Source organism: Epargyreus clarus, unplaced genomic scaffold (assembly GCF_041222505.1).
Source record: "Epargyreus clarus isolate Ecla_fem2 unplaced genomic scaffold, WU_Ecla_fem_2.2 ptg000002l, whole genome shotgun sequence".
NCBI classification, from domain to species: Eukaryota; Metazoa; Arthropoda; class Insecta; order Lepidoptera; family Hesperiidae; genus Epargyreus; species Epargyreus clarus.
Window position 1 is genome coordinate 5132663 of NW_027332210.1, and position 72089 is coordinate 5204751.

General features: G+C 35.2%; 1 protein-coding gene across 1 annotated transcript; it reads left to right on the forward strand.

Annotated features, from left to right (window-relative positions):
- Positions 1–6977: 6977 nt before the first annotated feature.
- LOC140746411 (homeobox protein MSX-1) lies at positions 6978–55784 on the forward strand. Its single transcript, XM_073078550.1, has 3 exons — positions 6978–7832; positions 51511–51698; positions 53692–55784. The coding sequence occupies exons 1-3, from the start codon at positions 7475–7477 to the stop codon at positions 53938–53940; spliced, it is 795 nt and encodes a 264-aa protein (XP_072934651.1). The 5' UTR covers positions 6978–7474; the 3' UTR covers positions 53941–55784.
- Positions 55785–72089: the final 16305 nt, after the last annotated feature.

Sequence of the window (72089 nt, forward strand, 5' to 3'; positions counted from 1 at the left end):
TAATAAAATTTAAAATTCAAGTTACAAATAGTATGTTCAGTTCTACTACCTACAACAGACATTCTGCTGTATTTCTTTCTCAGTTCTGTAGCGTTGCTGTATTTTTGCTTTGGTTAATTATGTGTTGGTAGATATTGTACGAAGGGCAGTAGGGCTAGTGTGTTTAGGTACCACGACCACATCTGCTTCTAGCGTGAAGCAGGCGTGGATGCTGGCTAACTTACGAATGAAGGGATCATCTTAGTCCTTAGGAACGCAACACATCTGTGATCGGTTTCTATGAGAACCCCCATTTTACGTGTTGATTTCAGATGTGGATTGATCACTTTGGCAGAGTTCGCGCCAAACTGCTAGACTCTGAATATAGAAATGAATCGCGTCGCCATTGCAAATTGACTACACCTGCTCGCAACAACTTCAAAGCGGACTAGCAGTTTGGCGCGGACTATACCAGCAGGTGGACTGCGTGGTCGGCTGCTATTTCAATCTTATAGAAAACACCTACTTAAGGTGTATTAGAGGTGTGACTACGTGATTAATATCGTGCATATTCTCGAGATCTTGTATTTCATATTAATTATTTTAGATAATATTACCTACGCAGGTATCAATATTACATTGAGTAGCTAATAGTGATCGGTTCACTAATATGTGACTAATACCCAGTAATAGGTATGGTATCATAATATATGATAGCTAATATATTCAATAATAAGATTACCTAAAATAACTCTAATATAACATCTCTAAGGTGTATCTTTCTTACACCCTCCAAAGCTATGAAGTAAAAATAAGTGTTTATTGATTGGTATGATACACTTGGTGCAGAATATTAAAACGCTTTAATAATCCGCAATTGCAACTTTTCCTTTTTTTTATTTTCTAAACTATAGCGTTAAATTAAACTTTAGCATTTATCTATTTAACCAGCAGTGGACTATGGCATCAACTACTGACTCTGAGTGCAGACACGTGTCCAGCAGCGTGACAGTAATAAATTCCCGAAGTAAGGTCTTTCTTATCACACTATGCAAACATTACAGCAAACATACTATGAAGCAAACATCACAGCCTTTATGGCGCTACATTTAGTACGGAATATTGAAACATTTATGAATCCCCCTGTATATAGGTCCATAGAAAAGCGGTCCAGCAATAAAACGTGCCTCACACCGCTGTCATCGTAAAAACATTTCCCGCTGTAATATTCCGCAATTACTACTTTTCCTTTTATTTAATTTTCTATCGAACTTTAACGTTAACTTTAACTATAGCACTTATATAAATAACTACCAGTGGACTTTGAACCAACCTACTCACTCTGAATGGAGACCGGTAAGCAATGGGACAGGAAAGGATTACCGACGTAGGTGTATTTTTCTTACCACACTCTGCAATCAACACACCAGAAATGAATCAATAATCAGTGCATTTTTAGTACGGAATATTGAAACATTTATGGATCCCCCTGTATATAGGTCCATAGAAAAGCGGTCCAGCAATAAAACGTGCCTCACACCGCTGTCATCGTAAAAACATTCCCGCTGTAATATTCCGCAATTGCTCGCAGTTATAGCGTTATATTAAACCACAGCATCTATCTACGTAACTAGCATTTGAATATGGCCCAAACTACTCCGTCTAATTGAAGATCTGTTCGCAGCAGTGGGACAGTAATAGTTTACCAACGTAGGTGTTGGTATCTTTCTTACCATATTCTAAAAAAACAGCCGACATAGTTACAAGCAAAAAATGCAGTCTTTATGATAATATTTTTTTAGTACGGAATATTGAAACATTTATGAATCCCCCTGTATAGTAGGTCCATAGAAAAGCGGTCCAGCAATAAAACGTGCCTCATACCGCTGTCATCGTAAAAACATTTCCCGCTTTAATATTCCGCAATTGCTACTTTTCCTTATTCTTTTTTATTTATCTACCTAACTATGTATAGTATAGTATCTTTTAATTTCATCTTTTTCTTAGAGTATAAAGATCACATAACGATAAAGAGCTATTAGACAATAGCTGATCTAATTGTAATCTACGTTTATTGGTATCTTTCTACTGCACGTACGGCAGCTCCTCTAAATCAAAACAACATTACGTGCTTTTGTCATTATCATAACAAATGTAACTTAGTGTGTCCTTGTAGTTCCGGGACTAGAATAGGGCTACGGTATCCCTGCCTGTCGTAAGAGGTGACTGGGCTTCCGGGGTTGCGGGTGGCAAGAGTAGGACCTCGTTCCACTAAGCAATGCCAGGAAGGACGGCGATAAGTATGGCCGCATACCGTCGTAAACACCAGGAGAGCGAGAGGAGCGCAAACTGCTCCATCCCGGGCAGAGCCCGATAGGTGCATCGCGCTCGGATCCTGGAGATCCCGGGGTTCTTCACTAAGCGCTTAGGGCGGCCACTGAAGAGGTATTAGAACGGTATCGTATACCTGGTGTCGCTCCCACGTCGTCGGGTACCTTTGAAAGTTTCCACTCGTAAACAAAAATAAAAGATAGGAACACTTGTTACAAAGTTTCTTCCTTTTTGGAAGTTGGTTAATCAAAGTACTCCGTTCTGAGATTATTATTTATTCTAATCCTTTGACTTAGGTAATTTAAGTCACATTCATTTTGGAAGTTTATGTTAAATGAAAAAATAATTAAATTGCGTTATCTACTTTAATCCGGCAATCACGAATTATTGTATGATCTTAACCGTTCTTACTTTATGAGGAGATCTACGCTCAATAATTAACGAGTCGGTATATATAGTAGTATAATAAAACTTCTCTTTCTATCTTTGTTTAAGTAAAGTTGTAAGAAGTCGCCGACTTCTACGTACCTATAACTAGCCTCAAATAAGTCTTATTTGAAATCGAAAATAGATACGTTTCTATCACTAAGACATTTACCTACTTAGAACACTTCATTGCGCTGTTTTAAGATAGGAATAGATATATGTGGTGGTAACCCTATAATCGGACCGCTATGGGTCCTACCCTTAAATTCATTAAACGAAACATACGTAACACAACTCATTATCCCTTGCAGGTGCAAGCAGGTCGGATCAATCAGTTATCCTCTTAAACAACATCTATATCACAGTTAAAATCATAGCCAATCCTGTAATAATAGCCCAAATGAACATAAACTGTTCATTTCACTTACCCATTAAACTGAGCGTTAATCTGTCTGCACAATTAAATTCCGTTAATTGGTTAAAGGGGGTTCCTCACAAAGGCGAAATCGTCCAACCCTTAACCCAAAGCCATAAGACCCAATTTGCTGTGAATGGATCCTATCGCGTCAAACGATCCTTTATGATGCTGGTGAATTGTTTGATGGGATTTTCGGCCTTATGCGCTAGTGGGGGTATGCACAAAGAGATCCGAGATATCGATTTAATACGATTAACAGTGACATGGCGCTAACGATTTGATTTTGAAAATTCTCTTTGTACTCTACCTACTTATATAGATAGGATCGTTACGACTAATGTAGGGGTGTTGTGAAAAGATCAGCTCAGTAATGGTACCTTTGCTATCTATTTATCAATGTGAAAAATAAATACGGATAATGCAATTTTAAGTTACTAGTTGTGAAGGCAATATACTCGTAGTTATCTACTATATTCACATATAAGTTTGAAATAATAATATAAGACTGAGTGGTAACTGACGGCCGTGGACATCTGTTAGGTATCAACTCGATACAGAACAGTAGCACTACCTTGAGTTCTCATAGAAACGCCACTATAGAAATTGTAAATAGAAAACTATTGTCATTTCTAGTGAATAACATAACTACTATCGTTACGGTATTTCTTGACAACGTCTGTCAAATTAATGACTCATGGGACCGAATTTGTATGGCAATAGATCATAATGACATTCGCTAGCGATTTGATTTCGATAGGTTTTTTTACGTATCGAGTTACGTCACTACGGATTTTAGTTCTACGAGTAACCACCAGAGGCGCTGTACAATTTTCCATACATTTATTTTACGCAGTCGCTAGCGAGTAATACTTTTGTAAACTCATGGTAGTGCTACAGGAGCTCTATCTGAAACCGATCACATATGCATTGCCACTGCAAAGGTATATACATAGGTATATGATGATCAATAAATCTTTGAAATCTTAAATCTTTGAAATCTTAATCCCATATGTAATAAGTCAACCAGCAACCGCACCCTTGCATCAAATTGCAAGAACTGCTTCAGGCTTGAAAATAGTTTCACTGGTAGCTCTATCTCTTTGGAAATGTTTGCTGGTTCTATTTCACAAAACAATAATTCAACTTTTACTTAATGATGAATCTTTTTGCCTCAAATAATGTATTTTATTGTATAGGTAGTTGGATAACTCAATACAAGTAATGTACAATAATTACAAAATAGCTAAGTGAAGTTGAATAGAATAACTATTTAATAGTGTTTTCTACTTCATTGGATAAAACTTCAATGGGATTAGTATTGAATGTGTTCAATGAAGCCGTAAGGAACTTAGGCCAATGGAGCAACTTAAATTGAACATATTTCAATCAGCAATGTCTAAGTGGTAGAAACCTCGACGCTTTTTGTGTTTATGTATTTAAAATAGTAAATAGTTACGTGATGATGGTAGAACCCTCTGTGGTTCGACGCCGGCAGCAGCGCCACACCTATTTCTGCCTCACAACAGCAGTGTTAAGCGCCGCTGTGTTCTGGTTTGAAGGGTGTGGTATAGGAGACATACTTTTCCGAAGCGTTGCAGCTTAGTCCTCAAGGGTAGCGGCGCATCTGTGGCCAACCTCAGGAATATCTAATCCTATCTGGTGTTGATTACAGATGTCCATGGGCTGCAGTAGCCACTTACCATCAGGTGGACTGCATGCTCGTCTGCTACTCCTATAGATAAATGAAACGTAGTTCACCTGATGGTAAGTAATTGCCACCAATAGATATCTGTAATGAAGTCGAAATAAATAAAAGGTCTACTTGAGGTACGCCACATATGCGTTGCTACAATCGGGGTCAATAAAATGCCTGATTTGAGTGTCAATTTCTATCAAACTTTTCAAATCAGAACACGTATTCAGTAGTTTTTTTACGGTTTTAACATGTTTTATATCTTAGGGTAGGTACATATTACGGATAAGAGATGGAAATACGTGTAGCGATAGCTCCCCCAGAGGCGAGCCATCAAGCTCTACCTCTACTTATAGGTATCTTTAAGAATGAGTCTGAAGGTAATAAAATTGTATTCCTGTGTATTTTTTATCTGTACCATTTAGCATTACGATATTTGCTTCCCCATTAGAACTTTAATGCTGTATTCCTGATTAAATTCTAATATGTAGGCACTTAGTCACTGAACTTCAGAAAAATTAGAGGTGATTGCGTTTTAGAACCTCGGCATAATGTAAACGAAAAAAAATGTGAGCCGTCACGGGACGCCTGGCAGATGTGAAACATCGACATTATTTTGTAAAAGTAATATGCAGAAAAGAACATATTGTGATAGGAAATATGTCATAATGATAAAATAAAATATTACGATTTTTTTCCAGATAACGATGACTATTTATTGAATAAACATTTATTTTCATTAAATACAAAAATTTACGAATTTATTCCAAATCGTGACTACTTAATTCGTTTAATCAGTTACTTCGGTAATAGTTATTGCGCATGGCGACGCGTCGCCACACCGTACACACTACTGCATATAGACTGTATATATATACCATCGTATAGCGTGGCGACGTCGCCACGGCATGCGTCGCCACGCCAGAAATCGGTTTTACGTGCGGCTATAGATGTTTCACATCAAAAGCTTCCAGAAATCCTGAAGGATCCACACGCTATGTTTTTTCCACTCACATTTCCAATGTTAAGACTAACAGGACTTACAATAGTTTGTTCTTTTACATGCACCTTAAATAAGAGTTTATAAGCTTATGACGGTAAGGTATAGTCCGCGTAACACTGCTAGTCCGCTCTGAATATAGAAATAAATCGCGTCGCCATAGCAAATTGTATGACTACATCTGCTACAGAGCGGACTAGCAGTTTGGTGCGGACTATAAGTACCTCCTTAAAACGTTGGTATTAGGTGATTATAAATAAATAAGTAGACCAGATTTTTATTGTTAAAATTGAAATTTTAATGTGACTTATTAATCGAACCCTAAAGATAATTTTAATTTGAAATAGATATTAGATGCAATGCTACCTCTAAGAACTAAGTTGAAACATCAAGTGTCAATATGCATATACTTGCTATGAATACCCTTAAAACAGAAAGCAGGGCTTACACTACTGTAAGACAGAAATAGGTGTGGTAATGCCAAAGATATTCAAACTAACCAAACACCTTCGCAATAACTATCTAGTAAATCCAAAACAGACATTCTAAAGATAAACTGCAAACATTCGCTACAAACAAATCTATTAGCGACAAGACAAACGCACGGAAAATCTAATTCGACGACAACTGCATTGATCAATTGTCGCAAAATCGCACAAAAGTAGGTAAGTTCTCACCTAACCCGTGTCATAAACAAATCAAACATGGTTGCCCGCCCGAGATATTAATGAGACAATGAGACATTAGCTCGCTACAAAATGCCTCCGTATTCGCGAATAATTAAATCGTAAAGTCCCCTCTACGCCGCCTACGGCACCCGTCTATTTACTCCTTTTTCATTCAACACAATAGCCACTGCAATCCGACACGCTTAAAACTATAACGCATCAAGTCACACCGCAACGACAGTTAAATTTAAACCGTGTGAACGCGATACACAGTTACAATCGCGCGGTACAGTCGACTTACATAAGCCGTATTGCGTAGAGGCTATTAATTTGAGCGCGACGGGCCCCGCCTACCCAATATCGCGTTTACACACATGTCGGATTATATCGTCGTCTCGTTCACTCCGCGTCGCTTATTAAAATTCTCCGGTCGGTAGCTGCGTCTCTGTCTGAGAAGGGCGGTCTCGAAGCCCAACTAGCGCGATTTCCAACGCTTCACGCGAATCATTTGGCGGAGTCACCGCGCGTTTCCGAACGTTCGCAAGCGGCCGCGAGTAGTGATTTTCGTGTTGACTGTACATTGGCGAACTTATTGACGATCTTACGATTGTCCCGCGATCGATCGAATCTGTGTCGTCAACTGCCGAATTAAATCCAATTAGAATTGAGTGTTTGAGTCAATTAAACTAAAGACCTTAATTAATTAGGTACTACACGTTAACTAATTGTTATATTTAAATACCAATTTAAATAAACGGTGTCGTTATTTTTATCTAAAGGAGGAACGTAATCCGATGCTATTAAAAGAAAAACCGTGTTAAAAAAATTACGGATCGAATAGCCAATTGGGATATCAGGATCGGAAAATCTTCTACAATCGAAGAAAAGTCGATAAATAAGGATTTAGAATGAGGAGTTAAGTGCCGAAGTCCATTTGGAGATGAGATCGAGCAGATGAAATGAAGACATCGCTCGATTGCGAGCGGTCCGAGCCGGCGGAGAGCGGGAAGGGCCGCATCTCCTTCTCCGTCGACTCCCTCCTCGGCAGCAAGACACGGGACACTCCTGACGTCAGCAACGACGCCGAGAGCGCTCTCGAGACTGACGACAGCGATGTCGACATCGAGGATGTTGAGTCTAACGCCGATGAGAGAGATGAAAGAGAGACTAATGATGAGGATACGGAACCTAGGAGTGGAGTGGTTGTACCTCAGCCCTTGCTGCCGAGGCTATACCAAGGACATGCGCCAACTTGGCCCTTTGGTGCCTTCCCCTGGATGGCGCCCAATCCAATGTTTCGTGGTGGATCGCCTAACAGTAAGTAGTTTTTGAATTCACAGAATTATTCGTAAAATTTCGTTTTACATCATCGATGTCAAGTTACTCTTAAATCTAGATGAGCACCTGTTATTGAGAGAGGAGGTAAGATTTAGCCTCCGAGAAAATTATTAATTAGTCATATTTATGTAATTCAAGAACTAAAGGAAAAAGTAAATTTTATATGTCATAATAACTGTGTAGTGTAGATAATTCAATATCTACTTCCTTATGAACTGTGAAAATTTATAAAACTTGAAGATTTATCAAAATGAATTGCCACTTATTTAATCACAGAGTAATTTATAATATTCTAATGTAAATTAAGAAGAGTGTATAGACAACACATCGAAATCCTCTTGTTTAGGGTCCCATATCAAAAGGGATCAAATAGAACCATATTATGTATTAGGTCTCCGCTGTCTGTCCGTCAGACAAAGTGTTTTATCTCGTAAACTGTAAAAGATAGGCACTTGAAATTTTAAATTAATGTAACAATAAGTAATTATTTGTCATAATTAAAAGCGCTTTTCGGTTCAGTTAATGAAGTATTTTAAAAATATATATTATTAAATATTTATAATGGTACGGAACGCTCGGTGTGCTAGTTTGACTCGCACTTATCCGATTTTCATTTCATTAATTATGATACAAGAATACTAGTCAATGAAATTAAAATCGGTTAACTAATACGTTTAAGTAAATATAGTAGATATAATACATACAGATATCACACAAAATTTTGAAAAAAGCAAACAAAACCTGCTGCTATTTAAAGTGATGAAATTCAAATGATTTTATCATTAAGACATCGTTTTGTATTATATTTTTTTATTTATTTTGAAATAGTAACATATCTAACTATATTTATGTACTTATATCTATACAAAAAAGGGGAAATAAAAACAATATACACTATAAATAAAACAAACCATCCTTAGCCGAGTTTCCGCCACGTTCCCAAAACTAAAACGTTCATTGAAGTCTTATTTTATATTTTGATATACTAAATACGCCTATACATTTTCAGTAGTACAAAAACATTAATAGGTAGATACAGTGGGTATAAAAAAAAAATTGGATAAAATATTTCACACTTTATACTCAATCCTTAGTTTTTCATTTAGGTATTTTTATAATATAGCAGTAGCGACCGAGCATGTAATCCCTCTAATAGTAAGTGGCTACTGGCGCCAATGGACATCTGTAACCAACTTCAGATAGAGCTTAATCCTAGCGCTTAACGATATTATCAGGTAGACCTCCTAAGGTATTCCCGAAGCGCTATGACATGGCCCACAAAAAAAGGTGCGAAAAGCGCTCTCCTCCAAAGCGATGCATTGGCGACTCCTCTGGTGTTGCAAATGTCCATAGGCGACGGTGACTGCTTTCCATCAGGTACCCCGTCAGCATTATCGTTTAGATAAATATTTATATTAAAAAATGTGGAGATGGTGTCTCCAGACCCAAACTAGGAAGGGTTCTACTACTTTTAATTAAAAAGGTTGTATTATTGTATTAAATAATTACCTATATATTTATTTAAATATTACCTATTTATTTCTCGCTCACATATTATAGAACCTGAGTGAGAGGTAAGTACAAATGCGGCCATATTGTTTTATAACCTTTACTCAACTGAATTATATCTAATTATGATGCTAATTATCACATTATGCCAGAGATAAACCTACAGTTTTTGTAACGCCACTGGTCTTTACAAGCCAAAAACCTAATAAAAATTAACAATAAATTTGAACATAATTAAAAACAAAGGGTTTTTAGGGATCCGCGGCTAATCGGAACCTTTATATTAATAATCTGTTACAATCAAAATTTAATCTAAGCCACAATTTGGGTAGATTTGCTTAAATGTGTATTACCTATATCTTATTTAAGTTTATTTCACAGAAATGATTTAAGGGATTATGTAATGAAAATATTAGATTATTTACGAAAGCAAATGATATTAAAATAAATACACCTACTGTTACCTAAAGGTAGTAAACTAGTACTAGTAGTAAAGAGTTATTATACTATTATTATATTTTGGAAATATTCAAGATCCTCTTTTGTGTCTACATGGATGCCTCACTGACGTTTATAAGGAGGTGCAGGGATCTTTAGTCAAACCTAACCGTAGGCTTTCCTGGACAAGTATCTACCAGGTGTTTTCCACGATAAAGTTAACTTGTTACCAAAAACTAAGGTGGACTAAGGACGGAGGCCCGGGGCGAAAAGTTGAATGGAGGCCCCCAGTGTAAAAAGTTTATTTGATTTTACAAATTTGATTTGATTTGATTTTTTCGCTGACTGGTACACATTTCATAGATCGTTTGGTTCTGACGTCTTTTTTTAGCAATTGTCTTTGAGGGCCTCTAGGATCAGGGGCGGTCCCTTCCGACCCATCCCCTTAAAAAAAACAAAAACAAACGCTTTCTACACTCACGGCCCTACACTAGGATTCCGTGTCGTGGGTGCCATGGACACACACATAGACAAATACACAAACACCCAGACCTAGAAACAGAAATCTAAATTAATTATTTAGATATCTGTCTGACCGAGGATCGAACCCGGGACCCTTTGCGCGTCAGATCGGTATGGTGACCGCACCGCCACGCGGGTCGTCTTCAGCCGCTAGTATCAACTGTTCAAATCAGATATGCAATAATTGCAAATCTGACCATGACTTACATGACTCTAAGATTCCTTAAGGCTTAAACATAAGAACCCACAACACCCAATTCTGAGTATTATCTAACACACACACCCAAATATTTTAATAACTGCTTCATGGAATTTTCCCACTTACACACACCACCATGTTCATTTAAAACTAAGCAACAATGGTTTTTGTGCGAAGTCGTAAAATTAGCGAGTTTTACATTTTTACACGATTCACAAACAGCATCAAGGAATGATCAGATTTTATCTGTTAATTTATATCTTTGCATCTGAATTGAATAGCTTGCACGCATCATACACAGAGGCGTCGTAAAAAATTTAAACATATGTAGTAGGTATAATAAATTTAAACATATGTAGTCCGCGCCAAACTGCTAGTCCGCTCTAAAGTTGTTGCTAGCGGGTGTAGTCATACAATTTGCTATGGCGACGCGATTCATTTCTATATTCAGAGCGGACTAGCAGTTTTACGCGGTCTACACCTAGTTTCACAAGTTTGTATCACTGTATCTTCTTAAAGTAATAGGTATTATAAAATAGAAGAGATTGTTTGAATGTGGTAGAACCCTATGTGGTTCCACACCGATGGCACCACAGCCACACCTATTTCTGTCTCATAAAAGCAGCGTTAAGCGCTTCTGTGTTCTGGTTTGAAGGGTGTGGTAAGGGAGACATACTTTTCCGTGGCGTTGCAGCTTAGTCCTCAGGGGTAGCGACGCATCTGTGGCCTACATAAGGTAGGAATATCTAATCCTATCTGGTTGATTACAGATGTCCATGGGCGACATTAATCATTGGTTTTTTGATTTTTACTTAAGGAGAGTGCGGAGAGAGGGTGAAGGTTATGTATTGACACTGTTTTATCATGGTTATAATGCGCTTCAAAGCTTATAAAATTTAAGAGTTTATGTAGGGCTCCGGGGGCTCGCAGCGATGCTTAGGGCAAAGGCCTTATCGAAATATATCTAGGTTTATTAAGTAATATACGAAGTCGGAGAAAAAACAACGTTCCTTTCTTTCTTAGTAGTCAGAAGTGACATGCAATAAATTTCTTGTAAAAATACAAAAATATTATATAAAGGTAAAAATATATAAAACCTATCGCTATTGTCAGCCAGCAGCCTGCATCGCCTACAGTGTTGATATTGATGTCAGAACTTGATTTTAAAAGGTGTCAGTAAAGTAACATTACTCAATCTACTGAAGCAAACGGAACAGAATAATAGATTGAGTAAACGTAACGTAAACTATGAAATGTTTTGAAAACTCATGGTAAGGGTACTGATTTGAAAGATCATGTGATACGTAGAAAAATCGTTAACCATAACATTAGACCCAAAGCACAGCATATCTATGCTGCTTTGATACAGCAGAAGGTTGCAACTATCCCATCTGACGTGCAGTATGCCTAATTACGGAGCATCTGATCGTGACACCTGCCATCTGTGATCAAACCCGAATCGGACTGAGTTTTTACGTTTTGACAAATATAGCTGTTTTGGTACTTGTTTTCGTATTTAGCCATACAATTTCCAATCAGCGCCCCTAGCGGATTGTATCAGAACTATAGTGTCAGTAACGTAACATAAAATGTCTAAATTGACAAACTGGCGCTTTATTTTTGTCTCTCTTTTTTGCGAACATGTGAGGCAGACAGAAAGACTTGAGCACTTACTTGTCGTTACGTTTAGTCAGTCTACTGAAGCAAACGGAACAGAATAATGGATTGAGTAAACGTAAAGTAAAATTGTTGGATGTTTTGAAAACTCATGGTAAGGGTACTGAACTAATGACATCGGTTAAAGATACGTTATTGCGTCTAAGAACTGAAAATAGAGAATGCATAAGTCTCTGCCTTACAAGTCAACTTCAAAAGGTTCTACCATCCTAACCTAACGACTTTTTTCTGCAACATCAAAAATTTATAACTAACAAAACAAAAGCAACACAAATCATTATTTATGTAAAGATGTGTGCCTTAAATTTCAACCTAGACCTCACAGATGGTCGGAAATATTACCATCATTAGTGTTATTAAAATAATCAACTAAAAATTAAAATAAAATAATTGAGCAAAGGATATAATCAGTGTCAGAACTCTTTGTAATGCCGTCTGTATAAATTTCAGTAGCCGAACCCGTTTAAGTAATTTTTCGAAAAACAAAGTTTTATAAAACAATTTAAATATTGATGTTTATCTGCTTTATATTCCAGTGAAGTAATTAATTGAAATTAAACTGCATTGTTGTTTCTTTGTTAATTATTTTGAGGTAGGTATTTGTTTTAATTAATATTCTACGTAATGAATCTGATTGTGGTGCAGTTATAACGTTTTAAAGTTTGGCCTCTTGTGATGGGAGTCCGGGGTTTGATTCCCAGGCAATCAAATTGTATTAGACAGTCTCGTATTTTCAAAATGGTGTTTCAAAATTATGTATTAAAAATTAATTATCACTTACTTGAATGATTAAGGAAAACACTGAGGAAATCTACACGTTTGAAAGTTATCTTAAAAACGAAGTTGTTGTTCATTGGCCAGCCCACTCCAATAGGAAACTCGTGCCCAGCAGTGGGATAGAAATGGATTGATGATGATAAAACTGTAGTTACTATTAGATAGAGGACGATTTAATTTAAAACGGTCTAGAAAATGACTTGTTATACTAGAATTCCTCATATAACAAAGTTTAAAAGTAAGAGAAAGAGAATCGGCTACTAACTATTTTTCATACCCCTAAGTGATAAGGGTTGTTCACCCTTAACATTTTTTTATTTATATGGCAACACAACGTTTGCCGGGTCAGCTAGTTTTTAATAAAATAGACAAAAGCCAAAACATGACAATACCTTAAGAAGTATATTTCTAGTTAAAGAATACCTACACCATAGATGTTGGATGTAAAGCAAAAAAAATCTAAGTCTGTAGTAGTAGTACTGTAGTAGTCTTCACGCATCTTTGAAACTAAAGTAGATAATAATTAATGTTTAAATAATTTACTATGAACATAGCTAACTTGTGCGAATAAAATTATATTTTCCTTAACAAGTAATACATATCTAACACATTAATCAAAAACACATGTTTATTCATAAATATAAAACTAGTAATAACTAAAACTTTACGACAAATCCACCAATACGTTCAAAGCTTTCGTAACCCTTTACATAATCTCGTAAAACACTTCCCGTATGATTATAAATTAAAATTAGTACCCAAAAGTACACTCATTTAAGTTTAATTAAAAGTTCATTGTATTGACTCTGACATGGTGACCCTATTGTAATTTAAAATTTATTACTATTATGTATATGTAGGTAAGAATTAGTTAAATGTATTGAAATAAATAAAATTGTATTGTCTGTTTGTAATACCAAAAATAGCAACTTTTTACCAAATACATATGCAAGTATAGACCGCGTAAAACTGCTAATCCGATCTGAGTATAGAAATGAATCACATCGCCATAGTAAATTTTATAACTACACCTGCTCGCAACAACTTCAGAGCGGACTAGCAGTTTGGCGCGGACCTGTACCTATATACAAGGTATTTATAAGAAAAAATCAATTGCAATTTTTGCATTTTTTGTATGCCTGTCTGTCCGTTTGTGTGTCTCTCTGTCTGTTTATTCGCACTCATTTCCGAAACGGCTGGACCGATTTTGACGGGATTTTCACTTGTATTTAGCTGATATTATAATGAGTATCTTAGGTAACTTTTTAGAAAGGGGTCCACCTGAAATACAGATTAATATCCCTTTTAAACGCGAGTGAAACCGTGAAACACAGCTTGTTTAAAATATTCGCCTTGAAACCATTTAAATACTTGCAAATAATTAAATATATTTTTACATATATTTTGTTTACCTACCGTGATAAGTGCCTACCTATTTTTCTAATGCAAATGAAAATTTACAAGTTTTTACCCTATATACCTATGTATGTACCTATAGCTCACTCTTCGGCACGCTCTGCCGTTCAGACGGTATGACAGATTTAAATATAATATGAGGTGTATTTGGACATTATATTGTGGGAGTGACATAAGCATTTATAATATGGCGAAGCAGATGAGCATGCAGTCCACCTGATGGTAAGTAGCTACTGCCCATAGGCTTCAATAATCAACCCCAGATAGGATTAGATATTCCTACCTGAGTTCGGCCATAACGCCTCGGATAAATATGTCTCCCTTACCACACCCTTCAAACCAGAACACAGCAGCGCTTAACACTGCTGTAATGAGGTAGAAACAGGTGGGGCGGTGGTGCCGCCGTTTCGAACCACAAAGGGTTCTAGGGTCCAATCCTTCAAATAAATATAAGTATTTTTTTTAAATTTTAATAATTATATTTATTAACTTTGATGTCGTAAAAGCGGGTACACTTTTAATGTATTTAAGTGCAATAGCATTGTTATTACTCATACTTATTACTTAACTAATTTGTGTAGTACAATGTTGTACTACTTTACTAATTAATTCTAGCAGTTAATTTGTTTATTTAAGTGAGGGGTCAATGTATGTGGAATGTTTTAGTAAGTAGGTACCTATGATATAGTGTTTTTTCTTTAAAATTTTACTTTTATATACCTGAAAATAAATTATTTACTATGTTATCAATTGACTATTCAACTTGTTTTGTAGATTCTGTAAATCAGTATACAGCAGTGATATTCTAGTGGTTAAAACTCGGCCTCACGATCAAGCGGTCCGAGGTTCAAATCCCAGGCACGCACCTCTGATTTCGTGAGGAAACCTGCACGCCTCTCTTAGGCGTGCAGGTTTCCTCGCAGGTTCCCTCGCAGGTTTCGAAAGAAATTAACTTAAGGGTATGTAAAGTCTACCAAACCGCACTTGGCCTGCGCATTAGCCTATGGTCTAAGATCACTCTGAGAAGAGACCCGTGCCCAGCAGTGGGACAGGAATGGGTTATGTTACCACGATATGTTGGCCACTAATCGGTGTCTTCCTTTACCATTGGAGTAGCTACTCAACAGTAGGACATAAAATTGCAGAAAGGCTAATTCTAGGGTAATTCTTGGGCATAAATTATGGCCAAAAATGACCTACCTCTGAGTACTATGTTGAAATGGCTCGCATAAGTAGGTATGTTTCCCTTACCACAGCTTTCAAACTACTACATAGCAGCTCTTAACACAGCTGTAATAAGGGAAATAGGTGTGGCGCTGGTGCCTCCGGAATCGGCCCACAGAGCTCTACCACCTTAAAAATACACGAATATTATGAAGGCTGATTTGCAGCAATCGTGTCAGTATTTACGTAAAAGCAATAAATAACAAACCGACATACGAATAAAACAAAAATCGAACGGATTATAAACGTGTTTTGTTGCCAATTAGGAAACTAGAGTTAGGCCCGCGCCAGACATAGCACAAACATTTGTACACATATTTGTACACATGTTAGACCACAGTGAATCACGAGTATTGAGTATTTTCAAAGCTTGATTCAAATAAGCATATAAGCATGAGCAGTGATAGCCTAGTGGTTAAGAAACTCGGCCTCCCGATCGAGGGTCTGAGGTTCAAATCCCAGACACGCACCTCTGATTTTTCAAAGTTATGTGCGTATTAGAAATTAATTATCACTTGCTAAACGATGAAAGAAAACATTGTGAGGAAACCTGAAAAAATCTCAACGGTATGTGAACTCTACCAATACGCACTTGGCCAGCGCGGTGGACTATGGCCTAATCCTTCTCATTATGAGAGGAGACCCGTGCCCAGCAGTGGGACAGTAATGGGATGTTGATGATGATTCAAATATATGCACTTTGCCATTTGGTGTCGATTTTTCGAGCGCACATCAAAGCGTTCATTCAAGTATGTGCGAAGCCGACACATGCGCAAAGTCCAGTTGCTTGCGGCCATGAAATGAGTGACAGGTTAAAAAAATTAAACAAATAAGTGTTCAAATGTGTGAGCAAATCTTTGTTCAAATATTTGTTTATAGCCCGTGCCAGACATATAGCAACTGGACTTTGCGCATGTGTAGCAGGCTCCGCACATATTTGAAGTTTGAACGCTTTGATATGTGCTCGAAAACCCGACACAACATGGCAACGTGCAAAATTTAAAGCAAGCTTTGAACAAATGACGACCCGCGTGGTGGAGCGGTCACCATACCGGTCTGACGCGCAGAGGGTTCCGGGTTCGATCCCCGGCCAGACAGAAATTTAAATGATGAATTTAGATTTCTGTTTCTGGGTCTGGGTGTTTGTGTATTTGTCTCTGTGTGTGTCCATGGCACCTACGATACAGGGAATCCTAGTGTGGGGGCTGTGAGTGTAGAAAGCGTTTGAAATACTCAAATACCCGTGCTTCACTGTATCCAAACATGTGTTCAAATATGTGTTCAAATGTTTGTGCTATGTCTGGCGCGGGCCTATGTCTGGCGCCGGAGTTACATAAACAAAAGTAGTAAATCAAAGTATTACAAATAGCAACATTCAGCGGTAATTGGAGATCCTAAAACAATGAGTTTTAGTATAACTGGTTAATAAGTGGTAGAGTTTTTGTTATGAATAATGAATTATTTTAAAGGCATTATTGTTGCTAGCTCTTTTTTTTAACCGACTTCAAAAGGAGGTGGTTATCAATTCGGCCGGTATATTTTTTTATGTATGTACACGAATAACTCCGCAGTTAGTGGACCGATTTTAACCATTCCTTTCTAGTAGTGTTTTAAGTATGTATTGCTTGGTTTAATAAAGACTAAAATCCAAAATGCATCATGTGTGTCTATCTCGTTCACACATTATAAGGAATAAAGGTGAGGCAAATAGAATAATTTAATCAACCAAATGACTTAACTTACCTTACAAATTAAAATATCATTACCTTAGGAATTACAACACTAATAAATAATTTATAATGAAGAAATATTTTTCCTTTCTTAATTTTTAACCCATATACATACATCTTAAGTATCTATTATAATTATGGCAGAATAAATTGTGGATTGATAGAAAAAAGAAAAAAAAAGTGCTGAAATTGTTCATAACAATACTAAACATAATTCGTACGTATTATTACTACGACCAATGTATAATAACAAAATAGAGCTCTAAAATTGTTATACAAAGTATGAGAATGCTTTAAAAAGTTTAATTATTATTAAAGGGAGTAGATAGCACAAGTACCTACTCATCAATTACTTAGGTACACAATTACTCGTGTAGATATATTTTATTTATATGCTTTTCCCCCCAAAAATCTAGACACAAGCTACAAAGCAAGTGCCGCTAACTTCAAAAACTTGCAAATTAGCGTCTTTACAATTAAACAATCACTTAAACATCCTTATTCTAGACTAATTAATAATTATCTACAAACACTGTTACGCACATTGGTTGCATCGTTAGGATTAGTGATGTGCCGGATATCCGTACCTGCGGATATCCGAGGCATAAAAAATATCCGGAATCATATCTGTATTGATTATTTTTAGACCGATTTCTAACGGTTTTTTTACCTCTTATTAAATTTATATTATTTATTATATATACACAATTTTAAATTTACATAGCCGATCAGCTTACAATGAAAGACAATTAAAAACAATTTAAAATTTTGTATATTTCTTAGAATGACACAATTATTTGGGTCATTTATATTGCAAAAATCACATATCTAAACTTTACATGTACGATACTGTAAAAAGTAATTACTTAAAGATCATTATAGTCACATCAATAACAAATCTATGTGACATGCTTATTAAAAATAATAACAAAAAATAATATTTGTTATTAAAAGGAACTATCTCTTCAAGGTCAATTGCTTTAACATCGTATCAGTAAAATTATAAGAAACTTACGATCCGTATGTTCGGATCTCGACACCAATGATCCGTATTCGTATCCGCAGATTTACTTTAACGATTCGGCACATCACTAGTTAGGGTAAATTAAGTAGGAGTGCTGCCAAGCGGTTTCAATGATCATTACGGACACACGCTAGATGGCGTTGACGACATATCGTTAATCATTTAAGTAATTAATGAAATGAAAGGAAGCTAAAGTAAATAAAGTGAAACGTATGCGTTTGAAATAAGTGATTGTTATTTATAGTTTAAAATACAATTTATTTTAAAATTATGGTTAAATAAATAATTTATATATTTTAATAAGCTTTCTACAATACTAAAATAGGATTAGTATTCCCGACTTTATTTTTTAAAATGTAATTCCCAACCGAAAAAAATCTACATTATACAAATATGTCTAAATATCTAGTAGCCTATGTATCTATGTATCACCCGAGGATCGAACTGGGAACCAAGTGTATTGTATAAACATTAGTGTTACCTAATTAGGTATCTACATTATACTTATAAATAAATATTTTCTCAACAGATTAATTTTAAATAAAAACCGATTGTCATAAAAACCAGCTTAAAATATATGTCTATGTTACTACCATAATATAGACGAATCCATCAACACCTCATGTGTTAAAAGAGCGTGCGTGCCTAAGAATAGAACATACATATGTACCTACATACAAAGATAATTACATACCTATATACGCCGTAAAGCCTTAGAGGCTAATGAGTCCAGCGGGTAAAAATGGGTTAAACTTGAAGGGACCAAAGGAAGAAATACTTTTCCGAGGCGTTCCAGCTTAGTCCTCAGGGGTTGCAGCGCATCTGTGCCCGACCTCAGGTAGGAATCTTATCTTATCCTATCTGGGGTTGATTACAGATGTTCATCGGCGGCAGGCTACTTACCATCAGGTAGACTGCATGCACGTCTGCTACTCCTATATTATAAAAATATGGCATTTTTACTATGTCATAAAAATTACTTTTCCCACCAATGGGACAGAAATGTTCGGAAAAAAGTCTCGAAACTTATTGACGTCAATATTACAATTATTTATAATTTGATAGAAAATTATAAATAAAGATTATGTATAAATACTTAACCTAAAGTCAATGCTATTTTATACAATTATGCATAAAATATTAAAAAGTATTACCTATTTAATTATATGTAAATAAGAATTACCTAGGTATACACGTGGCCTTAATTCATAATTACCTAATAAATAATCATATAAAAATAATATTGTCAAAAATCAAATATGCTAATAAACCTAAATTAACTATTATAAAACAATGAATTGAATACATAGGTAGGCACTTATTTTAATCATAATTAATTTTATTCAATACGTATGATTAAATAAATATAAGGTATAGTCCGAGTCAAACTGCTAGTCCGCTCTGAAGTTGTTGCGAGCAGGTCCCTCAGGACTATGATATGGGGCTCTTCAAAAAGGTAAAAAGAGCTCTCCTTCAAAGCCGGCGATGCATTGGCGACTCCTCTGGTGTTGCAAATGTCCATAGGTGACGGAGACTGCTTTCCATCAGGCAGCCCGTCTCCCTTATCGTTAGATTACATATAAAACAATCAATAGTCAACCCCAGAAAGGAATCCTACCAGAAGTGATTGTACCTGAGGACTAAGTTGAAATACATTAAGTAAGTGCCGCGCCCTTACCTTACACCCTTCAAATTAGAACACAGCAGCGCTTAGCACTCTTTTATTAGGCATGAATACTTTAGAAGGCAATTTTTTTTTGATAAGTCAAGAAGTGGAACTACAAAGGTTCTATCAATGTTTAATATTGCTAATACATAATGGTAGAACTCTACTTGCTCGAATAAGGTAGCGACACCCCTACCCTATTCCAACATTATTATATTATAGGAGAAGCAGACGAGTATGCACCCTACCTGATGGTAAGTGACTACTGCCGCCCATAGACATCTGTAATGAAATCCAGATAAGACCGCTGAGCAGTGGCGGACTAAGATCCTAAGAAAGCCCGTGCGGATAGTTGAATGAAGGCCCCCAAAAGTGTGACCGTTTTTTTTTTCCTGAGTGATACACATTTCATAGATTGTTTGGTTGTGACGACCATTTTTTGGCAACTGTGTTTGGAGGCCCCCCAGTATCGGAGGCCCGGGGCGGACCGCCCCTTCCGACCCCCCTTAAGCCGCTAGAGCCCCTGAGGACTAAGCTGATATTAATAAGTATGTCTTCCTCACCATACGTTTCGAATCGGTACCCTTGCCAGGAGTTTTTACGTTTTGACAAATATGACTGTATTGGTATTTGTTTACGTATTTGCCCATACAAATTCCAATCAGCGCCCCTAGCGGATTGTGTCTGAACTAGGAAATCGTATGGGCCAATACGTAAACAAATACCAAAACAGTCATATTTGCCGAAACGTATAAAACTCCTGGTAAGGGTACAGAACACAACAGCGCATAACACTAATGTTAGTAGGCAGATAGGTGTGGTCCGTGTGGTTCATTATAACGTGATAGTAATGCTTTGTGACCTAAATTCACCCATAATCATTATTGAAATATTTAGTTCTATATTATAATACCAAACATAATGCTTTGTCATTATTAAATAATACATAAATTAATTCAACGAGCGTAAGTACCAAAAATACCACAGAAACAGTCGCGCAATCGAAAAAAACCTGAAACAATAATGTGAATTTGAATCGCATAATAATAAAATGATTTTCTATTCTAATCATAGTATTTCAATCAAGGAAAGCGTCACGGTTGAATAAATTTATTTGCTTTAATAACGCATAATCGAATCGAATTGAGCGAGCGAGCGTGGCCGAAGCCCTCGATAACAAAAGTAAGAGGCATACCAATTATTTGATTTGAGACTACCGATCTGTTAAAAATATATGTCATGTATGTCTTTGTATGCTGTACAAATAAAATTATGTTTGTTCCTAGTGTCAAAGTAGCTTAACAATCAATGAAAGAATTTGAGATATTTATAACAAAAAAATAAAATTAAAAAATGTGAGCCGTCACGGGACGCCTGGCAGATGTGAAACATCGACATTATTTTGTAAAAGTAATATGCAGAAAAGAACATATTGTGATAGGAACTAAGTATGTCATAATGATAAAATAAAATATTACGATTTTTTTCCAGATAACGATGACTATTTATTGAATAAACATTTATTTTCATTAAATACAAAAGTTTACGAATTTATTTCAAGTCGATTGCGCATGGCGACGCGTCGCCACACCGTACACACTACTGCATATAGACTGTATATATATATACCATCGTATAGCGTGGCGACGCGCCACGGCATGCGTCGCCACGCCAGAAATCGGTTTTACGTGCGGCTATAGATGTTTCACATCAAAAATAAATTAAAATAATATTTTTTGTCTGTCTGCCTATTTGTTTTGGCTAATCTTCAAAAGGGCTACATTATGACAGGGCTTTCACTGACAGCTAGTTAATATTATAAGGAGTACCGTATAAGTAACTTTTATTTTAGAATAAATAAATATAGATCAAAAAACTAAAAAAACACGCTTTTATTATAAAATCAACTAAAAAGTAGAAAAGTATTCTATTTCATTCTTTCATACATGCAGGGTAAGATAAGGATGTATGTTGATCTCCTTCTACTGAAAAACGGAGTTACTCACTGACAAACATACAAGTGAAGCTAATATAAAGCGTGTAAAAAGACTTACGGGTCATCATAAAAACACTGAATTTCCCCCCCTTTTCACTTATATAAATTCGCGGGTAAAACCGCAGGGTACAGCTCATATCAAAATAATTTTATTTGTTTTCCCATTTCTAAAAAGAATGAGGTACTATGTTCGACTGTATGTACAAGTATTACTGAGATCGTCCAAATGGCACTATATGCCAGTTAAAGAGTGATCCTAATTCGAGGAAGCCCTAAAATTAATTGACTAATTGATTCAATTCCAACTTAGTCCTCAGGGGTAACACATCTACCACCGACATGAGGAAGAAGTTTCTTTGTCCCTGTAGTACCGTGGTCAGAATAGGGCTACGGTATCCCCTGCCTGTCGTAGGAGGCGACTAAAAGGGGGCTTCCGGGGTTGCGGACGGCAAGAGTGGGAGCTCGAACCGTCCAGCAAGCGACCCCGGGAAGGACGGTGGTATGTGTGGTCAAATACCGTCGTAAACACCAGACGGCGTGGAGAGCGTCTGTTCTCACCTGGGCGGAGCCTGATAGGGCAACACGATCAGAGAACTCCGATTGCGTTCCGTTGGAGATCCCGGAGTCCCCTTCGTAGCGCTGAGGATGGCCACCGGGGGGGTTTTAGGTAAAAATCGCTCCCACGACACTGGGCACCTTTTGAAGGTTTCCCCCTCCATAACAAAAAAAAGGTAGAACTCTCTTATCATATGTATCTAGTTTGCAAGTCTCCGGACGCTCGTGGGTATCACATTATAATTGACATGCTTGTAAAGTAAATTCCATAAGACTGCCGTTTCTAAGCAGATGTTTTTTACAGAATTAATTTGTAAAAGCCAAAACATTCAACGTGGTATTGGATTTTGCGAAAGATAAGTGATTTAATTAATTGCTCAATTTTTTTCTCTTGTAAATATCTTGTTTGTGACAGAGTTCCCACACAAAAATCAAAGGGCAAGTATAGGTACTTAGTTCTAATAAAGAACAAATTTTATTGTAATAGTGGGCCAAGTGCCAGTTGAAATCGCACACGGAGGGTTCCGTACCATAAATTTTCGTTTGTTTTTTTATTTTATTTCTGAAAATGAATTTATTACCATAGTAGTGAAAAAATTGTGAAAATGTAAAGTAGACAGTATTACATTTCAATAGATAAAGCGAAAAACGCCAAAAAAGTAAAGTATTTATTCTTATAGCGGTCATCATTAGGTATATGTACATATTCTGTGATCATCTCTGTGTATCATCTCTGTGATACAGACAGAACATTCCAGAGGTAAAGACAGACAGACAGCGAAGGCGTTTTGACCCTTTGGGTACGGAAACCTAAAAAGCAAGTCAATTCTTCGTTGTAATAAAGAACACTTTTTATAGAAAAAGCAAAGTCGCGCGATAAATTCATATGTCATATGATTGCCATTCTATTGGACGCGGGCACGCTACATTAGCTATGTTAAAAAATTAATATAACTTTCATTATGTTATAGAACGAAAATTGATGATTTATGATTTTCGTTCCACTTTTGAAATATTACTTTTTATGACTTACTCGTATGGATATGAAAACTATATTTGCGAAATAACTCGGAGTGTTTCACAATTCGAGAAATCTGTTTTTTTTATTTATTGCAAAAAGTAGATCATCTGTGTGTATCTTAAGGTATGTTTTTTTTTTTTTATATAATATGAGAGTAGCAGACGAGCATGCAGTCCACCTGATGGTAAGTGGCTACTGCCGTCCATGGACATCTGTAATCAACCCCAGACAGGATTAGATATTCCTACCTGAGGTCGGCCACAGATGCGCCGCTACCCCTGAGGACTAAGCTGGAACGCCTCGGAAAAGTCTATCTCCCTTACCACACCCTTCAAACCGGAACACAGCAGCGCCTAACACTGCTGTTATTAGGTAGAAATAGGAGTGGCGGTGGTGCCGCCGGAGTCGAACCACAAAGGTTCAACTGTTATCATAATCAACCCATCACAGTCCCACAGCTGGGCACGGGTCTCTCAGAATGAAAGGATTAGCCCATTGACCGCCGCGCCGGACAGGTGCGAATTGATAGACTTTTCTGTCCATATTCGCTAATAAGTATAGTCCGCACCAAACTGCTAGTCTGCTCTGAAGTTGTTGCGCCCAACAAGTATATATTCCGTAGCAACGTAAAGGCATACTAACGCAGTATGTACCCGTGGGCGAGTGGGCACCGGACAAGTACTAGGAGGGGTTCCGCGCTGTCTTCATCCCGCTAATATCTACAATTTGCTATTCGACGCGACTCGTTTCTATATTCAGAGCCGACTAGCAGTTTGGCACGGACTATACCTAGTATTGCAGCTTAGTTACCGAACTTACCGATAAGTGGTTTTCAACCTAACCCACCAATTAGCGAGCCTGCAAAAAGGTGTTCAGAAATACACGTCACTGAAACAAGAAAGCTGAATAATTCATTTCTATCACTTCCTTCATACGATTTAATAATACCAGGTGTCATTATGGAAGATTGGTGGTATCAACTTAGATGAGTAAAATACATAGATTGATCACCTAACAAGAAAGTGTAACGAGTTTTGAGAATTGAAATTGTGTGCATAAATAAAGTGCTGCCGTCTCCGTTTTAAAATGTCATTAAAATGTTTGAAATAATTATGTATTTATTAAAAAAATTACGTATTAGGTATTTATACGAACATTATCTCTAATAAATATAGCTAAAAAAACACGCTTTTATGATAAAATCACCAAAAAAGTTGAAAATAATTTTCAATCTAGGAATCAATTAAGGTGCTCCATTTATCAGTTTTCGAAAAGCGCCACACACTTTTTCCACAATTATACTATTTACTGTTGCTTTATTTGTCAATAATTTAAACAATAAATGTTAAAATCGTCCTTTTCAGGCTTCATTCAATTCCAAGGCGGTGAAGTATATTTCTATTTCACTCATCAAAGATGTGTGAATGACTACATATCCTTTGATGAATGGAGTTCCAAGAAATGGAACAAAAAGTGCCAGCGACGCACAGACGCCTTATTATCAAGAGTATCCATTATTCTAGGACCCGTAGTAGTAAAAAGCATAGTGTGTTAGATGTTTTTGCAAAATGGCACTTGAAGAACGCAGCTAGTTAGGTGCCCAGACAAATCAACGGTCTTAGACACATCCGCAATTTCAACCAATATTCATTTTACTTTAAAATGCAGTAGGACGGCATACCTATAATGGTGATAGCCGGTCGTGGCCGGCATCTGTAATCGATCCCAAATAGTTTATATCTTGAGTAGGCAACTCAGAGGCGTTTGTGCTATTTTAGAACAGAATTATAAAACTGATCGCAAATGTTATACATATACCTACAATATTACCTATTCACTTCCTAATTAGGAGTCAGTAAAGTTACCTAAATGATAAATCCGTGTGGTATGACAACTCCAGTTCCAACATCAATAATTACTTATCTGTACCACTATGTAAAATTGTATATTATTTACCCGTTAAAAAAGGCAAATTTGCACACGTATACGAGTTTCTTGCGCCGCTTCTTCTCCATAACGAAACACCTTCAGAAGCGGTGGTAGTTTTTTGACTTTCAAAAAGTATTCTATATGAATCAATTTTGAATAAATGAAATTTAAATTTAGTTAGTAAAGTTAGGAGTAAGTTCTAGTTCTCACTCATTCAAATATAGGTAGTAATAATTTATTTCCTCAGTTACAACTGGGTTCTGAAATTTAAAAAGGCTCAAAGTATTTACTTATATTACACTTTACAAATCAATGACCTTTTTTTATAATACAGGAGTAGCAGACGAGCATGCAGTCCACCTGATGGTAAGTGGCTACTGCCGTCCATGGACATCTGTAACTAACGCCAGATAGCATTAGATATTCCTACCTGAGGTCGGCCACAGATGCGCCGCTACTCCTGAGGACTAAGCTGGAACGCCTCAGAAAAGTATGTCTCCCTTACCACATCCTTCAAAACGGAACACAGCAGCGCCTAACACTGCTGTTATTAGGCAGAAATAGGTGTCTAATAGACCTAACAACACGTTCAAAACAATAAAATATTTTCATTGTTTGCACTTAACCTAAACATTATCACACTTATGTTTACATAGCTTATACTTTTTACACTTATATTTTTACATATGGCTTACACTTTTTACACTTATATTTTCCTACGTGCTTATAGCAAAAGTACATTAGGCCGCGATTTATTTATATTGAGGTGTGCGACATAATCATAAGGCATGTCGCTCGTTATGGTGACATTTGCAATGATTTACGATTGCGACACCGCGGATCGTAATTTTCATTTTCAGTACGTTTTTTACGCGTTTTCCTGGTTATATTGTGTTTGTTTTTATTAGTATATTTATATAACTTTAACACATATACTTACTGTATTTTTGAAGTGAAAACTTCTTGAGCGGCGTTGTAGACTTTTTGTGATGGGTAAAAAATGTTAAACTCGCGTCAGGACACGTGGCCTGATCGAAAATTCGTAAAACGGCAAAGCAAATTGCAACAGTCAAGATGTCAGCATTGAAAAAAATATGACAAATGTGTCAGTTTCATTTTTTAATTAATATATTTTATTATTTAGGTTGGATTTCGAAAGTTTTCACTTCCGTGAAAGTGCAACCCGTATTTTTTTTTATAAGATTAACACTTTCTACATTTACAGCCCTACGCACACTAGACTTTTTCCCGTGTCGTGAATGCCATGGACACAGAAAGACCAATACACAAAGAATAATTTAAAAAGTCTAAATTAGCAACTAGATTACTAGCAAACGAGCTTAGTAACGAGTAGGTAATGGTGGTAATTTGTCACTGCTCATAGACATCTGTAATTAACCCCAGATAAGATTAGATTCCTAACTGAGGTCGGCCACAGATGCGCCGCTACCTCTAGGACTAAGTTGGAATGTCTCGGAAAAGTATATCTCCCTTATCACACTAAAAACTAACAATCATTAATCCATTCTCACAAATATTAGTGAGATTTTACAAAACTAAATGGTCGGCACTTAAATTGAAGTAGTTACATTTAAAAACCAATTAATCTAATTACTCTCTAATATCGATTACACAGACAATAGCCGTGTTTTCATAATCTCACCACTTGTAATTTGAAACACCAACACGCAAGTTTCGTTTCGATGTTCTATACTTTTTCTAAACCTACTTTCTCGCAAGATTCCATGGAAAACTACACAGAACGAAATTTATCTAGAAATGATATGTAGTTATTTTGCGCAACTATCATTTTCAAGCATCTAACGTTATCTTCTTTCTCTCTCTCTTTCTCTCTCTCTCTCTCTTTCTCTCTCTCTTTCTCTCTCTCTCTCTTTCTCTCTCTCTCTCTTTCTCTCTCTCTATCTTTTTCTCTGTCCTCTCTCTTTTCTAACATTTTACTAAATATTTTTAGTCTAAATAATATTAAAATAGGTAATAAAACGTTGTGTCGTGGGTGTTGTGGATATCTGTCTGGTTCTGAGATCGATCCCGGAACCCTGTGCTTCAGACCGGTATTAACCGTTATTATAAGCATGAGTTATAGGTATACGCAAGTCATACGTCAGAGTATGACAATGTTTCCTTGGTGACCATAATAGGTACCCAGATATTTTTTGGTTTACAAATGTCCTAAATCAATACTGCGACTACATCGCAAATAATGTGATCCAGCAATTACCATATGAGACAACTTCTAAATAATAATATACAATTTCTCTTCAGGTGTTTTTACCTATTCTATAAGCGGTACGCCGTGGTGTATCCATAGATATGTATAGGAATACCAAGTAAATAAAAAAGCTATTTATTTCAATTTTATAAAAAGTTAAATGGCTTACACGGCTGCAATGCAAATTAAATAACAAATAAAACATTGATCATAACTGTTTCATTAAAAAGTGTTCTGGCATGTCTATAGCACATGTAATCTGTGGAAATCTACGGACAGAAATATCTCACATAACTCGTAATGAAACCGATCGCTAATTGATTTTTTACTCTCTTCCTATTAGTTTTATTGGTAAACGATATTTACCGTTTTGCAGAACTAAGTATTTCCAGCTATATAAATGGTAACGCAATTACGGAAACCGTTGCCCTAGGGATGGACTTACCGGAAAATATGAAGTTCCAAAAGAATATCGAGGACTAGATAATCGATATCTTCATCATCAATATAAGTAATTGATTTATTATTTGCAGCTCTAAAAATATTGGCATAAAAAATGGTCACCTATCTTTTAAAAATATACAGATAAAAACAATGCGATAAGCACAAAAATGCATTTTTGAGGGTTTTTTAATTTGGATTACCAAATAAACATGATATTAAGTTTTTACTACCACCCATGGTCATTGGCCACTTTACGCTATAACAGAAATAGTCGTGGCGTTTACGTTAGTAATCGAATCAATCTACCTTCGATTCATTGCTTAGTATGTTCGTATCCATATTTCAAATTAATATTAGTCCAAAAAAATAGATTAGTAAAGATTACTCACTCCTAACAAGAAAATGTACCCAGTTTTGAGAATTGAAATAGTTGCGTAAAAAAGTTTTGCCACGTCTCCGTGCTAAAATGTCCCTAAAATATTTGAAATAATTATTTATTTATTATGTAAATTACGCAGTATTAGTTATTTATTCGTAAATTTTCTCTAAAAATGTTTTTATTTGTCAAGAATTCAAAAAAAAAAAATGTGAGCCGTCACGGGACGCCTGGCAGATGTGAAACATCGACATTATTTTGTAAAAGTAATATGCAGAAAAGAACATATTGTGATAGGAACTAAATATGTCATAATGATAAAATAAAAAAAGTGTGTGTGTGTCAGCTACGACGCACGATTGGAGTTTACTCCTTACGAATGATAATTATGATATATATCGAATAGAAAAAAGGGTAGGTAAATGAACGCATCTGCTAAAATGATAAGAGAAACAAACATATATCTGTAATTATTCGGATTATTTATATTACTTCAATAATGCGTATTACATAAAGTATGTTACAAAATAATATAAAATAGCGCCATCTAGTGGCAATTTTTATAAATTGTAAGTTTGCAAGTTTATCAATCTATGTATTTTGGTTCCAAATATTATAATGGTAACTTAATATAATTGTTTATATTAAAGTAAATTTTAATATAATATAATTATTTATATTTAAAACAATGTTAAACGTTTTATAACTTAAAACTTAATAATTATAATTTCTTTGCCATCTATAAAATATCCTTGTTGCAATTTACGGATGAAATTTATATGAGACTCAATAAACATGTTATTATATGTAATTTGGATTGTTTCTGAATGTTTTATAATTCTAGAATTCATTTAAAACGTATTGCTAATTTTATATAACTTATTTTGAACATAATTCATTAGCAATAATTCTGTAATAAATATTAAATAATACTGTTTTGATTTTGCCCGTTTATCGTTGATAGATGGTGCTGATCAATAATGCATCCATTTTTATAAGTTAAATTAATATATCAGTAACTTACAAAAGCCTCTTTATGTTAAAAACTTATTTTGCTAATATTATATCTTATTCAATTGCTTACTGATTTTATATGTTACTCTTCTTTAAAAACGTTCATAAAAGATTGTTAATCATATTATGGCGCCAATGTTCATATTTTTCACAGTGTTTATAAATGATCAAACCTATAACTTAATTTATGCAAAAATGTAAACAAATTAGTTAATGACGTTTTAATGTTTTATATATTGCTAATTATTTTTATTGTAATAGTTACTTTCATATGGGATTTGAACTTACTGTATTTTAAATTAATAAAAGCACTCTTGATTCATATTTTGGTTACCGTTACGCCTCAACTTTTCGTGTTACACTTGATTTTACTCCTCATAAAATTTCCGTACCGGGCCTTATAACTCAAATCGTTTCTTAAGGAGTAAACTCCAATAAACTCCAATAAACTCCAATATTACGATTTTTTTCCAGATAACGATGACTATTTCAATATATTCTGGTACTATTAGATTTACAAAATCTTACATAACATTAATAGTATGTCTTGTGTTTAACTGATCTTGGTGACGTCCAGTTTCAATAATAATATTTTGTGACCCCTGTGATGATTGTTGGGTTCTGAAATATTTATAAAAAATATGTTATTAAAATATACAGAAAAAAATAAATTGGCTCCAATATATTAGTAAACTCAAGAATCTTAGCTAGTTATTTCAATATATTACTAAAATCGTAAATTATAAGTATCAATAATGAATGTTTCACAATAAATGCCACTATGATTAGAAAAATTAATTAATTTTTTAATGTTCATATTTATAACAAATAAGAAAAAACTTTCGTGCGCTGCACGCCATCAGCTGATTTTGAAGTACAATTCTGTCAGTCTTAATAAATTTATTCTCTGAGAAGAATGACATTAAAATTAATTAATAATTTAAAAACATTGTATGCAATGATTTTTATGTGAATTTTAATCTACCAAGATAGTAGATTTTACATTTGCTGGCGCTCAAAACACACCAAATATACGCGTGCTTAATGCACAGATAAATGCATACTTTAATTATAAAAAAATAATTAACTTACTGATGACTTGATGGTGTGTCATAGTGTGATTTTGCTTTCTTTGCAGAAGGCTGATCACTTTCACTCTCTAAATTATCACGGTCAGACCTTTTATTATCAGAAAAATAAGCGGGCAATACTTAAAACATACAAAATACGTCAAGTGGTGTAAAACGAGTTAAAACGACTCCAGTCGCTCTCGCGCTGCGTAGTAATACACACGAATGTCACTGAACACGTTAAACGTCATTATTTTGAATTTTAAGCCTCAAAATGCCTTCTTGTGCAATGCATAAATGCAAAAATTATGCTCGAAAAAGAAACAAGATTCATGGAATCACCTATCACACGTAAATGAAGAGAAATTATTAAATTTTGTTTATTTTTCGTGTTCGATCCGCCATGATTACATGAGTAACCAGAAAGAGACAAAGTATGTTTTTGTCAATGAAAGTGATAAAGACGCAAAATGCATGACCATGCATTTTGCGTCTTTATCACTTTCATTGACAAAAACTTTCATTGATTGAATTGAACTGTCATAGATCAATGAAAAAATTTTCATTGATTTATGACCATAGATCAACAGAACAGAAGTGACATTTTATTGAAGCTCACGATGTTCATACGTGTATGTTATAGTTTAAGATCCCACTGCTTAATTTTTATATTAGTGTGTTTTAGTCAAAATATAACTTTTTATAGTTTATTTTAATAAAATAAAATCGATATATGGGAAATTCTGTATCCTAATCTCTAAATTTTCTTCGATATCTGTGGTAAATAATAAAAAATATTACCATAAAATTTATATAGGATAGTATACGGTATTTTAAAATTTCTTTAATTGAATAAATTAACCTAAACATAATTTAATAAACAATCTTTGTATAGCCAGAAATTAATCCTCAAAAAGACCACGGTAAGATTATATAAAATTCGCATGTCACGATGTTAGTTACTGTACTCCTGCGAAACGCTCTTACTGATTTTCATCAAAATTTATATGCATATTCAGTAAGTCTGAGAATTGGCTACTATCTATCTATTTTTCATATCTCTTAAGTGATAAGGGTTGTTCACCCTTAACATTTTTTTTATTTATATGGCAACACAATGTTTGCTGGGTCAGCTAGTACATTTATAAAATGTACACAACTTTGCAATTAATGGTCGTGTGTAATAAAACTGAAAATAATAAACATAAATTAGTAAAGATACTTCGCCGCCTTGAAATTGAATAAAGCCACAAACGGCTTATTAGTAAGTTTTTTTTGAATTCTTGACAAATAAAAACATTTTTAGAGAAAATTTACAAAATAAATAACTAATACTGCGTAATTTACATAATAGATCAATAATTATTTCAAATATTTTAGGGACATTTTAGCACGGAGACGTGGCAAAACTTTTTTACGCAACTATTTCAATTCTCAAAACTGGGTACATTTTCTTGTTAGGAGTGAGTAATCTTTACTAATATACGATAATAAATATAAACATTTTTTAAATCGTATATTTTAAACCAGTCGATACATCTGTATAGATACATTCTTTCATCAAATTATATATTTATATAATAATAATTTATTTAGTTAAACTGTACTATAACATTTCTACGTAAACGATGTACTAAAACTATTATCGACAGTTCTGGACATTTTTTACCTTCTGTTCCATTATTTCATTGTCTTTGACAAGCATGAGTATCAATGAGAAATATACGTCCATACGTCCCGTTTTTAACGGGACAGTCCCTTTTTTCGATGCTTCGTGCCGTTGTCTCCGAAATGAACCGTTGCCATTGTCAATTAAGTAACAGTAAATATTATAATTGTGAAAAAAACATGGGGTGCTCCATTTATCAGTTTTCATAAAGCGCCCCACATTTTTTGCACAATTATACTATTTACTTTTCCTTAAATGATTCCTAGATTGAAAATTATTTTCTACTTTTTAGTTAATTTTATCATAAAAGCGTGTTTTTTATTATTTCTAACTATATTTTTTCAAGTAAAAAGTATTTGACATAAAAAAATCGATGTCCCGTTTTGACTGAAGTAATCATTGGTCACTATATTCCATGGTCAATATTTACGTTTGCGTACACTTGAAACGCAAGGTCAAACACTAGTTGTCTTTTTTTATCACATTGTTCTAATAGCTCTGTCCCTTATAGAACATTTGTCTATGTAGTTAAAGGTAATCGTCGCCACGCCAGAAATCTTTTTTACGTGCGGCTATAGATGTTTCACATCAAAAGAACTTACTAATAATAACCCGTTTGTGGCTTTATTCAATTTCAAGGCGGCGAAGTATCTTTACTAATCTATGTTCAAAAATCGATTCTTCAATCGACATCCCTACATAACGCAATTACGGAAACCCTAGGCCGTGTGCAAACCAATACGGGATTAGTGAAAAGCGATTTATTGCGCCAACTTTCACGACGCTCATAAATAAGTTTTGATTTAATTGCACCTGTTGTGAGCTGTATGTGAGCCTGGTGGACAAGCTGGTCCCTTAGTAATTACAGCTTATTATCCGAGTTTTTCATACTCGTATTAGTTGAAATTAGAGTAGTATGTAGTTGGAGACGGCAGCGACACTACCGCCACACCTATTAAAACTAACTGACATACTAATTTTAGTATCGGTAAATCGGGTTTAAGCGTATAAATACTGCATATTTTTTTTATAATAAAGGAGTAGCAGACGAGCATGTAGTCCACCTGATGGTAATTGGCTACAGCCCATGGACATCTGGAGTCAACCCCAAATAGGATTAGGTAGCCAATGTTGCGCTACTACCCCTGAGGACTAAGCTGGAAAGGCCCGGAAAAGTATGTCTCCCTTATCTCACCTTTCATCCCGAGACGCTGGCAGCATTTCCTCTCTGAATTGCTATACCAATTCCTTGAGCAAAATGCATGCCAGCTCTCAGGTCCCCAGAGACGTCGACCAAAAATTAATTTAATTATATTTTAATTTATCAATCAATTTTGTTAATGCCGTATTCGCCAGTAATTGTGTATACATGATTTATTTATTTAAATTCTTAAGTAGGTAATAAGTGTATCCTATGCTGGTGAACCTTTAATAAATAAATAAAGAAATAAATAACAATGAAACATAGGTCATTTTCTTATGTAGCAACCTACTTACATTATAAAGTCATTAATTAGTGTAACTGCATTGCAAATCATTCATAGGTATCTCTAGACTAGTCTAGTCTAGCCATTCAGGTAATAATGGATCGATTTAATTCCAATGTAATTCAATACATTCAGAATTTGTCGTCAATTACGTGAAACACTAAACAGCCAATTTATAAATAGTTACTGCATTTACTTTTAAAAGTAGGTCAGAGGCTTAGAATACAGAAAATGTATAGAAGGAGCACAAGAAATAATCGCTATGACTTATTTTATATATTGTTTTTTATAATATAAGAGTAGCAGACGAGCATGCAGTCCACCTGATGCTAAGTGGCTACTGCCGCCCATGAACATCTGTAATCAACCCCAGATAGGATTAGATATTCCTACCTGAGGTCGGCCACAGATGCGCCGCTACCCCTGAGGACTAAGCTGGAACGCCTCGGAAAAGTCTGTCTCCCTTACCACACCCTTCAAACCGGAACACAGCAGCGCCTAACACTGATGTTATTAGGTAGAAATAGGTGTGGTGGTAGTGCCGCCAGAGTCGAACAAACTAGTATGCCGGTCCACCTGTTAGAAAGATGTTAGAACCCTTTGTGCTGAAGGTAGTAGAGCCCTTTGTGGTTCGACTCCGGCGGCACCAGCGCCACACCTATTTCTACCTATTAACAGTAGTGTAAGCGCTGCTGTGTTCTGGTTTGAAAGGTGTGGTAATGGAGACATGCTTTACCGAGGCATTCCAGATTAGTCCTCAGGGGTAGCGGCGCATATGTGGTCAATTTCTGGTAGGAATATCTAATCCTATTTGGGGTTGATTACAGATGTCCATGGGCGGCAATAGCCACTTACCATTAGGTGGACTGCATGCTGGTCTGCCACTCCTATATTACAAAAAAAACGTGATGGTGAATGACTTCTGCTATCAATGGACACCTGTAATCAGACCCGATAAGAAGAAAGTTCTACCCTAGGTCGGCCACAGAAGTGTTTGGAATTTCTCGGATAATTTCCTATGTCTCCCTTACAACCCGTCATGCTGGAATTTTGTGACGCTTAACACGCGCTTAACGCTGATGTTATTAGACAGAAACGGGTGAAACACAGAAACAGCAGAACCACCAACAGAAACCACAAATCTATAAATTACTAGCCGACCCGGCAAACTTTGTATTGCCATATAAATAAAAAAATGTTAAGGGTGAACAAGCCTTATCACTAGAGGTATGAAAAATACATACATGCATATAAAATTTGGTGAAAATCGGTAAAGCCGTTTCGGAGGAGTACGGTAACTAACACTGTGACACGAGAATTTCATATATAAGACTTTCTTTAATTCAATTTGAAATATTCAATTTAAACTGCTATTGTTTTCTTCCTTAAGTTGATATCAAATCAACAGTAAAACGAACAAAAACAGCAGATAAATTACTTTTAACGTAATAAAATAACGTGAAGGGGATTCTACTTTTTTTATTCTATGCCAGCATTGATAAGTTAGTACAATGATTGAAACTAATTACTTTAATTATTTTTGTGGCGAAGTAAATTAGTAAACGTTTTATTTAATTACATGCCCCACCCTTTTTACCGCTATTATAAAATTGTTAAGAATTGAGAATTGCTTTTTGTACCTACTACCGTCACACCAATTTATATTTGGATTAATTACGATTCGTGATTTTTAAGTCTTTGATTAACTTAATGATGATGATTAAAAAGTAAACATAAAAAAAAGTTTACGTATTTTTGTATTATAGAAGTATTTTTGGGTACAGCTCTGAACACTGCTGTTATTAGGAAGAATCAGTAGTTTGAAAAAAGTGAGAAAATGAGAAAATCAAGAAATACTTACCTTTTTGATGTCGGTTAGAAAGGTGCAAGGGTGATGCCTTCGAAGTCAAACCACAATGGGTTCTACTACCTTCACACGTTACCTTAAAGTTGCTAACGAGCACACAGTCAACCTAAATATGACAACTTCCGCCCAGGCACGTCTTTAATTATCTAGAGAGAGTATTAGTCCCAGATAAGGACAACCATAGATTCATCGCACCACAATTTAGCGCACCACTCGCCGAAGGATGAAGTTCCATCCACACCAACTAGACTCGTGTCAGTTCTCCACATTTCGGTGTGCGCGGACGTTCTTGCCGCGGACGTGTAACATGTGGAATTATCTTCCTGAGATATTCCCGGAGCGCTAAGACATGGGGCTCTTCAAAAAAGGTACACAACGAGGTCTCATACAAAGCCGGATGCATTGGCGACTCCTCTGGTGTTGCAAATGCCCATAGGCGGCGTTGACTATTTTCCATCAGGTAGCACGTCTGCCTAATCGTTAGGTTAAACTATAAAAAAAAAGAAATTCATTGCTTACCCTGAGGACTAAATGTGAATGCCTCGTATAAGTGTCACTCCCTTACCACACCCTTCAAGCTAGAGCACAACAGCGCTTAACACTGTTGTTATAAATCAGAAATAGGTGTTGTGACACCCACTACTAAACAAGAGATGGCGCAACACGTTTCTGAATCACACTATCGATGTTTTCTCAACATATAGTACACGGATGCTCTCCGGGTATCAAATTAAATCATTTTTTTTATTCAAATAGGGGGCCTACCACCATCTTTTACAAACCATCACAGTTCAGGAAAGTTTTATTTCAATATTGCATCAACATTATTTTGTTTTGTACCACAACCTCCTTAAAACTGTTTTGTTTTATTCCTGCCGAACGATGTAAACTTAAACCCTTATTCATTTTTCGCTTATCCATTACATGACACCAACTTGAAATAATACTTAAAAAAATAAATTTCCAGCAAAAAAAGAATGAATAATTTCGACCGATATCATACAATACTGCTTATTGTAATATTATAAAAACAATCTTACTTTTTAACGAGGTCGTGGTACGAAAGTTCAATGTATGATTAAACTAATATTTTAAGAGATGGTAGTAGGCCCCCAGAGTACTTTTTGAATGTCAATACATCTACCACTATGATCTCTTAGCCCAGCTAGAGATCTTTCTTTGCCATAGTGTTATGGTGATGCAACCGTCAAACCATGAAGGCTTGCTTTAAAATAGTTATTGTAGAGTTACATTGTGGTTTGTATAGTATAGTAGATATTAATTCTAATATATGAATTTAGAGTCATTCATACATTATGTATGGGTCTAAACAAGACTCACCTACTAGGGGGGTTAATTGAAAATGGTCATTTCCGGTAGATAATGATATCATATTAAATGAACTGGTAATACTGTACCTAAAGATATTCAAAGGAATATATTTTTGTGCTATTTTTTGTACTAATATAGTGAGATTCTACTAAAATGTTCGGCACATACAGATATCCGAAAAACTTGATTTTGATATTATCTTCATAATCTAAAATAGCATTTAGGCATTTCGAATGAAAATAAGCTTGATAAATTAATTTTTCTGCAGTTAAAATTTACGTAGGTACACTCAATTATATAAATTTTAATTCGCTATTTGAACTTGCCATTAAACTTAAAAACAAAATTCTGCGAAATGTGTTATTAAAATGATATTTTATTAAAATGATATTTGTTATAATTTTAAAAAGATAATTATATCATTGTAGTTTCACTGTATTTTCATGGAAGTCAAACTTCTTATAACGCGTTTGATAAAGTAAATTTCAATATATTTCTACCATGGAACGAAATTGCGTGCGCCAATGTATTTACAAGTTATTTGTAGTACCTACAAGTACTTTCGTCTTTTGCCTACAATTTATTTCGGCTACTATTCGTTACTCTGTAAACATTTGTTAAAATTCATATAAATATTTTATTAATTCCGCTAAAGAAGTATAACTTCTAAGTTCTTGTTACGTACGTTTAAAATTACACACCTTTTTGAACACTGATCCCGTTAGCGTTCTGATTATAAGAGAGACAAGGAGTTTAGCTTAGATATATGTGACAAGTATCAGTTAAGACGAATCCCTTATTGGGCTTAGTTGTAGGTACAGCAAGGGCCTTAGCTTCAAGTATTCATGTGTAATCCTCCTTTAAATCCATATAAAAAGAAATCAACGACAATAATTATAAAGAAAAACTTATTCAATCTGTAAAGGGAAATATTGTATACGAGTTTCCCCGCTCGGCGGCGTGTATCTCTGTGTGCGTTTTTTATTGTTTATGCAGGAATCCTAGATATTCTCGGGGTATAAGGTATCCCATGTACATAGTTAAATAGGATGCCATCCATTTTATGTAAATTTTCCGATTTAATCGAATAAGTTATCTCTATAATGAACCCGAACTACGAGTAAGAAACATATTGTAAATAATAAAACTATTTTATATATTTCAGTAGATATCGTATAAGTAAATAGACTTAGAAAATTAGTAATTTTGGAATTACAAATGGACATAACAATATTATTTTATAATTATAGAACGATATAATAATGCCTATACAAGGGTTATATTGTGCTACATACTAGCACAAGTTGACGGTTCCGCCTCGAAGGGCATTAACGCAGCCTTAACACTGCGCTGACAGAAAAAGCGGGTACCCGGTATGTGAATTGTGCCCAAAAGCGTTCGAGCGAGCGATATTAAATAAATAATTACACATTTGTCAGATAGTCCTAAAAAGCGAAATGTCCGAGACGGCGGGTTGCCGTATTTGGCCCGCTATGCGGCGGGTTGCGCGGTGCAGGTGACCACCGACCAATTACCGAAGCGCGCAAAAACCGTGCGCGGACAAATTGTGAAATTGTCCGCCGACTGCCCAACGCTTAGCTTGATGCTCGGGCAAAAATGGCTGCCAATTGTGACGTCAGCCACGTGTGTCTTCAAACATTTCTTGAAGTTAACATTTCTGAACATATCCTTTTCGTTTATGGTGACAATAGATGGTAAATTAGTGTTGTTAATCTAAAGAGTCATTTAAATTTGACTGTTCTTTAAGGATATTATGCAAATTTTATTTATTTTAATAACACTCCAGCATTTCAAAAACAGTTATCCAAGAATATTAATTAAAAGAAATTAAAATAGGGTGAGACTAGGTAACCAAATTTTATTTTATGTTTGTACTTTTGATTATACTATAAAGTTAGGTTAGTTTAGGTTGCTTGGCCCGCTATGCGGCGGGTTGCGCGGTGCAGGTGACCACCGACCAATTACCGAAGCGCGCAAAAACCGTGCGCGGACAAATTGTGAAATTGTCCGGCGACTGCCCAACGCTTAGCTTGATGCTCGGGCAAAAATGGCTGCCAATTGTGACGTCAGCCACGTGTGTCTTCAAACATTTCTTGTACTTAACATTTTTAAACATATCTTTTTCGTTTATGGTGACAATAGATTGTAAGTTAGTGTTCTTAATCTAAAGAGTCATTTAAATTTGACTGTTCTTTAAGGATATTATGCAAATTTTATTTATTTTAATAACACTCCAGCATTTCAAAAACAGTTATCCAAGAATATTAATTAAAAGAAATTAAAATAGGGTGAGACTAGGTAACCAAATTTTATTTTATGTTTGTACTTTTGATTATACTATAAAGTTAGGTTAGTTTAGGTTGCTTGGCCCGCTATGCGGCGGGTTGCGCGGTGCAGGTGACCACCGACCAATTACCGAAGCGCGCAAAAACCGTGCGCGGACAAATTGTGAAATTGTCCGCCGACTGCCCAACGCTTAGCTTGATGCTCGGGCAAAAATGGCTGCCAATTGTGACGTCAGCCACGTGTCTTTTCTTGTAGTTTACATTTTTGGACCTATCGTCTTGAAAATTTATAACATCGAAAGATAAATTAATGTTGATCTAAGGAACTATTCAAACTAAACCCTAAATTTAATATTTTAAGCACATTTTTAGAAATATTTTATGAAATATTAAGTTCCAAATAAATCACCTAATTCGAATATGGATCCATACATAATCAAGAAATGGATAAATAAGAAAGTTTCAGCTCATAACGAGTATTAAGTAAAATAATAACTATTTTTAATTTGGTTTTGATAGGTTTAGGTTAGGTTATGTTATTTAGACCGATTTGCAATGCGTAGACGTAGGTGATCACTCACTGTCCATCAAAGATACATGAACTGAGTAGACAATATACTTATTTACAAATGCTACAATCTTTATGAAACAATTTACAATATTTTTTCTATAATTAATTAAAGATTAAGTATAAAAAATGTAATTTTATTTTTATCTTTTAATGTTGTAATTAAAACTGTTTTTATAGAAATAATTACTTCCTATTAATATGTCTATATCTGGCCTCTATCTATGCGTCATTTATTGTTAAATTTTGCCTTGTAAATGTACGCTAACATATCACAGTTATTTTAATTGGAATACTTTAGTAATTGCATTCGGACTTAAATATACATGACTATTACCTGCTTTGTTACGTGAATACAGATGTTTGACATAATTGGATTTATGACCCTACAAGCGACTGACTTTTAAAAAAATATTGACAGTTAAGTAGTAGGACTTTTGTGTTTATGTGATGATTTCTTTTGTAAGAAAATAAAAATAATTAAATTTAAAATTTGTGGTTTTCGATAATAGCGCCATCTACAGATTCATTCGGTATACATAAGAATCATTCAAGTGACCATAAGTATAAAGAAAACTTTATTAAAATTGGTCCAACTATTTAGGAGACGAAGAATTAAGAATACACACACATATAGTCCGTGTAAAACTGCTAGTCCGCTCTGAATATAGAAATGAATTGCGTCGCCATAGCATATTGTATGACTACACCTGCTCGCGACAACTTCAGAGCGGACTAGTAGTTTGGCGCGAGCTATACCTACGCGTGCTCGCATGCACACACGCACAACCCGCGCACACGCATGCTTTTTAGGTCCGTGTGATTTATTTGAAACCCATAATATAATACAAAACTTGTAAATTTAGTCCGACTAATAAGGCTTAAAATTTTAACACCAACTTTGAAGCGATCAAAAAAACTTCTAGACTAAGAGGACGCGTTAGTAACTAGTAATATTATAGTAAAAAGTTGTATTTTTTATTAATAGAGCAGTATATTTTATAAATGTCATTGTTTTTATGAATCCAGTCCAATTGAAAACAAACATATAATAATGTTTCTGTAAATTGGTTCACACTGTTTAATAGCTTACAGTACCTAGTGTAATTCTTGAAGTTACTTTTTATATGCATTATATCCAATTACAGTTAAACTGAGTTTAAAATATTACTTGATGGCAACCAATGATGGCAACTCGTAAATTTGCATCGACGAAAGGTATGCGAGGCGACTAGGGATGTACTTTTTTGAAAATATCTTTGTTTTTAACGGCTCGAAAATGCCGATGATTGATTATATCGTAAATATTATCCATATATCGATTAAATGAGCATAAATTTATCTTTAATCATAAAACAATACATTTTTAGCTGACTTGACATTGAAAAACAAAGTTAGGATAAAATACTGTATAAACTTTTCAAAGTTTAAATATTAAGTTCATAAATCGTTAATTTTAACTTTTTTGTCGCCGACCATATTATATGAGCGAGTGTAGATATAAAAAATTGATATCGATATTTTTTCGATATGATGATATCGTTTCTCCATAATATCGATATATATATCGTTGCATCCCTAGAGGACGCCATCAATCGACAGTCAAGCGTACTGAGTGCGATAAACGGGATAGAGTAGATAGATATTATAAAATAACGTTTTGCAATTACAGATGTTTAAAAATAACTTGAACATCGTCGTTCAGTTATTAATCAAAAAGGCAAAAATATTAGTGGTACCTACCTATTGTCGTCACCTATTTCTATAATAAATAACAAAAGAACATGCAGCCCATCTGATGGTAAGTGTCTACTACCGCCCGCATTGTGCGTTGTTACAAATATAAAAAAAATATTTTCCGTACATTACAATTTTTATAGACTTTTTAAATTTAACGACCTTGGCTTTTTGTATACAAATACAAATACAAAAACCTTTATTTGTAGAATAAGGTATACATTGGTGTTATAGTCAAGAATTTTCGCTAATTCTGCCATAAATGGCGTACATATATAATTTTAAGTCACATTTTATAAATTCAAATTATTAAATTGTAGATACTGATTTCTAAAATTATTAAAACGGTAATAAGATAAAATGTCAATAACAATAAAATGTCACATTGTCTTTTTGTTTTTCTAACCTAACTATAACCACCGCACTATCCTTATATTTTTGTTAAGTCTCACTCTACTAACTATCATTAGGTACTTCGCAATATTTCATTTGATAAACGAAATAAATCAATTTATAAAGAAAGTCCTCACTCATTCCTTAGGGACAAAAAGGTGTAACAATAATTTTCGTATTAATTAAAAATAATTTTCAATTTTATTTCAATTGAGCTCGTTATCGACCAAGTACGGTTAAAGAAAAAGCTATACGACAGAGTATAATTGAATTTACAAAAAATATTTATTGCCAGCAATATTTATAAATTATTTATTAATCGTTGCGAAGTAACAAAAAGCTTTAAAATCATTGATACGTATCGATGTCCTCTTTTCGCTTATGGTTTCGTATTTGTGTAAGAAAAGGACAACCGGTGATGATATGTCATTTACAGTTAAGTTATTAAGGTCATCGAGGTCAGACTTGTCAGGAAAGGCAGTCATTAGTTGCGTAAAACTTCATTATAAATTTTAGCGCTCAATGTATTTTTAAACCAAATAGCTACAAGAACTGTATTTAAGTACTTACTAATTTTTAATGTATTTTTCGGATGTCACGTTAAGTTTGTTTTTTCTTTTTTAAAATATAGGAGTAGTAGACGAGCATGCAGTCCACCTGAGGGTAAGTGGCTACTGCCGCCCATGGACATCTGTAATCAACACCCGATAGGATTAGTAATTCCTACCTGAGATCAACCTGAGATGGAACGCCTCAGAACAGTGTGTCTTCCCTTACCACATCCTTCAAACCAGCACACAGCAGCGCTTAACACTGCTGTTATAAGGCAGAAATAGGTGAGGCGGTGGTGCCGCCGGAGTCGAACCACAAAGGGTTCTGCCACCTTCACCAAGTCAGATTGCAATCACTAGGTAATCGTTAAGCAGGCCTTCTTGACGGAGGCCTTATACCTGATTTGAAACATCCCATATCAGTTGGTCAGTTCTACAACTTCTTTAATCAATTTAAACAAAAGCAATGTGATGGAGTATACTACAAACCTCCTCACTCATCGACTTACGTTTTTATTCTGATAATAATTGTCATCCGTGGACTTTTGTAACCAACTCCACACAGAATACAGAATATTGCCCTATAAGGAAGTCAGCCGGCATCCACGCCTTTCCACCGAAAGTCAAAAAACTAGGGAAATTCAGCTCATCGCCCGTGTAGGAATTATGTGTAAATAATAATTACCTTGTAGCTACATATTGCGAAGCATACGTTAATTAATTCCCATTTATCAAGTTACCAACCACTAATAATATTTGACATATCTCCATTTTAATTTATTACGTAGAAAACCGATCGAAAGATTCCGTTGCAAATCTGTGGAATATTTTAACTTTTACAACGATCATTAGTTCGATTATTTGTTCATGTTTACGTCCAATTACGATCAGATTATCGACACGAGTTACCAATAAGCTAACGATCTTCTATTTTCCGCTAACTGATTGCCATTGATGCTCCACTTTCTGAAGTAACGAAGAAATTTACTTTTTTGCTCATATATCAAAAGGAAATTATAAAACACGCTATTAAAATTCGTCAAATAAAAGTATGTTTGGTTAAATCAATATAACTACTGTGATTGTGATTAGATATTCTGGAAATTATGCTATTTTAACGGTTTATTGTTAGGCTAAAATTAGAAATTAATTATCACTTGCTTAAACGATAAAGTAAAATATCGCGAGGAAACCTGCATACCTTAGAGATGTTTAAAAATAAAAAAAATCTCAAATGTAAGAAGTCTTCCAATTCGCACTTGGCCAGCGCGGTAGCCTTGCCTAATTCTTTTCATTCTTAGAAGAGATCAGCACCCAGCAGTGGGACAGTAATGTGTAGATGAGGAACATACAGAAAATTACGTAAATATTTCCATTTATGTAACACCAAACGTAAAAACCACCAAATGTAAATACGCACCATTGTATGCATACACACAAAACCTACAATACAAACAACATCGGAATAATTTATTCAATAGAGAGAGATTACAATAATCCAATTAAACTGCGACATTGACAACTAAATCCTATTAAGTAGCCCAAACGCGAGCGTAATTGGCCGCCATTACGCGCTGTCATCGCAACACAAAATGGTGGACGCGCGGGAAAATAAATACGTTTGGAACAAGGCTGCCACCGCGGTTTGTGAAGTCGTGACATGTAATTGATATTAATATGTGACGATATATTGTTTCTTACATTTATTATGTAAGACAGCGATATTATAGCTTCTGTATTTTTTAAATCAAGTTTAATTATTGGTTACGCTTATATCTGACCACATGAACGTAAGACCATTATTCTAAATTACATACAATTTAGATATAACTTAAATTAAAATGACGCTTTTTACACTCACAGCCCCACACTTAGATTCTCTGTGTTGTGGGTGCTACACACACACATACAAAACGAATAGGTACACAAACAGACCCAAAACTGCTATCCAAATTCATCACTCAGATGTTTGTCTGACCGGGGATCGAACCGAAACCCTTTGCGCGTCAAACGAGCATGGTAACCGCTTCCTCACGCAGGTTGTCAAATATCAATAAAAATGTTTAGCACGTTACACACGGTGACTTTCTGCAGCGATTCAGACGCGCGTTTCGTGACCGCGTGTCTTAATAATTAGTTAATTACTAAGACCGCATCTATGTCAAGCGATTTCGGGTAGAGTTGATGAAGAGACAGCATGAAAAGACTTTCGATTGTATCGCGACAAATCGCTTCAAAAAGTCACCGTGTGATATCGCCCTAAGTAGTTATTACATAAAATATTATACAACCAAATCTCTACTTACATCAAATAACAATGCAACGTTTTTTCGTAGTTTCGATTACCTATAATATAATATATAGCAATTTGATTATATTATAATATAAAAGGCAAAACTTGCATTATTTAACATAACTTTTCTTTGGACATATTTTCATAAACTTAGCACGAAATTGTCCATCTATTACTACGCGAATAGTTCAAATAAATATGCGCTTTAAAACTGAAGAGGCAGCCTTAGTAAAGAGGCGGATATTATATCTTCATTAGCGCTGCGCATTGATATGTCGGCAGATGGCTATTGAAATTGTTTGTATTTTATCACTCGGGCAAAGACAGGCATTTGTGTGAAATAGCCCCCGCCTTATTGAACTGTGCACGGATGCGTGTGTATTGTATCGATTCAAACGCAAGGTTTGTCTTGTCTATGATTTTGATGTTCGAAATTTGAATTGCTACTAGATTCTTCATCTACGTATTTTTTTTAATTAGCCAAGTTCAAATAAATATGCAGTTTAAAGTGCAGAAGCAACCTTCATAAAGAGGCGGATATTACAACTTCATTGAAACGCAGTGAGACGTTTCATAGCGCTAAGGTTTGCTTTGTCTATGATTTTGACGTACGAAATTTGAATTGCCACCACACTCTCCACCTAATTATTTGTGACTAAGGCAATAGTTCAAATAAATATGCAGCTTAAAGTGCAGAGGCAGCCTTAATAAAGAGGCGGATATTATATCTTCATTAGCGCACCGCATTGATATGTCGGCAGATGGCTATTGAAATTGTTTGTATTTTATCACTCGGGCAATACAGGCATTTGTGCGAAATAGCCCCCGCCTTATTGAACTGTGCACGGATGCGTGTGTATTGTGATTCAAACGCATTGAGACGTTCCATAGCGCTAAAAGTTTGTCTTGTCTATGATTTTGATATTCGAATTTTGTATTGCTATTTTTAATTTACTACAAACTGAGAATAAGCATGACTCTGAAATAAATTGTAAAAGGCACCTGCAGATCATGATGTCCGGATCTTTTCGGGTTTAGAACACCTGATTTTGATATTGCTGATAATGATATTACTGACATTATTTGTTCATTTTCTATAGGGGATTGCTAAAAAATGAATTGTTAGTTCATTTGCTGTAAGATTGCGAAAATTAAATGAATTGTTCATTTGTTGTAAGATCGCAAATAATAAATGTGACTGTAACTTATTTTTATTATTTGTAAATGGGAGTAGCAAGGAAGCATACAGAATATCGATAGTAGGTGGATTCGAAGTCGGTCTTAAATTAGTTACACCTCAGGACTAAGTTAGAACACTTCTTATAATTGTCTGACATACACCTTTACAAACGAAATAGTACTTAACAGTGACATAAGGCAAGAATAGGTGTTAATGAAACTATCAGAAGCCTACGAAGGTTCTAGCCTTAATTTACATAAATTGACTTGAAGAATTGGCCAAGTGCGATTCGAATTTGCACAGTAAGGGTTCCGTAATACCAAATTTTCATTTCATTTTTATTTTTAGTATTTGTGATCATAGCAACCTAGTGAATTGCAATATTTTAACTATGGTCCAAGAGATAGAGCCCTGTGACGAACCGACAGCGGAGTCTTAGTAACAGGGTTCTGATTTTACGTTATATGTACAGAACCCTAAAAATAGTGTCACACAGCAATTATATACATGAGTTATAATTATAACTCTACTAATTATGAACCATACGCCTCATTATCACTATTTTTAATTAACAGGTAAACTTACAAAAAGCTTGTTAGTTCAAGTCATTAACACAAAGATATAAGCAACCCTTCATTAATTGGATCGGTTATTAATTAACGCGTTATTGTTTTAGAATCGCTATAGGGTATAATAGTCCCATTATAATTACCATACAAAAGAGGCATGGTAGTTAAAAGGCAATTGCTTTGAGAAGTCGAGTTTCTTTAAATGTTTAGCTGAGGGGGGAAGTATAATAATTGTTAATCATATGTTGTTAAATACTGTCCCACCGCTGGGAACGAATGGTTAGTCCATAGTCTGCTACGCAAAAATAGTTGTAGTAGTGCAGATTAGTTCGGGGCAACACGCTCAGAGGACTCCGGTTGCGTTCCTTTGGAGATCCCGGAGTCCTCTACGCAGCGCCGAGGACGGCCACCGCGTTTTAGTGCGGTAAGAATCCCACATAACTCCGTGTCGCTCCCACGGCACCGGGAACCTTTCGAAGGTTTCCCCCTCGATAGCAAAAAAAAGTGCGAATTTGTAAACTTCACGCACTTTTGTTGAAACCTTTTAGATTTTACAATTTCGTTGTACATTAAAGCAAGCAATCAATTGTTTTTTTACGTTAAAAAATCTACATTCTAGTATTACCACCTACAGAAAGGGTAGGTACCAAGAAGGTACTACCACCACACGCATGTCAAGCATATAACAGTGCTTGCTTTGGTAAAGGATGATGATGATGGAAGGATCCAACTCTTTGAGATGCCACTGCAACCTTTAAATCAGTTGCTTAGAAAAAACAAATTAATTATCAATTGCTTTATCGGTAACCTAAAAGATCTTTAAAAAAATCTCAAAGACATGTCTACCAATACGCAATTGATCAACGCGGTGGACTTTTTCCTACTCGTTCTCATTGCAAGAGGAGACCCGTGCCCAGCAGTGGGACAATAATGGGTCGTTGCCCAATAGCACGCCTAATTTTCACTCGCTTTAACTTTGCACTTAAACAATTAACTAAGAAACAATAGCCAATAATATAACATAAGTATATTTTCTAAACGTAACTTTGTGTGCTAATGGAGGTCAAAATGATAATAATAAAAAGGTCAATAACTTCATGAAATTCAAATGAAACGCGAAAGGAAATTGAAATATTAACATTTCGATTGATTTAATTACGAAGGGATTCGTGCGCCTATCATTTACAATTCAATTAAAATTCAATTACAATTAAAGTTTCGTGCATATACGAATAGTATTTATCATCATACTATCATGTTCGTAATGAAATCCTCCGATAGGTAGTCGTCAAACTTTTCATATCCCACTGCTGGGCACGGGTATTCTTGAGAATGTTGAAGTTAGGCCATGGGCCACGCAGGCCAAGTGCGTTTTGTACTCCTTGCGTTTTGATGATTTAAACTTCATGACCCTCTGAGACGGTTAATTTCTAATATACGAGTATATTTTATAAAAATCACAGCTCCGTTAAAAACCTACGTGTGTCTAAACTCATTTATCAAAGCAATTCATCGTTAAATTTAAAGGCATTAAACTATACAGTAGGTAACAATAAGCCAGATAATCCATAAATAGAGAGGAAAATTTTCATCAACTTATTACCAATAAGTCGACTAACTCAACTATGACCAACTAACTCAACTATCAATCAATCCGAGATAATGCTAGTGCGAAGTGGGACGACTTAAGCCGAACAAATAAAATACTTCAATAAATGTGAACTACATACTTAGAATTCAAATCCTGGACGCTCAACTAAAATTGAAACACATCCCACTAATCTAACACTACATTCACTAAACCTTACACAGTAGTATATTATCACACTAAAAGACAGCTGACCTGAAAAATACACTCCTGTTTACCTTAAACTGAATCTATTAAGCTGTTATTGTGTGCATTCGCCGCAATTAATTATGCGTAGCATACATTACTGTCAATATGCATAGGACAGTAAACCTGAGTGTCGCCATTTGCCGATGTCAATAGCCGGTGTATCACACTGATATCGAGTGTCCCTTTCGAATTCTGAAGTAATGAGACTTGTCTCACAATAAGAGAGAAGCGATGGGCGATGAACGCTTTACGATTTTCAACTATACTACCATTTTTTTTTGTTGACGAGGGGGGAAACCTTCGAAAGGTACCCGACGCCATTTTTACCGCACTAAAACCCCCCCGGTGGCCGTCTTCAGCGTTTAGTGGAGAACTCCGGGATCTCCAACGGAACACAACCGGAGTCCTCCTAACGCGATGCCGACGACGCGACGCGAGCAATTTACGTTCCTCTCACATTCCCTGGTGATTACAACGTTATGCGACCACACAAACCGCTGTCCTTCCCGGGTTCGCTTGCTGGACGGTTTGAGCTCCCAATCCTGCCGCCCGCAACCCCGGAGGCCCCTTTTAGTCGCCCTTTACGACAGGCAGGGGATACCGTAGCCCTATTCTGGTCCCGGTACTAGAGGGACATCAATTATACTACCAACTTCCAACCTTTTGTATAACAAAGAAGTCGCAGACGAATGCAGTTCATCTGATGGAAAGTGTATATATCTATAATCGACCCCAGATGAGATATGATTCTTGCCTGAAGTCGGGAAGGATGCGCGCTACCCCTGAGGACTATTTACCTTACCGCACCCTTCATCCAGAACACAGCAGTGTTAAACACTGCTGTTATTAGGTATAAATAGGTACCGCCGTAGTCGAACCAAGGTGAAGAGGTAGTAGAACCCTCTCTACTACCTTTTGACCTTTTAAAAATACGAACAGATGTATATGTTCGTTACTTATGATGTATGATCTCTCTGTAGAGAGATCAGAATAGCTTTTCCATGACTAAGTAGAACTAACAGCAGTGAGAAGTGCTGTGCTATGATTTAAATGATTTTATATGGAAGAAATTATTGAGGCTTTAATAGAATTGTGTACTTATAAAATAAAAAGGCAAACTTAACTGTTCATTCTATTTAGATAAGTTACTGTCACATCATTAGCGATAGAGCGACAGGCGACAATTGTATCCTTAAACAATTATCATTTGTGTCAATTTGTACAGAGCTCGCGAGCTTAAACGAAAATACTGGTATTTTTTTTGCTGAAGCACCCAAGACGCATCTGTACGTCATTGTCACGTTGACTTTGAGATATAGCATCATTATACTGACTGTAATGATGAGGTTGATAACTGAATAATGACATACATGTGCGACATGTGAAGTTTTATTTAACGCAAAAACTAAAGTCTTATGTGGTTATACGATACGATGACTCATCCGTTACTCCTATATATATCTGCTACCTATATATATCTTCATGATGATATTTTTCGATTTTCAAGCGTACCGAAATCTAAGGAAAAATATAGTTTAGGCAATTTTTAGGGGGATATAATTTTACAAATTCGTTAATTGCAAAGACAAGTCATGGGGGGTTTAAATTCAGAGATTATTAAAATAGTTTTAGAGAAAGTTTTTAAATTGTTGGCATCACTGTTTTTTTGTAGGAACCCTTAACATTTTTGAATTAAAACCTGTATGTGTATCTGTAAAGTTACATTTATATGCATTGTTTTACCATCGTAATAATAAAATATTAAAAATACATAACATTAAAAATCATAAATTAAGACAGACAAACAAAATAACTTTATTCATTTTTATATTTATATAAAAAATACCTGCTATCATACCATAGTCCGTAACTCTGTCCTAGATACCGACGTACCTATTAGCTATTACTTCATAATGAAATACTTTTCGAAGTAGTAAGTTAATTAATTGACAATCAACAAACTACGAGTATGTACGAATCTACTTTGAATAATTACGCACCTACCTTTAAATTTAATGGATTTAAAATCGGACGAAGAAAAACTTCTAACTTGAACGCTACTTTTTAGGGTTCCGTGTACAAAGGGTAAAAACGGAACCCTATTACTAAGCCTCCTCTGTCTGTCTGTCTGTCACAGGGCTCTATCTTCTGAACCCTAATAGAGAGACACTTTAAACTTTTATAGAGTATGTATAATGGTGGCCGCTATAACAACAAATAATAATAGTTAAAAAAGTGTAAAATAGATGAAGGTATACCATAAAATAGATGGGGGTAGGTACGCCATAAAAGAAACCGCTATTTTTCGGCGTTTTTCGCTTTATCTATTGAACCGTAAAATGTAGACAGTTCAAATTTTCACAATGCATTTACTTCTATGGTTGCTATAATAACAAATACTAAAGTTAGTACTAAAGTTAGTTGGTGGTACGGAACCCTCAGTTCGCCTTCGACTCGCACTTGGTTCTTTACGAATACCGAAATCAATATTCTTGGTGGGTAAGCGTGAACTTTGTTCTCTCGTTAATTGATCCAACTCATTAACCGGATGTATTGATACACCCTATTTGAATATTAAACATGCGATCGACCGTATAATCGGGCTACAGAGCCGCCATTGTTCACTTCCGGTTTATGCGCGATCTAATTATGTGGAAATTATACGATTTAATGAGTAACCACGTTACGTTAGTTGAGTTTCAGCTTCGATCCCTGGCGAAGCAAACTATCATACGTCGTCAACTGTCTCAATCCTGGGCACAGGTCCTGTTGTTACAGCTAAGTTTCAGATTCGATTCTTGGCTATGCACATCCATCCATTACTTTCTCAAGTTTGAGCACGGGTCGCCTGGGCAAGAATGACATAATTTTTAATCCAAACTCTACCGCGCATGTGAACATATAAGACACTTCTTGATACATAAAAACTTACATGCGTTATGCTCAAATCCTATGATGTCTTTCTGCAGAATCTCTCATTACTTTGTCTAAAAAATGTGATGGTCGAAACCCTCCTCATAAACCAACACTAACCCACCTTTTTCTTCACAGCTGGAGCACCAAGCGGCCCACCAGTGGTCCGCTGCCAGCTCCGCAAACACAAGCCGAATAGGAAGCCCAGGACGCCGTTCACCACGCAGCAACTCCTCGCGCTGGAGAAGAAGTTCAGAGACAAGCAGTACTTGAGCATCGCTGAGAGAGCGGAGTTCTCGTCCTCGTTGCGCCTTACTGAGACTCAGGCAAGGTTCCATCTATCTACGTTTTATACTTTTGTTGTGTTTAGAAGGTGGTAGAGCCATTAATATAATCCTGAAGAAAACTCCGCCACACTAAGGTGGTAGATCCCTTTATGGTTCGAGTCCGGCGGCACCACCGCCACGCCTATTTCTACCTAATAACACTTGTTTTAGAAGCTGCTGTGTTCCGGTTTGAAGGGTGTGGTATAAGAGACAGACTTTTCCGAGGCATTCCAACTTAGTCCTCAGGAGTAGCGGCGCATGTGCGGCCGACTTCAGATAGGAATATCTAATCATATCTGGGGTTGATTACAGATGTCCATGGGAGGCAGTAGCCACTTATCATCAGGTGGACAGCATGCTCGTCTGCTACTTCTATATTATAAAAAAAGTACTCTTGCACATTTTTCACGTACGACTGATGTGGCACTTGCCTACACCAACAACTTCATCTATACCTATAATGACGAATACACCTGCACCTAAACTAACATCTATAATTTATGGTCCATCATGTATCTTATTTAGGTATGACCCGCGTGGCGGAGCGGTCACCGTATCGGTCTGACGCGCTGAAGGCCCCGGGTTCGATCCCCGGCCAGACAGATATCTAAATGATGAATTTAGGTTTCTATTTCTGTGTCGGGGTGTTTGTGTATGTCTCTGTGTGTGTCCATAGCACCCACAGGGAATCCTAGTGTGGGGCTGTGAATTTAGAAAGCGACTACAAACATTTTAATGTGTTTATCATCTGTCTTTCCTATCTCTAGTCAGACATTAAATCAGCAAATCGGCCGGCAGATGTGCAAATTTAATGTGACACGTTTCAAATCATTCATTTAAATACACATTTGTTAAAGATAATGTTGATTTATTTTTAATTAAATAATCAATGACCTTATCTAATTTAAATTCTATTCAAATTAAAGTTAATATAAATTAGCGAATTGGTAATTGATTCAAATTAATTTTGTTTTCGCACATCGCAAATTTTAAATACCTATCGATTTCTAACTAAAAGCTTGCAAGCAATTCTTGTATTTGGCCACCTGATGAAGGAAACATAAATTTTAATATCAAATGTGGAGTTTTCGGCAAATAACAAATTCCTTAGCAATAAACGTATGTCTCTCTTATAACATCAATGTTTAGCTATTGTGTTGTTGTTTGAAGAGTGAAATAAGCACGTAAGGGTTAAGGAGAGACTTTTACGAAAAGTTGTAACTTGGTCTTCAAGAACAGCAACGCATCTGTAGCCAACCTCAGGTACTCAGAACCTCTATTTTTTATAATATAGGAGTAGCAGACGAACATGCAGTCCACCTGATGATAAGTGGCTACTGCCGCCCATGGACATCTGTAAGCAAATCCAGATAGGATTAGATATTCCTACCTGAGGTCAGCCACGGATGCGCCGCTACCCTTGAGGACTAAGCTGGAACGCCTCGGAAAAGTTTGTCTCCCTTACCCCACCCTTCAAGACGGAACACAGCAGTGCCTAACACTGCTGTTATTAGGTAGAAATAGGTGTGGCGGTGGTGCCGCCGGAGTCGAACTACAAAGGGTTCTACCACCTTCATAATATTTCTATCTGGGGTTAATTATAGGTCTCCATGGGCAGCAGTTGCTACTTACCATCCGGTCGACTGCATGCTTGTTTTCTACTTCTAATATATAAAAAAGAATTGATCCAAAAGCGGTTTGATGGACGTGGAACTTTTTAAAAATTTCATCTAAAACTCGAGTTTAATCACAAAGTTTCGTAGTTAAAATTAGTGTCAAATAATTTCTTATTGTGTCATTGCACGTTTAACATAATTTATGTGCGTTCATAGGCCTTGTATCGCACACATTTAAATAAAATGTATAAAATTTCCGCTCAAAGGTTATTGATGTCGTTATTTTTCTGTTCAAAACTGTACTACATAGCTCCATGACCTCCTTCTACTAATCATTATTTTGATACAAAGTTGCTAACAATAATTTGTAATTCCAGGTTAAAATATGGTTTCAAAATCGGCGGGCAAAAGCGAAACGGCTTCAAGAGGCGGAAATAGAAAAGCTGCGTTTGTCAGCCAGACCGCTCCTGCCCCCCTCCTTCGCGTTATTCGGGGGAGGGGGGGCGCCACCACTGTTCGCGGCGATGGCCGCCGCCACCAGACCACAACTGTCCTTCCTCGGGGGACCTCCGACACATCAACACGCCATAAACATGAACATACTGAACTCGCTCCAACCGCATTGACGTTGCGATAACGCGAACAGTCGCGACCTACCCGATGAGCAGCCATCTTCGTAATGACGTCACACGAACTTTATGAAAAGAACTTTACGTTGAGTGTAAAAGTGAAGTGATAATGAAAGTTTATATAATTATTATAATAAATATGGACGATTATACGATTTATAGGTTAAATTTGACTGCTGTATAGATTTAATATAAGATCATAATAGTATATTATCATAGTTATATGTTAAACTTTAATTCTGGGAGTAGTTTAACTTAATATTGTTTTAATGTAAGTGCAATTTCAAACTTAAAAGCTACTTTTTTCATAGAATATTGATATAGAGCTGCTAATAAATAATATAAAAGTTTTCATAGTATAACAATTAACGATATAATAACAACAGTTACGACTGACCGTTGCCTAGTATCTCTAGTAAAAAATATTATGTCTGTAATTCTTAACATTATTATATTTTATGATAATTAAAAAATAAGAAAATTATTTATTACTTCAAAACTCGATACATCTATTTTCAAGATAAAGTTAAAATAAAATACATGACTTGTTGAATAACAAAATGCAAAGTTGACCAGTATAACAGGTTTTATTAAAATATTTAGGTACATTAAATAACCTTAATCTATGTATGTCAATAATTTAAATAAGTAAATACTATAAATATAACAAAAGATTCCTAATTATTTTCTATTTAAATTCTATCATTATATTATTCTAAAAGTGGTTCAGTTAGTTTTAGCGGTTATTTTGGCATGTTACTTAAAAATAACTATTGTTAATAACAATCTTATAATATGTACCTATTTCTTTTATATTTAGATATACAATAAATTTGTTTATATATTTTATTGACTGCAAAATCTGTATGACTAGATTCATTAATATAATTTTGCTTCATTCATAGCTAGATTCATAGCAGCTCTATACCTATGTAAATAAAATTAACTTTATAATATACAAGATATAGCATATTATTACCCTGCTATAACTTCATTCAATAACTTAATTAACTATTTATTTTTATGTTTATTACTATTACTAACATTAATCTCTCAAATTACAAGTAATAGCATAGTTTCCGGGCATAATATCGGATAATTTCAGACGCTGTATAATTTTTACGACTTTTTTTAACTACTTTGAGAGGAGTGAATCGTGGGTTTCATATTTCCATAAATAGTACTTACCTACTACTTTAATGAATGAATTAAGATGATTTCCAACCCATGAATTATTTTTTACTTTACAGTAATAATTATCTACTGTAAAATTAAAATTACTATAATATTATAGTTAATTACTACTCTGGACACTTTAATAGTCAAAACAAAAGATCTTGTACATAAAAAAAATGAATGATGAAATATTACATTTTGAGGTATTTTTTTATGTAAAATCTCAAAATTTTACACACGAGTACTTTGACAATTTCGTATTAATTTTTATTAAATAGCATGTTGATAGAGTTGTCGTCTAAAAAGCATCTATATAAATGTACCCTTCACACCCATAAGCATTGAATGTTAAGCAAATAATTTAAAAAATGTAAATAATTGTGAACTAACTAATTTATTGTGTACGTAAATGTTAAGTTGATATAATATAGATTTTATAATAATGAATAAGTTGAATAAATATTGTACAATTTTTACATTGGGGTAATGTAGTCAAAACTTTTGTTTCACTCTTATTATACGTGAGTGAAAGGGAGAAATATATAGATAATTTAAATATATTAACTCAATGTAAACTTCTACAGTGATAGTTTCTGCCATCAGTGATGTTAAGGGCCTTGTTCTACTACCAGCGATAAATGTAAAGCGAAGAAATATCCATCAACGCATTTTATCGTTTGGAAATCAATCACTTATCGTTAGTAGTGGAAGAAGTCATAAATAAGTGAATTTCTGTAAAAATGTGTGTTAAGTCATCCAGCATTTGTTTACTACGCTCATTAATAAAACGAAGTTATATCTAATTTTCTAGCTTTTTATTAACGTTTAAAGAATTATTGTTGGTGAAAATTATTTCCAAATAATTTAAGACAGGCAGTTCGTTCAAAACAAATACGTATTACTCATTATATAGATACTTAATAACCCCAGTATATTTTTATAGTTAGGTATATTATTTGTAAAATTGTTTTTGATAAAACTAATGAAAAGACATGTCAATGTCTTTCCTCAGAGATGGAATTTGCCTTAAAATAAATTGAAACAGAATATATTGTATTTTTAGGCCAACCGGAGCACCTACAAAATCTTAAATACGACAAAGGAGAAAAGTTGATCGATTTATCATATCCCTACTAAATATAAGGTATTAGAGATGATTCTGTTATTTTACGGTTCAATTACTAATCCTCGAGAATTTTCTTATTAATGTGGTAGAACCTCTTCTGTGAGGAATTAGTTGTGGGTGTTAGCAGTGACTAACCTAACTAACCTAACCTGACCATAAGATGGACTGCAAGCTCGTTTGTAATGATATGCCGAGTCGGCCAGTTTAGGTATTCGAGTATTTTTGTACTCATATAAAAAGAATCGAGTCAGTACTCGAGTCCAGAGTATTGACAATGTACTCGAGTTAGTTACGAAGTACTCGAGTACTTTATTACACACAGTCCAATAGCACAATAAAAAAAAAGTGGTGTCTAAAGTACTACATTGCCTATGAGGTACATAAGACTGAAGTCAGTGTAGTGTACGAGTACCGTTAGTAATCGAGTATTACTGGTACTCGAGTATCACTTATTAGTACTCGAGTAGGCGAGTTTATTTAAGTACTCGAGTACTCGAGTCGACCTGACTCGGCACATCTCTACTCGTTTGATACTTCAAACTACTAAAAAGTAGATTTTATCGATACAATATCGACATTATATCTATATCGATTACAATCAAATCTTTTACACTTAAAGTAAATTTTAAGAGTAAAAAACATTTTTTTAAAAGAGTGTGTTATTCAAAAAGTGCTCTGTAAAGAACCTATTTTTGATTTGATTTGACTTGTATAGACAGTAGTACAGAATTTTAGAACCTATCATCATTTTAAAATTATAATTTCAACACCGATTAAAATAATAAACATCGGAAATACATTAATATTGCCGAAAATTAACGACGTGCTAACTTGAAACTATTCAATGAATATTCATTAATTCAATTGAACGGTCAATCAAACGCCATCTATGTTACAGCCGCCCACTCGACAAATATAATGTGACAGAATTTTAATTAATATGGAAAACGAATACATTCTGTTACACAAAACGTGTTTATTGAGTTCTTAATTAAAAATAGATATTGGTTATAGACGTAGTTTGATGCCGATGATCAATATAGCAATATTTTTCCTTTTTAGGGTTCCGTGCGCAAAGGTTAAAAACTACTAAAGCTCCGCTGTCTGTTATTGGGTCACGGGGCTCTTATCTCCTGAATCATAATAGACAGAGACTTAATTATTTTACAGATTATGTATAACGATTACCGCTATAGCAACAAAATATACTTAAAATAACAATACCTGAGTTTCTTTTATATATAATAATAAATGAGGGTCGTCATACATGAAACCGTTTATTTTTATTTTTAGTCGATTTTTGCTTCATCTATTGAACTGTAATAGATGGACAATTCAAATATTAATGTACTTCAAAGGCTGCTATAATAACAAATACTAAAAATAAAAAAAATGGCGGTACGGAACCCGGGTTTGAGTTCAACTTGCACTTGGCCAATTATTTGTTATGATAGGTATAGAAGTAGCAAACTATCTAACAGTCCAGTAGTCCAGCAGTAGTCCTGATGATAAGTGGCTTCTGCCCATGCACATCTATAATACACCCCAGATATTGTTCTACCAGAGGTCGGCCACAGATGTGATTCTACCCTATAAAACAAAAAATGTGAGCCGTCACGGGACGCCTGGCAGATGTGAAACATCGATATTATTTTGTAAAAGAAATATGCAGAAAAGAACATATTGTGATAGGAACTAAATATGTCATAATGATAAAATAAAATATTACGTTTTTTTTCCAGATAACGATGACTATTTATTGAATAAACATTTACTTTCATTAAATACAAAATCCAAATCCGAGTGGGAGAGAATCGCACAGTCGATTGCGCATGGCGACGCGTCGCCACACCGTACACACTACTGCATATAGACTGTATATATATACCATCGTATAACGTCGCCACGGCATGCGTCGCCACGCCAGAAATCGGTTTTACGTGCGGCTATAGATGTTTCACATCAAAAATAAGTACTAAGTTCAAACGTCTTGGATAACTGGGTACCTATATCTTTGTACCAAACCCTTCAAACCGGGATACAGCAGCGCTTAATACTGCTGTCATTAGGCAGGAATAGGTGTGACGATTGTGCTTGTGATAAACTACAAAAGATTCAACTACCTACAAAGAGTAGCGAAGGAAAAGGTTTTTGAACTTCTTAATATTTGTATTAACTTATCGATTAATAATTTTGACTGGGGTTTGGATGGTATACAATACACTTTTTTATTATCATCATCCCACTGCTGGGCACGGGTCTCCTCTCATAATGAGAAGGATTTGGCCATAGTCCATCGTGCTGGCCAAGTGCGTATTGGTAGACTTCACATACAATTGACATTTTTTTAAGCTATTGCATAGCTTTTATCGCGGGCTTTGAGCGCGGCGACCGAATCGACAAATTCCGTAACGAAAATAAGTAACACCTTTCAACAACTCGGTTGCCTGGAGACTTGATATCCAACTATCTAGTCTCCAGGCAACCGAGTTGTTGACTGTCAATAGAAAAATATGGATATAATTGAATAAAGTATTATTTTACATTCCTTATTATTTTATTTGATATTGGCGACGAGATGTCGAATGAACTAAAAAACAATAAGGAAATACGAGCCACATTACGTGGGTTAATGAAACGAACCGAAAATTACATTTCGGGAATAGAAAAAATTGACATTGAAGAAATAAATATACGACTGAATTCTTTACAAGAAAATTTGAACAAATTCTACGCGATTCAAGAAAAAATTGAATGGCTTACAGAAGAAGAAAATTTAGAAGAGGAAATAAAATACAGGTACGAATTTGAAGAAATATATACAAAGCTAAAATTTAAATTTTTGAATGTACAAAAAGAAAATAATCGGCTAATACCTGAATGTTCTTTTATATCAGCAAGAGCGGAAGTTTATTTGATAAACTGTTAATTGTCAAGGCACGCTTGAGACGTACACCTAATACAAAAGAGTTATCACCTTATCAGTTAATGTTCGGCAGAGAGGTAAGAACCTATATGCATGCCTTATTTAAGAAATCCGCCCCACTATCCAGATTACATTACAATGCACCGCCAACGCAGGAGTTCGGACAAGGTGATAAGGTACAAGTCCGCAGTTACACCAACCCAAGAGTTAAATGGGAGTTCGGAGTCGTCATCCGAAGATTAGGTAGACTCCATTATGAAGTCAGAACTGAAAATGGCATACTGGTGCGCCGTCACCTTGACCAAATGCTGCCGGCGCCCCTGGTGGTGTAAGTGAAAATAGCGGTGGAGGACTGTTGGATATCAAGTCTCCAGGCAACCGAGTTGTTGACTGTCAATAGAAAAATATGGATATAATTGAATAAAGTATTATTTTACATTCCTTATTATTTTATTTGATAACCTTAATTCGTCAACTTGAACACAGATGGCAGTAATACACATTTTTTTATAATCCGTGCAGAAATCTTAAAATTGCGTGAAGTATATTTTATATTCCCATTATAAAATTCAAAATTATATTACCATATTATCCAAATAATATGTTTTATCAACATAAGCTATGTTGAATTCTGGATTGATAAAATAACGTAAAAGAGTGTTTGTTATTTTTAAACGTACAATTACAACTGACAGACTTGACAGCACAAAATCAAAACGCCATTATGATTTATGGTACAAATAATTTGTGTACAAAGTGTTTTAAATATGAATAAACAAAGTGCATTTATTAATGAAAAATGCGATGTTCCTGTAACATTCGGCCAAATGTCACAGGCACATCGCATTGATCCATTTATATTGCTGGTTGTTAATACTTTATGTCACTTATTAAATACTTTTCTATTTTCTATTTTAGAATGTTCAGTCTTGCTTGGAGTTATGAAATGTCAGCTGATATTTGCAATGTCTTATATAATGGAGATATGATAAAATAGTGGATAAAGATGTATTAATGTAAATGTTGATGATTATGGAAGAATATATTGTATTTCTGGAATTCCTTCTGAGCGTTTTCATAGCATAAAAAATGCTATGCAATAGCTTTACCGCGGCAGTCTCCGAGTGCCACACGTATTTTTTTAAATCTCCCAGGTATGCAGGTTTCCTCATGATGTTTTCCTTCACCATTTAGCAAGTGATAATTAATTTCTAATACACACATAACGTTGAAAAATCAGAGGTATTGGGATTTAAACCTCGGACTCCTCGATCGAGAGGCCGAGTTTCTTAACCACTAGGCTATCACTCCTTTATACTAATATTTTATACTAATACTATCTGACCCGGCAAACGTCGTGTTCCATATAAATAAAAAAATGTTAAGGGTGAACAAACCTTATCACTAAGGGGTATGAAAAATAGATAGTAGCCGATTCTCAGACCTACTTAATATGCATATAAAAATTTGGTGAAAATCGGTAAAGCCGTTTCGGAGGAGTACGGTAACTAACATTGTGACACGAGAATTTTATATATAAGATTTAAATGCCACTAAGACACTCGTAATATGTAAGTCAGCTGGCATCAACACCTACCACCAAAACAAAACAGAACTTCACGCTACTTCGGAAATAGGTGTGGAAGTAGGTATACGACAGGCCAGGTGATTTAGTAACACGGTTGCCGAAACATTCCATACAAAATACCCTTAGTATGAGTTTTTACGTTTTTACAAAAATGACTATTTTTGTTTTTATTTACGTATTTCCCATAGATTTCCAATCAGTTCTGATACAATCCGTTAGGGGCGCTGATTGGAAATGTATGGGCAAATACGTAAACAAATACTAAAACAGTATTTTTTGTAAAAACGTAAAAACTCATACTAAAGGGTACTGAGTATAGAATTTTTCGGCTCATTCATTAATTGAAAAATCAAATCTGACACATTGACTATAAACAAACCGTCCTATTAATAATATGTGTACGATTTGTAATTGAAGTCAATTAGACCGAACGTAATTAATTAGATAATTATATTAATTACTCATGGAGCAAAGCACACGAGAGCCCTGAGCCAGTCATCTATCAAAAGTGATATAACGTGAAAGTTTGTTTGTCCGTTTGTCAATGCGTCAGATGTATTGAAACTTTGTGGCATTTTCGTCTATATTTAAGAGATATTTTTTTATCTCTTAAAAAAATGGTTAATTCGGATTTAATAAATTAAAAAAGGTACCCATGTGAATTAAACATTATACTCGTAATAAGACCCCATGATATTTTTAACTGATAAACTATTTTTTTCAGTTGAAATAAATTGTAGAGACAAAAAGTATTTTGATTTCGTTAAACGTCATTTATTATCAAAATAAATTAAAAAAACATTTTGACAAAAAGTGGAGTTGGCTGATTTGCGAATTAAGGTATCGATATTCAAAATCAAAAGGTAAGAATTATTAAACTTATTTTTAAATACAGAACATACGCAAATATATACTGCCAAAGAAACAATAGCCTGAAAAAATATTTTTTAATAATTCTCTTAATTATTCAGTATGACGTCATACGACAAAATATTTTTTTTATATTACAATATGTAACTTAAAACTTACACTTTCAAACTCCCCTCAAATCTATCTTAAACCCGCGTAACACTGCATGATCATCTAGTATTCATTGAAAACGTTATCTATCTATCTATCTGTGGTTGACTGGTGTCCGCTTTCATCCAGGTGAGGCATACCTTGTCAGTTCTCATTATTCAGGAATTATTCCGAACCAAGTCATTACACATTTAAAATTTTAAACACGATCGCTTGCGTACAGTAGCTTTCCTTATCACTAGCCAATTATTGTAGATAAAATTTACATACACTATCGAAAAAATTGAGAAACAATTTAATTACAGACTGTAAGGTGAAAGTCGCTTTATACAGGTGGATGTTTTATTTTTATCGCAAATACGAGTATGGTTTTCCTAATGAAGCAATACTTTCCAATTACAAACACATTTAGCGACTGTCGTGAATCTTTTGTGACAAAGTGTTTGAACTCACATCTGCTCATGTTGTCCATAGGTACAAAGTTACCAATATTGCAGTTTGATTATTGTTTTGTTTGTTTTTTTTACATCTTCACGATTGAAATAATCGTACTAAGCAGCGCAAAATTAAGCATAAATGGATTCTGTCATATGGTGATAAATTAATAATTGTAAAAAAATGATTCTGAGGAAATAATGCCATACTACGATCAGACTAAGAAGAAGTAAGTTGCATTACTCGGATCTCCAATACATTTTAGATAGGATTTCATGTGGAAATGCGAGTAATCATCGTCAAATATAGGTATTTCATTCTTAGAACATGTGTTCAGCATCTACGTTTTTTTTCATGCAATATAGGAATAGCAGACGAGCATGGACGGCATGTCCACCTGATAGTAAGTGGCTACTGTCGCCCTTGGAAATCTGTAATCAACCCCAGATAAAATCAGATATACCTACCAGAAGTCCGCCACTGGTGCTGGAACGCCTCGAAAAATGTACGTCTCCCCTTAAAACCAAAACAGAGCAGAGCTTAACACTGCTGTTATTAAGCAGAAATTATTGCGGTGGTAGCGCCGAAGTCGAATCACTAAGGGTTCTACCACCGAGCGCGAAATATCGAGCGCTTACGTGTTATATAACCTAGTTTTCTATTTTCTACTTGAACATTCGAGAGTGGACGGGGATAGCAAGCGTAGCTGAACTATTTCGCCTCTCAAAAAACGGTGAGGCATTTAGACAGCTGATAGCCGACCTTCACAAGTTGGAGAGGCACCTCAAGAAGAAGACTTCAACTGTGTTAAAAGTTAATTTATCTTTCAAAGAAATCAACATAACTAAATTTTTGTCTTTCAAGTTAATAGAGACTTATTCATAGAATCAGATGTAATACGGTAAAAATATTTATTTCCCAACCTCAGCATTAATTGAGCCGCCTGTATTAATGAATGTTACCCTAAATCATCAATCTTGCGACTTTATGTGTCGACCCGGTGTCGACGTACAAATTTTCATAATTTCATCATTAAAGCAAATAACAGTTGAGAATTGAGTTATAATATGGTGACAGTACATTTGCAGGTTTAAAGGCAACAAATTATAAACATTATAGCCCACTTTTCGCTTAATTGACACGGTTACATCTATTCGATGGCTTAAAATCAATTTGTTGATCAAAAATAACTGTCAACGACTGAACCAAATGCGCATTATCATACTAAAAACGATGTTTGTTGAAAATTAGGCAATCAAGAGACATTAATACCCTATTTACTAAAAGCCATTTTAAGTTAATGAGTGCTACGGAATATCATAACCATGAAATAAATACGTTTTTACGCAGTTTCATTCGTTTTTATGTCGGAACAGAAGCCTGATCGAGTGCACATTATTTCGGTTACGAAGTACCGAATTTGGTTTTACGACCCTTTAATGAGTAAGTTAATTTTTATGTTGTCTTTACTTGCAAATTAATATAAGAATCGGTATCTTGTTTGCGTGGTAGTATACAGTAGGATACAGAATTTTCTTTTGTGAAATTTCATTTTGCGGAAATGGCACTAAATATTATTATTAATCAATGTCTTGATTGTCCTTTTATGCCTTTTTTTCTTATGTTTAATGTAATTATTATTTTTATTTTATCTTTTTCTGTTATAATATTTCATTTGTGTTGCAAGTATCCGAATAAATGTTTCTTTCTTTTAAAATAAAGCGTTCATTTTAACTTATTTTAGTAAAAACATAGGCGATGGGTAGAACCATTAGTTGTAAGTAATTTATATTTAAGCTTTTTACGTGCGTAGGTACATAATGCATACATTTTTCTTCTTCGCCTAAATATAACAACCCTACTTATATCAAAAATGAAATTGCAATTAAAAATTAAAAGAGACAATTTAATTAAAGCAAGTCAACGTTATGTTATTTATTTGCATAGACTTGATACTATTTTATAAATAAAATATTGTCAGCAGCGTTTTTCCCATCAACAATATTTATTTCCCGCGTCTATCCACCTGCTATGATTTCTCTGTCAACTAATTTGCTTTTGTAAGTCAATTATAAGTCAAATGCAGTTGTAAATCTCAATCAAGTTACAATAATCAAGATCCCGCTGTGACCGCTCCTCAGTTGGAGCAATAAAATGGTTAATTGATGATTTGTTAGAAAAATTACAATTTATTTCTGATTATTGGGTCGCTACTAAAACGCAATGTAGCTAATAGATAAGTTATTAGCTATTAATGAATATTTACGTAGGTGATCCAGGAGTCAAATCCCAGGCATGTATCTCGGGTTCCTACAGTTTCGGGACTAGAATAGGGCTACGATATCCTCTGCCTGTCGTAAGAGGCGACTAAAAGGGGGCTTCTGGGGTTGCGGGCGGCAAGAGTGGGAGCTCGACCCATCCAGCAAGTAACCCCGGGAAGGACCCCGGGAAGGTGTGGCCGCATACCGTTGTAAACACTAGGTGTGTGGGAGGAGCGTAAACTGCTCCCCCAGGGAAGAGCCCGATTGGGGCATCGCGCTCGGAGGACTCCGGTTGTGTTCCATCGGAGATCCCGGAGTTCTCCACCAAGCGCCGAGGACGGCCACCGGGGGGGTTTTAGTGCGGTAAAAATCCCACATAACCCGGCGTCGCTCCCACGTCGCCGGGTACCTTTTGAAGGTTTCCCCCTCGCAAACAAAAAAAAAGGCATGTATCTCGGATTTTCTGGGATATTCCCAGTGGTTACAATTTTGATATCCTTCACCAAGTGAGTATCGAATGATAGGCAGAATTTTTCAAATTACGTGTGTAATAAAATATAATTGTCATATAACCATTCTCACCTACATCTACCTAAATAGAACGTGACTGACGCTTGTCGTGTCAGACACGTGCCGAACAGACAAAAAGTATGGTAGTATACAATGTGTATTAACGTAGTTGTAGGAAGGAACTTGGAAGGAGGTAGAACCCTTTGTGGTTCGACTCCGGCGGCACCACCGCCACACCTATTTCTACCAAATAACAGCAGTGTTAGGCGCTGCTGTGAAGCTGCTCCGTTTTGAAGGGTGGTGCAAGGGAGACATACTTTTCTGAGGCTTTCCAGCTTAGTCCTCAGGGGTAGCGGCTCATCTGTGGCCGACCTCAGGTAGGAATATCTAATCCTATCTGGGGTTGATTACAGATGTCCATGGGCGGCAGTAGCCACTTACCATCAGGTGGACTGCATGCTCGTCTGCTACTCCATATTATAAAAAAACAGTTGTATTTGAATCTAATGTAGGTAACAGAGCCGCTAAGAGACGGCTCTTGCCTGTCAAAATATAATATAGACATGTTTTTCTTGTCACAACCTTTAACATTCAATGTCTCTAGATGTAAATGGGGCTTTACCCCTCTTTACCTAAAAGAAGATTTGTTTGTACCCAGCTGATGACCATAACAATTATATTTGTATGATCTTATGATTTTCTCAGTTTCTTCTTCATTGGTGATTTTATTCATTACCATTGAGAAACAATTGAAACATGTGTTATATAATGACATGTGCGTTAATGACCACCTTTAAGATTCATAAACTTATCCTATGTAGATCAGATCTTAACCATCTGATTATCCAATATGGCAGCCATAATAGAATGTAAACGGCAACGGCTCATAATCCGCACCAGTTACGCCTTATCTGGACGAATGTACAACCTAAGCCTAGCTTATTTCATTAGCTGCCTACATTTTCCTTCCAATAAAAATAGACACCAACATGATACGTAATTGCAACTGTTGACAAGCCTAATTTGGACAAACGCAAATGTTGTAGGCAACGAACACACTAACTGTTACACGCAATAAAGTTTTTATGTAACGAAGAATTTCACATACTGGAGCCATAAACAGATCGGCGGACCGGTGTACCTTAGCAATTCATTCTACATAGTGTCCACTGAAACGTGACCCGAGAAAAACTTGACGTTCGTCCGCGGAATAACGACGCCAGACGCTTAAAGGGTGGGTTTGGAGGTCACGCTACGCTGGTTCCTGTCCATACGCTACTTGCTGCCGTCATTACGAATAAACTGACCAATTACAATAAATTACCGGTCGCGAATAGTAATAAAACGGCCATTTTGGTAAATAAATAAGTAAATGAGTAATTAATGTGAGTATCGGGCGCGTTCCGTGCGTTCTGGCATACAAATCTGTGCATTAACAGAATTAACATCAGTCGAGGAGTGCAGGAGGTTTTTTGTACTACCAATTAGTGGTTCGCCGGTACGTTAAGGTATTGGAAAGCCTGCCAGTCCACTGCGGGTGTGGTTATCGGCCAGGATGACTTCATACAACCGTTTACTGAGCGGATTGCCTACTTTGACAAATAACAGTACTCAATAAATTGACTGACTTACTTTAATCTAAATATACAGGGTGAATTTTTCAAACGGGCCTTCAGGGCCAAATCCGAAACTATAAGGATTAGCGAAAAATGCTGAAAGGAGTTACGAGGCCGATTTTGATAAAAACTAAAACTGCATAATTAGTTTTTTAAAATATTTTTTTCCTTAGCCGGGAAATGAACGAGTTAATTTGAAAAAAAAAAATACACCCTCTATATTATTTCACTACCTGATAGTGTCGCTTATAAGGATCAAATTCTGGGAAGTAATGTTATGTGACAAATTAAAGGAAAAGAAAAATTTTGAAGAAAACACGTATTTTTCCATACATTGGCATACTAATCCTCAAGGATTATACATAACAAATGATTTATGTATAATTCTTTAGAAACATACGTAAGTCAAATCATTAAAGAATTTGTTTGTTAATCAACTAATTATTCGATGTTATAACCGTGACATTCGGCTTAGTATGAGAAAGTAATAGTTTGGCAAATAAATTACCGCCGTGTTTAGGATTTATTTTTTAATAAAAATAGATAAGTGATAAAATAATAATTTTTAATTGTTTGTTGTTTATAACTACGTTTCAACAGTAAATATGATTTTCTATATCTCTTTGTTTAGTTATCACTCGGATTTGACTCGAAAAAGACATTCTCGCATATTGGCAATTTTACATCTGTATTAAACGAAACTCCGCTCATAGCAAGTTAAATCTATTATAATGGTCCTAAAAGTAACCTTAACAAAACGGCCATTTCGAATGATTTGAAGCATTGAGCAAAAAAATTGTTAATACGCGAAATGTTTAAATTGATGAATGGCGGGAACTTAACTGCCAAATTAATATGAAGAAATATGGATTTTCTTAAAATTGAGGCTTTTCCTTTAGTTTGTCATGTACCATTACTTCCCAGATTTTGATCCTTATAAGCAACACTATCAGATAGTTGAATAATATAGAGGGTGTATTTTTTTTCAAAATGAACTCGTTCGATTCCCGGCTAGGGAAAAAGTTATTTTAAAAAAGTAATGATGCAGTTTTAGTTTTTATCAAAATCGGCCTCGTAACTCCTTTCAGCATTTTTCGCTAATCCTTATAGTTTGGGATTTGGCCCTGAAGGCCCGTTTGAAAAATTCACCCTGTATATAACTCAAAGGTGACTGACTGACATAGTGATCTATCAACGCACAGGCCAAACCACTGGACGGATCGGGCTGAAATTTGCCATGCAGGAAGATGTTATGACGTAGGCATCCGCTAAGAAAGGATTTTGATCAATTCTACCCCCAAGGGGATAAAATAGGAGATGAAAATATTACTTCGTAACGCGAGCGAAGCCGCGGGCAAAAGCTCGTTGGTAATTGAACTCCACACCAAATGGTATAGTCATTATAAAGTTTGATTAAAAAGAGAAAATATATACTTACTTAATAATTAAGTTAGTGAAGTGTGTCAATTCGCACTTGCCCAACGCGGTGGACTATAGCCTAAACTCCTCTCACTTTGAGAGAAAACCTGTGCCCAGCAGTGGGATAGTAATAGGTTAACGACAACGATACTTTTTAGCGTTGCCACACAATTTATCAATCATCAAAATCATCAAGCTATTACTATTAGATTTCTCGGGTATACAGGTTTCCTCACGGTTTTTTTCATCACCGTTTAAACAAGTGATAATTAATTTCTAATACGCACATAACTTTGAAAAATCAGAGGTGTGTGTGCCTGGGATTTGAATCTCGGTCCCTTCGATCAAGAGGCCGAGTTTCTTAACCACTAGACTACTGCTCATGTTTTATCAATAAGTAGCTCTATTTTATTTACTTTATTTAGGTGTGAATATACTCGTACTAACGAGTATATTTACATCCATTTATACCTTGCAATATCATATTACGTGTTTTAATATTTACATAAATATTTGGCTCTTCGATTACAGAAAAATAAGATCTTTATCAAAAATCGATGAAAGACAGACACGCTTCCCAACATATGATTTTGGATAATATTATAAATATTTTATTGGTGCTGTCAATTTAAATGTCTATGAGTAGGAGGGAAAGCTATTGTTAAATACTTTAGTAGTCAACACATAGATTAGTAAAGATACTTCGTCGCCTTGAAATTGAATGAAGCCACAAACGGCTTCTTTTAGTAAGTTCTTGTTTTGAATTCTTGACAAATAAAACCATTTTTAGAGAAAATTTACGAATAAATAAGTAATACTGCGTAATTTACGTAATAAATAAATAATTATTTCAAATATTTTAGGGAAATTTTACCACAGAGACTTGGCAAAACTTTTTTACGCAACTATTTCAATTCTCAAAACTGGGTACATTTTCTTGTTAGGAGTGAGTAATCTTTACTAATCTATGAGTCAACATGGCATTTTAGGCAAAATTGCGCAATTTTTGGTCCAATCAAATTTTGCTGTCTGTTTAAATGCAGTCAGTAAATGTTCACTGTCATTAATTACCGTTATTAATAACCAATCTAGCCAATGTTTCGCCTACTAAGGATCGAAATTTGACGATATCTAGTGGACACACTAATCGACATTAGGTAATCACACTTTTTCTTCATAAAAGTTTCTTTCACGTTTTTGCTTTATTCTAATGGAGAATATCTGTAGCTTCTTTAGACCACAATTTTTTATCAATCAACTAATCTCTTGTAACAGGTACAAACACAGCATTAATTTCATAATCTTTTTACTCTTTATCTCCGAAAAATCTGTGATACAATCTGATACCTATTTCATTGTAATACAGATTATCTACAGTTCCCCATGCAACTTCTCAAGGTATTAGGTATATCCAATTTATTTTTACTTCTACTAAAGTCATAGTTATTACTAACTTTACCAATCATACTATGTTCTCTACTATATTATATCCTCATAAACAGTTCTGCGCTGTCAATATGTTGATAGTGCGAGTTAGTACATTACACTATTTAAAACCGATCGATTTTACGATGTGCACACACGCGAATTCTATGTAATAGACGATATTTACATCTACAGAGACCAATAACAATAACATATGGTGCCCTAGCGACTGCCGCTATATTAATAGCAATATTTCACGATACAAAACACGCAAATTTAGACATTTACAACATTAGTTACATGACAAATTATCTTAAATTAATTTTTATGTGTACGCATAACGCGTGTCTGTCATTTGTCATTATTATGTTTACTTTATACTAGCTGTACTCCTGACTTTGGTTGCATGCTTTAAATTTGCTTAGACCGATAACGTGTAAAATCGGCGTTGTGCACTTTTTGTGATGGGTAATAGTGTTAAACTCGCGTCAGGATCACGTACCCTGATCGAAAATTCGTAAGACGGCAAAGCAAACAGCAAAAGTCATAGAGAGTTTTATTATTATTTTATTACTTATATTTTATTGTTCAGGTTAGGTTTCAAAAGTTTTCTCTTCTGCTGGCACTCCTGGAATGCAACACATTTAATTTTTTTTTTTTGCATTATTTACTTCCTCTCACCGTAATTCAGCAGGAAATTAATAAAAAACAAATATGTAAGGTAAAGGTGAAAGCCTAGGCAAAAGGACAACAGGTGGGCACCTGACCAACGATCTGCAGAGACAGTGAAAAACCTTTGGATTCAGGTACCACAGGACAGATTTAAGTAACATCAATTCAAATAGACCTAAAGCAATGAACCTTATGGGCACCTTTTGAGGTAAGGCAAGCTCCGGTAAACAAGGTAAGCGATGGAATAAAGACTAATTCATAAGGATAAATATAAGCTGACACTAACAACAAAATATGACACAATAAAATTGGCATGGCGCTCTTCCAGAAAGATGCAAAAAAGTTCTTCAAAGCCGGCGACGCATTAGCGACTCCTCTGGTGGTACAAATCTATAGGCGACAGTGACTTAAGGTTTGTGGTGAAATCACCACAAACCACCACATGGCAAGTACCATCAGGTCTTATCGTTTGGTTCAACCATATTCGGAAATATTTCGAATTAAATGAGGCTTTATATCTAGTGGTCCGATGTATCACCAGTCATTTATCTTTAAATAACGATAACGATAATCGACACCCGAATCAATAAACTTAAGTGAGTGAACTTATTTAATCATGCTACTTAATTCTAATAGTAAATTGGAGTTATCAAATTAAGATAAAAACTAAATCGATTTTAAATCGGTCACTATGCCAACTTACATAAGAACTTTAAAGTACCGCCACACCTACTCGTATTTCTGTCTTTAAAGAAGAAGAAAAGAAGTTAAGCGCTGCTGTGTTCCGGTTGGAAGGGTTCGGTAAACGAGATATTCTTACATATATCCGAGGCAGCTTAGTCTTTAGGGGTAGCCATGCAACAGTAGCCCTTAGGTAGGCATCTAATCCTATATGTATCCTTACCATGAGTTTTTACGTTTTGACAAATATGACTGTTTTGGTATTTGTTTACGTATTTGCCCATACGTATTTGTTACGTATTTGTCAGTAACGTAACATTAAATGTCTAAATTGACAAAATGGCCCTTCATGTTTTGTCTCTCTTTTTTGCGTACATGTGAGGTAGACAGAAAGACTTGAGCACTTACTTATTGTTACGTTTACTCAGTCTACTGAAGCAAACGGAACAGAATAATGGATTGAGTAAACGTAACGTAAAATTGTGGGATGTTTTGAAAACTCATGGTAAGGGTACTGGTTGGTCACAGGTGTCCATAGACGTCAGTAGTATGAATAGTTCATGTTCGTTACTATATTATAAAAAATCATAAGTATGAGTAACTTCAGTATTAAATCTAATTATTGTACTGAAATAATAAGAAAATATTTTTGAAACTTTAAATGCTAATGACAAACAGACATTATATCTTTATTTTATATTGACAATTAGGCAACTGTTGCATTACATGTAATAATTAAAAAAAACATGGCAAAACATATATCACGTGATTATCTGATCAAATAACCCTTTCGGTCTAAATTATATTGTAACGGTTAATGTTTACTACTTATTTTGACCAACTTAATGGTGCATGGTGTTTTGCGGAAATATTTAATGGAAATTAAGCAATAAAGGGCCTATTTGCTTTGATAAATGCAATTAATAAACCTTATTAACTTAACCCTACATTTTAACAACTTAATTATTGAACACTATAATTTTATTTTTTACAATATAGAAGTGAACAATTGAACATACAGTAAACATGATGAGAGGTGGCAACTCGTGCTTATGGGTACATTTCGGTATTCAACCGCAGATAGGATTCGAGTCCGACCTGAGGTTTGCCACAAATGGATATAATAATATGTATTACACCGTTTTCTTTATATAACTATATCTATATATGTACATTTATTTACATGTTAAATATCATTCCACGCGTTATTCGGTATTATATGTATGTAATGTATGATTAAAATATATAATAACATATCACCATTTGCTAACCCATCTCCTTTTACAGGTCT

Coding starts and splice junctions, on each gene's coding strand:
- LOC140746411 (XM_073078550.1), top strand. CDS start 7,475: ATGAAGACATCGCTCGATTGCGAGCGGTCCGAGCCGGCGGAGAGCGGG. Junction 7,833..51,510: donor TCGTGGTGGATCGCCTAACA/GTAAGTAGTTTT, acceptor TTTTCTTCACAG/CTGGAGCACCAAGCGGCCCA. Junction 51,699..53,691: donor TGCGCCTTACTGAGACTCAG/GCAAGGTTCCAT, acceptor TTGTAATTCCAG/GTTAAAATATGGTTTCAAAA.